Source organism: Oncorhynchus masou, chromosome 15 (genome assembly GCF_036934945.1).
Source record: "Oncorhynchus masou masou isolate Uvic2021 chromosome 15, UVic_Omas_1.1, whole genome shotgun sequence".
Classification (NCBI taxonomy): domain Eukaryota; kingdom Metazoa; phylum Chordata; class Actinopteri; order Salmoniformes; family Salmonidae; genus Oncorhynchus; species Oncorhynchus masou.
The window spans coordinates 20,853,444-20,917,786 of record NC_088226.1 but is presented as its reverse complement, the minus strand read 5'-3'; the positions used below and the strand labels follow the sequence as shown (position 1 = coordinate 20,917,786).

The following is a 64,343-nucleotide window of genomic DNA, read 5'->3' as shown; positions in this document are numbered from 1 at the left end:
ACTTCCCAGGGCTGGTGTTAGCCAACAGGGGGCCCAGGGCAAATTACAATTAAAACAATTAGCCCTTCAGAAAATATGCACAAAAGTCCATGCATTACTATCGATCTCCAGTGACTGCTCCTTGTTCTTGTAATGAGATGTGATACAGTATTTAAAAAATAAAGTGATAACCATGTTAGTCTGTAACAGGAATTTTCAGCAGAACAAAAGGAGAGCAGTTGTTAATCATATGAATCAAAGATTAATACAGTTTAATACAAGAATTCAAGGAGACACCTCCAGAACAGAGCCATAGAAAATGTGTAACATGCGTCACAGTACCTTTAATCAGATAGTACCATATGTTCTCTAAACATCAGCCAGAGAGGGTTGCATGAAGTCAAAACAAAATACAGTGAATTTGCCAGCTGCTACAGAACCACACAGTGTTTATAATGTCATCGACAGGTACAATGTCATTTGGTAAAAATCATGTAAGCATATACTTACACATAATCTTAAAACAAATACCAACACAACAGCATGTGTAAAATAAGGAATATTAAGTTACAACTGCGCAAAATAAAACTGCACATTAAAGTCTTGGACAACAGCAGTGCGTGGGTAAAATCACTTGGGAAGCCAAGCCAGAAATAAAATACATATTACAACCTATGTGTTGTGATAATTGCATTGTTTGCTCTATAACCTGTTCGTTAATATGCCTTGACAACGTGATATAAAGGCCTAAGGCTGAGACAAAAAGAAGACACAGTGACAGAAGAAATTCAACCACACCTTTTTTTCATCACAAAACCGGAGAGTCCACAAAAGATATTGCATGTAACAAACAGTTAGATAAACCTACAGCCTGGTCAAGCAAGTTAATGTTTCTGACATTTTCAGACTTATAAACAACTATTGATTTAGGACCACGGAGAGTTAAAGTAAGTCGCAAAGAAAACAGACCCTGCTTAGTCAGACAGTGCCAAATGTTCTCTAAACATCAGCCAGAGAGGGTTGTACGAAGTCAAAACAAAATACAGTGAATTTGCCAGCTGCTACAGAATCACACAGTGTTCATAATTTTTTTATTTGACCTTTATTTAACTAGGCAAGTCAGTTATAAACAAATTATTCTTTACAATGACAGCCTAGGAACAATGGTTTCAGGGGCAGAACGACAGATTTTTACCTTGTCAGCTCAGAGATTTGATCTAGCACTCTAACCACTAGGCTACAATAATAATTAGTGTGTCCTTTGGTGAAAATCATGTAAGCATGAACTTACAGCAAATACCAATACAACAACATATGTAAATCAAGGAATATTAAGTAAAAAAATGCACATAATAAAACTGCACACTCAAGTCTATTCCGGAGCGGGGAAGCCAAGCCAGGGAAAAAAACAAACATATAACAATCAATGTGTTGTGGTAATTGCATTGTTTGCTCTATAACCTGTTAGTTCGGAGAAAGGCAGCGAAAGAGCGGCCGGAGGGAGGGCTGCCTTTTGAGGAGTCGGAGGCGATCGAATAAACACCCACTCCCTAAATTCTGCTAGCAAACATGCAAACTTTGTACAATAAAATGGACACGGTATTTGGAAGTTTAAATTAGCAATGTGACATTCAAAACTGCAACATCTTATGCTTCACTGAGTCGTGGCTGAATGACGACAATATCAACATACTGCTGGCTGGTTACACGATGTACCGGCAGGATAGAACTGCGGCGCCTGGTAAGACAAGTGTCACGCCCTGGTCGAAGTATATTGTGTTTGTCTGCATTTATTTGGTCAGGCCAGGGTGTGACATGGGTTTTTTGTGGTGTGTTTTGTCTTGGGGGTGTCTAGCATAGTCTATGGCTGCCTGAGGCGGTTCTCAATCAGAGGCAGGTGATTATCGTTGTCTCTGATTGGGAACCATATTTAGGCAGCCATATTCTTTGAGTGTTTCGTGGGTGATTGTTCCTGTCTCTGTGTTCGTTGTCACCAGATAGGCTGTATAGGTTTTCACGTTACGTTTGTTGTTTTTGTGTTGTTCGTTTTTTCGTCGTCATTAAACATGTATCAAAGATACCACGCTGCATTTTGGTCCGACTCTCCTTCACCAGACGAAAGCCGTTACAACAAGTGGCGGCGGTCTATGTATTTTTGTAAACAACAGGTGGTGCACGATATCTAAGGTAGTCTCGAGCTATTGCTCGCCTGAGGTAGAGTTTCTCATGGTAAGCTGCAGACCACATTACCTACCGAGAGAGTTTTCATCTATATTCTTTGTAGCTGTTTACATAGACACCACAGTCAGAGGCTGGCACTAAGATACCATTGAATGAGCTGTATTCCGCCATAAGTAAACAAGAAAATGCTCTCCCAGAGGAAGCGCTCCTAGAAGCCGGGGACTTTAATGCAGGGAAACTTAATCAGTTTTGCCAAATTTCTATCAGCATGTTAAATGTGCAACCAGAGGGAAAAGAACTCTGGACCACCTACACTCCACACACAGAGATGCATACAAAGCTCCACCTCGCCCTCCATTTGGCAAATCTGACCATAATTCCATCCTCCTGATTTCTGCAAAAATTAAAGCAGTAAGCACCAGTGACTAGATCAATAAAAAAGTCATCAGATGAAGTAGATGCTAAGCTACAGAAATGTTTTGCTAGCACAGACTGGAATATGTTCTGGGATTCCTCCGATGGCATTGAGGAGTACACCACATCTGTCCTTGGCTTCATCAATAAGTGCATCGATGATGTCGTCTCCACAGTGACCGTACGGACGTACCCCAACCAGAAACCATGGATTACAGGCAGCATCCGCACAGAGCTAAAGGCTAGAGTTGCCGCTTTCAAGGATCGGGACTCTATCCCGGAAGTTTATTCGAAATCCCGCTATGCCTGCTATGCCCCCGACGAACCATCAAACAGGCAAAGTGTTAATACAGGACTAAGATTGAGTCATACTTCACTGGCTCTGACGCTTGTCGGATGTGGCAGATCCTGCAAACCATTACAGACTACAAAGGGAAGCACAGTTGAAAGCTGCCCAGTGACACGAGCTAAACTTCTACAGTGGTTCCTCCTTTAAAAATTGTGTCATATTGCGTCACACCCTGAGTGCTGCTGCAGCATGACCACCAGAGGCATCTTTGAGAAGCATTTGATAGTATTCCGTATTGGCATTACCAGAGAATTTAAAACCTTTTTTGTAATAACATAGGACATGGGATAGTTTTGAGAAAATTTGTGTTAATTAATTTGATTAATATTATGGTGTTATTATTCAGAGAAAAATTGTCAGTTTGTAAATTCAGACCGTTTCGCTCTCGGAGTGCACACTGGACTTTCGGGCGAGGAGTAGGGTTGGCTAGCTACGTCCAGACACAATTGAGACCCCGCTGACCATTTTACTCACCCAAGCAGAGCTGGTAAGGCAGTTTTAGTGTTAACCAGAGAGTTGGTGACTGTAAATGTGCTGCTGGAAACAATTTAATTACGCTTTTTTTACCAATGTTTACTGACACCGGCCATATTCAACGGGTGTTGAGCGCTAGTAAAGAAATTATTCTGCACTCAGACGAGAGTGCTCTGAAATCCGTGTAGATATTAGGCTTTTGTGGAGCGATGGGTAATGATGCTTCGAGGGTGGCTGTTGTCTGTTTGCAGAGGGTTCGAGCCCAGGTAGGGGCGAGGAGAGGGCCGGAAGCAAAACTGTTACACGGGTACCATTTTAATCAGGAGAATCAGAGTTTTTATTTTTTCCCTACTTTTTCATTACACAGACATAAGCACAGTTGACACTATCGAGGTGTGGATGTTAACTTTCTCATCCTCCGTGGAGCCCAGTGTCATAATATGACCATATTTCCCAGCTGTTGTTTTGAAGTAATCGCGAAAAAACAGGCCATATTTTCCTGCATTTTTCACACTGCCAGCGCCTATTAGTTCTATTGAGTACTGTGACTCCAACATGCCTTTCGAACGTTCTATTCCCAGCGTATTGTTCAACGTCACAATGCCTGCTTCGCTATTGTTGGCAATGAGACCTGCTCACATTGTTTTATAGTTCAAATGTAAACAACAAAATGTAAACAACAAATATAATATTGGAACTCTGCGGCCTTTCCATTGTTTCCAATTGGGGAAATATAGGTATCTCTGTCTGTTTTGCCAAATATCTCGCAATGTGTATATTTAGATTTTTTTCAAGTCGGGTGTAACCGGTGTCAAATGGCTAGCTAGTTAGCGATGTGAGAGGTAATAGCGTTTAAATCAGTGACGACACTCGTTCTGAGTCATTGAAGTAGTTGCTTTGCTCTGCGATGGGTAAAGATGCTTCGAGGGTGGCTGTTGTCTGTGTTCAGAGGGTCCCTGGTTCGAGCCCAGGTCGAGTCGAGGAGAGGGACGGAAGCAAAACTGTTACACGTGCACCATTTTAATCAGGAGAATCTTCTATTTGTAATTCTGAAAGTCTGGGCAGCGAGCTCGTTTGTCATCAATCGCTAGACCAGAAATAGTTTAAAAAGTAAAAAAAAAATCCCCACTTTTCCATTACGCAGACATAAGCACAGTTGACACCATCGAGGTGCGGATATTTACTTTCTACACAAGTTGTTTTTTTCCAGTTTCGTCCGACGAACAGATTGTAGTGGTAAAATAAAAAGAGATACAGTTTTTATGGAATTCTAAGCATTACTCCAGTCAAAACAGGCTTTGCGAACGTTTGATTCCAATAATTTGCTATGAGCACTTGCTAGTGTTCCAGTTTAGCCAACGTTCTTAACCTGTGTTTCAGCCTTGTGTGAATTTTGACTTGTTCTATTGTCCAGCCTGTAGATAGCCAGAGTGAATTTACGAAAGCACCCGAATGTCCATTGAGAAATCGCAACGACTATAACATTTAGCTAAGCTAAGAATGACCAGAATAATAAATAATGGGTAGTTAGATAGCCTATAGTTAATATACTGGCAAGTTTGATGTATAACTACTAACGTTAGGTAGCTAGCTAACATACCGGTACATACTGTTGTAATGATATGCTATGTGGTTCGTAAGGACAGCGTAGCTAGCAAATTGTCAGCCAACATAACGTGTAAGGTAACTTATTTGAAAAGTTATTACTTTATTACATTGAGTAGCAAGCTACCCCTTGGTCATTAGGGCAAATCTGGTCTGTGTTAGGAGGGGAGGTTTTCACACCTAGCTTGGCTATTAGACTATTCTTTAGTAAAGGTTGAATAGTCCATTGTTCAGCTATTAGCCCTCCTCCCCAACTTGCAACAAATTGCTGTTCCCATCGCATTCCTTTCCCTCTTCCATGTGTCATCATTCTACTCCTGAGTGGCTGGTTCTCTTGTGGGTGTGTTGGCAGGATTTGGCAGCAACTTCGAATTCTGCATACAGTGGCAAGTTTGTAAGAAGGCAAATTGTTATATGCTGTGGAGGTACATTTCAGTGTACCGTCTGCGGCCACAGCTAGTACATGGAATGGTCCCCCCTCATCGCAGCCCCTCCCAACTCCATAGGTGTTGGGTCAACGGAGCTGGGAGATGGATCGAACGGACCCCGATCTGGACGTCCGCGGGAGGCCAACAGGTTATCCAGCCGGATAGATAAGTCCACCAGCTGGTCCAGGTTGAGAGTGGTGTCCCTGCAGGCTAGCTCCCTACGAACATCCTCTCGCAAACTAAACCTGTAGTGATCGATCAGGGCCCGCTCATTCCATCCAGCACCCTGCCGCCAGAGTTCTAAAGTCCAGCGCAAACTCCAGCGCGCTCCTCATCCCCTGCCTTAAATGGAAAAGACACTCCCCCGCTGCTCTCCCTTCTGGTGGATGGTCAAAGCCCACTCCAGGGCTTTACCCGTTAGGCAGGAGATGAGGGTGCTCACTCTCTCGCGTCCCGAATGGGCCGGCTGAACAGCTGCCAGGTAGAGCTCAAGCTGGAGTAAGAACCCCTGGCACCCGGCAGCTGTTCCGTCATACTCACACGTCATACTCACACGGGAGCGAGAGCCGAATCCCACTGGACCCTGATGACTGATGGGTGGGCATCGGTGCAGGCGGAGGTGCGGGAGGAGATGGTGTGGCTTGATTAATTGGAAATCCTCCTCTCTCCCATCTGTCCATAGTCTGCAGCACGCGATCCATGGCTGTCCCTAGACTTTGAAGCATGGTCGGGTGCTGCTGAACACGCTCCTCTACCGGGAGAGGAGGACTGGCTGCGCCTGCTGACTCCATGAATCTGGTCCGTGATTCTGTAACAGGACACAGGTTTGAGGAAAAACAGTCTTTACTCAAAATATTAATACAAAAAAACGGAATACATCCAACAAGGCAACATCACGTAATGAGAAAACCCTCCAACACACACACCCAAAACAATCACGGACAAAACAGAAAGGTAGACGAGAGGTTAAATAAGGAACATAATAAGGGAATAGAAATCAGGTGTGCGTAATCAAGACAAAACAAAAGGAAACATGGATCGGTGATGCCTAGAAAGCCGGTGATGTCACACCCTGACCATAGTTTGCTTTGTATGTTTCTATGTTTTGTTTGGTCAGGGTGTGATCTGAGTGGGCATTCTATGTTGTGTGTCTAGTTTGTCTGTTTCTGCGTTTGACCTGATATGGTTCTCAATCAGAGGCAGGTGCTAGTCATTGTCTCTGATTGGGAACCATATTTAGGTAGCCTGTTTGGTGTTGGGTTTTGTGGGTGATTGTCTCCTGTGTCAGTGTTTGTACCACACAGGACTGGTTTCGTGTTTTCACATTTATTGTTTTGTAGTTTGTTCATGTATAATTTTTCTTATTAAAAAACATGAACTTCAACCACGCTGCGTATTGGTCTGCCTCTCCTTCGATGGAAGAATCCCGTTACAGGTGACTTGACCTCCGAATGCCGCCCGAACAAGGAGAGGAGCCGACCTCAGCCGAAGTCGTGACAATCATCATAATTATAATGCATTTATGTATTTATAATACCTGGATAATGAACTTCTTTCAATAAAGCGTTTCACATTCTCCACCGGTTGCAATTTAGTATCTCATTGAAATACTATCCTGTGTCCTCAGATGAAGGGAGTTAGATATGCATAGTTTTGTTCTGTATATATGAATTACAAATAAATAATGTTTCTAGTCTATTGCATAGCTACAATGTATAATGATTGATGTCCCAAGAGCAGGAGTGGTAAACACTGTTGAAGTGTCTAACTGTAATACATACATGCAGACACAGCATCATTCAAATAATGGAGATTGATATGACTGAAAAAGAATGTCTCAGTAATTCATACCCGAACCCCACTTTTATTTGCCAAGGAAGAGTACATGATCTCCTCTCCTCTCCACACCACTGTCGCTCTCTGTTATTTATGCTAGTCACTTTAACTCTACCTACATGTACATACTACCTCAACTAACCGGTGCCCCCGCACATTGACTCTATACTGGCACCCCCCTGTATATATTGTTATTTTTTACCTCTGCTCTTTAGTTACTTGTTACTTTTATCCTTATCCATATTTTTTGAAAATGCACTGTCGGTTAGGGGCTTGTAAGTCAGCATTTCACTGTAAGGTCTGTAAGTCACAAAGAAAACAGATGCTGCCTCCAGCTTCAAAATTTCAACATCATCTAATCCCCTATATTTAGTCTAATACATTAACAACTAAAAGATACCAAAAAATGATTTAGTTCAATCAACGTAAGCTAAATAGGATCTGGCTATTACATGTTGAACATTCATCCTCTCAGGCTAGGGATACAATATATGAATTTGTGGTTGGATCAGAATCGCCATTTTAATCATTGGCCAGTAAGGAGAAATAAGTCCAAATCCCTATCCCGGTGGCTAATTTAGGAAAGGGACAATTTTAGCTAGCTAGCCACCAGAGGACAACGACACAACGAAATGTAACAATTCAAGTTGTTTTTGTCGATGACATTTAGCTTCTTATGTTATTGGTGTGAAGCCAAATCCAAACAGGCTTCCCTTGACACTTTTTTTGGTGCTCCAGGACCATTCACAGCTGAGCTCACTTAGTTTAGGTCAACGCTGATTGGCTATTATTTTTTTTATAATCAATGCTATGAGCAGCAACAAAGTCATACTCTTTTTGACCAGACATCTATACTGAGAAGCAATGTTCCCTCTAAACTCAGAGAAGCATGAGATTGTACTTCAACCAACTTTCTAGAGTTTTACCCGTTAGTTAACACTATCAACGTTTCCCTTTACTGTGGGAATTGTGATCGAATCAATGCAATAGTAGCCAATTCAACATACTGAAACAAAGCTAACCATACAAGAGATTTTGTTGAAGACAGAACGCATTGGAGTGGGATTCTCCTGCATCGACAGGCACATACTCTACACAGACCAGTGCGTCATAACTAATCAGAGCTGCTATATGCAAATAGACCATTGCCATATACGGATCTGTGCCATTCACTTTGAACTGGACTGTTTTTACAGCATCAGCGGTTGTGGGTAAATGTGCTTGTTTTGAGATCAAGAGTACTACATGTAGCGACGTGTGCACATTTGTACATTTGTTCATATCCTTTGCTAGTTAGTGGGTTATTAGCCCAGTTATATATAATTTGTAGTCAGCAATGATGATTGTCATTGCTTCCTACAAGAGCACAAAACGTGTACATTTCTAGACATCTTTGAAAAGCGAGTCAGGTAAAGAGTTTTTTTTGTCTTACAGGAGCAGTGTTGTATTTTGAGACAGGCTTGAATAAGCTGTTTGCACTCAGCAGACCTGAAATTTGCTCAGTGATGAAAAACATTACAGGGAACATTGCTGAGAAGGCATCATCGAATGCGCAATCACGCTTGTTCCCCACCATGAATGGAACTTAATGATTTTGGGCACTGGCTAGTCGGGCTAGTCGACCACCATTTTTTACTAGCCCAGCTGCCCTGGTGTAAAATCTGTGCCCTGAGACATTAGAAACTACGAAATGCCACTAGCAAGCGGGCTAGTTGGGCCCATTTTCAACTAGCCCGGCCTGAACAGGACTAGCCGCTAGCTTAATTTCAATCCGTTCCCCACCATTCGTTCATTTTTGTAGAGAACATCACCTGTTTTTGAACAAACGTGGTTGTGAACAAATGTTTCTCTTCTTTAATAGTTTGCAAGGAATTCTGCTAGAAATTAGTATGACATTCGGGCATTAAAAGTCCTGATTTTCCTAATGTGACATACTATATAACAACATTTTTTATTGCCTACTTAAAAGGCCTCCTATTTAGGAGACAAGTATGGGTATTCGAACATGGCCTGTATGTTGGGTCAACTATATGCCCAAATGTTAAGCCAATTAACAATCCTATTGCACTGATTGCCTTACAATTGTATGTTGATTCAACAAACTCTCCTCGAAGGGAGCTGAATTTAAACAAACTTGTTGAGTAAAATTACAAATGTATGTTTGTTGAAAATCACTCCCATCATTGTAATATTTCCAAGCATGCTCTATTTCAGAATATTTATTTTGCAATATGTTTTTACATGTACATTGGTTGGTTGATTAATCCTATTCCACACAAACATAAATAACATACATTTTTCTAAACTATTCCAAACTGTTAGGAGTTGACCTTTTTGCACCCGTTACTGAGATGGCTGTTCCAGTTTATATGATTTAGGAAGTCTCAAGAATAAATTGTATTACCTTGGCAGTCATTCTCAAAGTTTCAATTGTTAGTTTCCCCACTCTTGGTGGATTCCAATAGGAAACATACACTTCCCAAGTAGAGGTTGATTCAATATACAATTTTAAGGCAACCAGCTGCAATAGGATTGTGAGTTTGCTAAACAAAATGGCATTGAGGTTGATTCAATGTACAAATAAAAGGCAGCCAGCTGCAATAGCATTCTTCTAAAGGCTTTGAGGAGTACGCCACATAAGTCAGGAGCTTCATCAATAAGTGCATCAACAACATATCCCAGCCTGCCGCTTTCAAGGAGCGGGACTCTAAGTTTAGCTTATAAGAAATCCTGCTATGGCCTCCGACTAACCATCAAACAGGCAAAGCGTCAATATAGGATTAAGATTGAATCATAGTACACTGTGCTCCAATGCTCATCGGATGTGGCAGGGCTTGCTAACTATTACAGACTACCCCCAAGCCATAAGACTCCTGAATGGCTAATCAAATGTCTACCCAGACTATTTGCATTGTCCTGTTGTCCCCCCCCCCAAAAAAATAAAATAATATTTGTTGAGCAAACTTACAGCCCGCTGCAATAGGATTGTGAGATTGCTAAAAATTTAATGAACAAAAGTTGAGCAAACTCACAATCCTATTGCAGTTGGTTGCCTTACAATTGTAAGTTGAAGTCATGTCTTTTCAAAAAGAAGTTACAGCGCAGGTAATTCAAATGAAGTCAAATGAATTCAAATAGTTATTCAAAACAGTCAGCAGAAGTAGGCCTACCACTGTGCAATTTTGTGTGTGTGTGTTTGCTCGCAAACTGTAAAACAGAAAATATTTATATCTATTTTTTACGCTGAATTATGTAATTGTTCAGATTGACAGAACTTGTGATTTCAGTGTAGTCTGCACGCCACTGGAAAATTTACCTCAAAGCTCTGCTACCATCTAGTAGAGACAAGGGAATATTTCTGTTGTGAATCATCAGAAACTAAACTGAGAAACCATGAAGATTTTGTGACTTTAAGGCAGGGCTACTAATTAGCTGCTCAACAAGACCTTAGCTAGCTGAATCAGATACACCATTCCACTAATTTGACCCTATATGCTCCTACACCATGCTTTAGAGGAAAACTCAATCCAAAGAATAGGCAGAGACTAATTTAAAGTATAATAGTGAATCTTTAATACAAGCAACTGCAAGGTAGATCTGTCTCTGATCTCAGTCAGGAAAGGAGCTCGGATGTGATGCAGACAGAGTGGGTCGCCTCGCTTCTTGTCCTTAGGAAACTATGCAGTATTTAGTTTTTTTAATGTATTATTTCTTACATTGTTTGCCCAGAAAATCTTAAGTGTTATTATATACAGCCAGGAAGAACTATTGGATATCAGAGCGACGTCAACTTACCAGCACTACAACCAGGAATACGACTTTCCCGAAGCGCATCCTTTGTTCAAACCACCCAAACCCTTCGAACTGATTCCAGAGGCTGACCCAAAACAACTTCTCTGCAGAACAGGTAGATGGAGCAGCCTTCTGGTCAGACTTTGGAGGCGCGCACACCACCCACCGCTTCCAAGTATATTACTTGCTAATGTCCAGTCTCTAGATAACAAGGTAGATAAAATCAGGGCAAGGGTTGCTTTCTAGAGAGACATCCCGGATTGTAAGATACTCTGTTTCACGGAAACATGGATCTCTGGGGACATTCTGTCAGAGTCGGTACAGTCACCGGGATTCTTTGTGCGTCGCGCCGACATGAATAAACATCTCTCCGGGAAGAAGGGTGTATGTTTCATAATTAACGACTCATGGTGTTATTGTAACAACATACAGGAATTCAAGTCCTTCGGTTCACCTGACATAGAATTCCTCACAATCAAATGCCAACTGTATCATCTCCCAAGAGAATTCTCGTTGGTTATTGTCACAACCATGTATATCCCCCCTCAAGCCACGACGGTCCACAAGGAAGTCCACTGGACTCTATGCAAACTGGAAACCATTTATCCTGAGGCTGCATTTATTGTAGGTGGGAATTTTAACAATGCAAATTTGAGAACAAGGCTATCTAAATTCTATCAGCATGTTGATTGTAGTACCCGGGCTGGCAAAACACTGGATCACTGTTAATCTAACTTCCGCGATGCATACAAGGCCCTTCTCCACCCTCTGTTCTGCAAATCTGATCACGACTCCATTTTGCATCTCCCCTCCATTAGGGAGAAACTCAAACAGGAAGTACCAGTGACAAGGACCATTCAATGCTGATCTGACCAATCGGAATCCATGCTTTAAGATTGCTTTCATCACGCGGACTGGGACATGTTCCGGGTAGCCACAGAGAATAATATAGTTTTATACGCTGATTCGTTTAGTGAGTTTTTAAGGAAGTGTATAGGGACAAAGTCAAATCAAATCAAAGTTTATTTGTCACATGCGCCGAATACAACAGGTGTAGACCTTACAGTGAAATGCTTACTTACAGGCTCTAACCAATAGTGCAAAGCATGTGTTAGGTAAAAAACAGGTAAGTAAAGAAATAAAACAACAGTAAAAAGACAGGCTATATACAGTAGCGAGGCTATAAAAGTAGCGAGGCTACATACAGAGACCGGTTAGTCAGGCTGATTGAGGTAGCATGTACATGTAGATATGGTTAAACTGTTTGAAACTCCCCATCCCGGATCCGGGATCGTGACTAAAGCCTCAGGCTCATTAGCACAACGCAACGTTAACGATTTCTGAAAATCGCAAATAAAATGAAAATGAGTGTGATGCTGTGCTCTTTAATGCACCAAAACGCAACACAGTGTGCTCACAAACAAAAATACACGACCAGGAACAAACACGTTCCTCTACTACCAAACAGAAGGTCACAATAATTAATCCCGCACAAAGAACCAGGCGGGCCGGCTGACTAATAAAGCCTCCACTAATTATACCCAACACAAAACAGGTGTACTCAATAAACACATAAGGAGGGGGAGGAAAGAATCAGTGGCAGCTAGTAGGCCGGCGACGACGACCGCTGAGCGCCACCTGAACGTGAAGGGGAACCACCTTCGGTCGGAGTCGTGACAATCAGCCACATCACGGACACCGACGTCTTGTTTCTAGACAAACTTCTTTGCCCGCTTTAAGGATAACACAGTGCCAAGACAGATTAGTCAAGGATCATGTCACCTCCACCTTACCTGTCACCCTAAACCTACTGCAATTTGCATACTGCCCCAATAGGTCCACAGATGATGCAATCGCCATCACCCTGCACACTGCCATATCCCATCTGGACAAGAGGAATATCGAGGAGCATATCGATTGCGCAACCAGGGCTGGCAAAACCTTGGATCATTGCTATTCTAACTTCCGCGACGCATATAAGGCCCTGCCCCGCTCTCCTTTCAGAAAATCTGACCACGACTCCATTTTGTTGATCCCTGCCTACAGACAGAAACTAAAACAAGAAGCTCCCACGCTGAGGTCTGTCCAACGCTGGTCCGACCAATCTGATTCCACACTCCAAGACTGCTTCCATCACGAGGACTGGGATATGTTTCGTATTGCGTCATACAACAACATTGACGAATACGCTGATTCGGTGTGCGAGTTCAGTAGAACGTGCGTTGAAGATGTCGTTCCCATAGCAACGATTAAAACATTCCCAAACCAGAAACCGTGGATTGATGGCAGCATTCGCGTGAAACTGAAAGCGCGGACCACTGCTTTTAATCAGGGCAAGGTGACCGGAAACATGACCGAATACAAACAGTGTAGCTATTCCCTCCGCAAGGCAATCAAACAAGCTAAGCGTCAGTATAGAGACAAAGTAGAATCTCAATTCAATGGCTCAGACACAAAAGGTATGTGGCAGGGTCTACAGTCAATCACAGATTGCAAAAAGAAAACCAGCCCCGTCACGGACCAGGATGTCTTGCTCCCAGGCAGACTAAATAACTTTTTTGCCCGCTTTGAGGACAATACAGTGCCACTGACACGGCCTGCAACGAAAACATGCGGACTCTCCTTCACTGCAGCCGAGGTGAGTAAAACATTTAAACGTGTTATCCCTCGCAAGACTGCAGCCCCAGACGGCATCCCCAGCCGCGCCCTCTGAGCATGCGCAGACCAGCTGGCTGGTGTGTTTACGGACATATTCAATCAATCCCTATCCCAGTCTGCTGTTCCCACATGCTTCAAGAGGGCCACCATTGTTCCTGTTCCCAAGAAAGCTAAGGTAACTGAGCTAAACGACAACCGCCCCGTAGCACTCACTTCCTTCATCATGAAGTGCTTTGAGAGACTAGTCAAGGACCATATCACCTCCACCCTACCTGACACCCTAGACCCACTCCAATTTGCTTATTGCCCAAATAGGTCCACAGACGATGCAATCTCAACCACACTGCACACTGCCCTAACCCATCTGGACAAGAGGAATACCTATGTGAGAATGCTGTTCATCGACTACAGCTCGGCATTTAACACCATAGTACCCTCCAAGCTCGTCATCAAGCTCGAGACCCTGGGTCTCGACCCCGCCCTGTGCAACTGGGTACTGGATTTCCTGACGGGACACCCCCAGGTGGTGAGGGTAGGCAACAACATCTCCACCCCGCTGATCCTCAACACTGGGGCCCCACAAGGGTGCGTTCTGAGCCCTCTCCTGTACTCCCTGTTCACCCACGACTGCGTGGCCACACACGCCTCCAACTCAATCATCAAGTTTGCGGACGACACAACAGTGGTAGGCTTGATTACCAACAACGACGAGACGGCCTACAGGGAGGAGGTGAGGGCCCTCGGAGTGTGGTGTCAGGAAAATAACCTCACACTCAACGTCAACAATACTAAGGAGATGACTGTGGACTTCAGGAAACAGCAGAGGGAACACCCCCCTATCCACATCGATGGAACAGTAGTGGAGAGGGTAGTAAGTTTTAAGTTCCTCGGCATACACATCACAGACAAACTGAATTCGTCCACCCACACAGACAGCATCATGAAGAAGGCCCAGCAGCGCCTCTTCAACCTCAGGATGCTGAAAACATTTGGCTTGTCACCAAAAGCACTCATAAACTTCTACAGATGCACAATAGAGCATCCTGGCGGGCTGTATCACCGCCTGGTACGGCAACTGCTCCGCCCACAACCGTAAGGCTCTCCAGAGGGTAGTGAGGTCTGCACAATGCATCACCGGGGGCAAACTACCTGCCCTCCAGGACACCTACACCACCCGATGTTACAGGAAGGCCATAAAGATCATCAAGGACAACAACCACCCGAGCCACTGCCTGTCCGCTATCATCCAGAAGGCGAGGTCAGTACAGGTGCATCAAAGCTGGGACCGAGAGACTGAAAAATAGCTTCTATCTCAAGGCCATCAGACTGTTAAACAGCCACCACTAACATTGAGTGGCTGCTGCCAACACACTGACTCAACTCCAGCCACTTTAATAATGGGAATTGATGGGAAATGATGTAAAATATATCACTAGCCACTTTAAACAATGCTACCTAATATAATGTTTACATACCCTACATTATTCATCTCATATTTATACGTATATACTGTACTCTATATCATCTCCTGCATCTTTATGTAATACATGTATCACTAGCCACTAACTATGCCACTTTGTTTACATACTTATCTCATATGTATATACTGTACTCGATACCATCTACTGTATCTTGCCTATGCTGCTCTGTACCATCACTCATTCATATATCTTTATGTACATATTCTTTATCCCCTTACACTTGTTTGTATAAGACAGTAGTTTTGGAATTGTGAGTTAGATTACTTGTTGGTTATTACTGCATTGTCGGAACTAGAAGCACAAGCATTTCGCTACACTCGCATTAACATCTGCTAACCATGTGTATGTGACAAATTTGATTTGATTTGATTTGATACCTACACTACTGTTCAAAAGTTTGGGGTCACTTAGAAATGTCTGCTTTTGAAAAAAAAAAGCAATTATTTTTATACATTAAAGTAACATCAAATTGATCAGAAATACAGTGTAGACATTGTTAATGTTGTAAATTACTACTGTAGCTGGAAATGGCAGATATTTTATGGAATATCTACATAGGCGTATAGAGGCCCATTGTCAGCAAACATCACTCCTGTGTTCCAATGGCACGTTGTGTTAGCGAATCCAAGTTTATCATTTTAAAAGGCTAATTTATCATTAGAAAACCTTTTTGCATCATTACGCTTGAGGACCTGGGTCTCAACCCCGCCATGTGCGATTGGGTCCTGGACTGTATGACGGGCCGCCCCAAGGTGGTGAAGGTAGGAAACAACATCTCTACTTCATTGATCCTCAACACTCGAGCCCCACAAGGGTGCATGCTCAGCCCCCTCCTGTACTACCTGTTCACCCATGACTGCATCGCAATGTGCAATAGCGCCTTCTTGTCTATGCCGCTCAGTCACTGCTCATCCATACATTTATATTCCATCCCTTTACTTAGATTTGTGTGTATTAGTTAGTTGTTGTGGAATTGTTAGATTAGTTGTTGATATTGCTGCACTGTCAGAACTAGATGCAAGATGCTAACCATGTGTATGTGACCAATACAATTAGATTTGATTTGATTTGAAGAGTAAATGGTTATATGTCCCTTATATAGTGGGAGGTGATATTACAATTATATCGTTTACGCAACAGTTACTATATACAAGCAAAAGTTCCAGAACAGAATGGCCTTGTGTTAGGGTGCAGACATAACATGAGTCTACGAAATGCATAGCATCACAGTTCAATACAGAACAGAGCATAAACCTTTAGCAGTTACAACAGCTCACCCCAATTTTGCCACCATAATTCCAAAGGCCTGGGAGGACGGGACACTACCACTCAATACACTCTTTCATTCTTCCAAAGTCAAATCTCATACACCCAAATATTTCTCTGCAGCTGCCACCACAACATTTATTGTCAGTGATTTATGTCCCATTTCTGAGGTACAGTTGATGACCATTGCTATGAATGCTAAGAAGCCAAACTTACTGAAGCATATATCACTCTTTGGCCTATGTCTCTGTGCTGAAACAGAATTACTACTCACAGGGATCCTCACCCTTGACCCATACTCCTCTACTTCCTTTACTGCCTCAGCATACGACACCTTCTGCACTACTCTGACTCTAGCCACCTCAACCTGTCTTGTTTACACCTGACACCTCTGATCCCCAGATAAATGGTCACCCCTACAGTTTACACACATCTTTATTCACCGAAACTACACAAATCCCATCCTGCACATTTACCATATTTTGGAATCTCCCTCCTACAAACTGCTGCAACATGACCATAAATGTTGCACCTGAAACAGGGGAGTTTATTCGGCACAAAAACTCTAACAGGATAACTGATATATCCTAACATGACTTCATCTGGAAAAGACTCAAACCTCAAAATGACTGACAGTGGCTCCTCTGTTTCACCACGCTCAACCACCGGGTCTGCGTCTCACCAAACGGCAGGCATCGCAAACACCAAGAATCTTCAACTTCAATTTCTCCACATTTAACGCTACACCCAAAAATCCCTACTTTCAATGGTGTCCTGTTCCTAAGAGCAAAGCAAGAAACAGATCTTGACCCAAGTTGCATGACACGGAGCACTCGCTCCCTCTGGTCAGAAGAAACACAAACAAATATTAACAAATCCACTACAGGTTACCTTAACTGATTCAATTGCACCCAACTCCTGAATTACGTCATGGAGCAAAAAAAAAGTGTTTATTTTAATAAAGGACAAAAAGTCTGCTAAAATCTTTGGGTAAATCATATTATCTGGTGAAATAATCTGTAGTTACAGTTCTCCGTACTTGTGTGTCTACACTTGAGACACAATTGGACACACTGAACTGTACTACACTGTTCATACAATTTTTTTTGTATGTTACTTTTACCATATAACATTATTGTTGAATACCCAGTTCTCTTTTTTGAGTTAGCATTAAATAGTGTACACTCCTCTGTTTTTTAGATTTTGACAAATAAACATTCTTTGTACATATCTGAATGTCTAGCATCTGTATGAAGCTAGAGATCCCTGTACAGGTTATATAAATATCTTCTGTGAATCCATAAAGGCAGACAATTTTAGAAGATTGATAGAACATATCAGTATTTATTTTATGGTGGTTCTACATGGTCTTATTCAGATATTTTTTTCTAGTAATTGGTTTAAATCACATCAGATATTTTCATATCAGATATTTTGCAGAACCAATTAGTGAAAAAAAGACTAGAATTGGACTGCCTGTGGAAACGCAGCCATAGTCCTTTATCCGGCTTCGGTACACTGGTAATGGTGTTCGGCATGGTAGGCTGGGGAAGCTGAAACTCTTTGTGCCTATGGTGAATGGTCTTGTCCTCTCTGCGGTGAATGTCCAGCTAAATTAGACTCTGACAAAAGTGTGGTAGGGCTTCTTAACCACCAACTGTTTGGTCCTCTTGCAGAAAATGTACTGGTACTGCACATGTCCTGGAAAAACATGGTTGTGGTTTTAGCATTTTACACTTTTTGTGGAAGGGACTTAGGGCAACATACCTTTGTTGGTAAAGATGTCCACTGTATGGGAACGGCTAGCATATTGTTTAGGGACAATGAGGGACACTGGGAGCTGCTTTTGAGAGGAAAGATCAGTCAACAACGTGAATGGGCTGAAGGGCTAAAGAAGATGTGAAAAGTCTTAGGAGGGCAGTTCTTACACAGTAGGAATGATTGTGTATGGGAGATTAAAGAGAAATGGTACCTCTTAATCACTCTCATACTCAACAATACATTTACTGTCTCTAAACACAATCCTGCACAACCAAAACTCCCTTCCTCATCTCAAAGATCTGTCTGTAAACCTCCCCCATCCCCTTTGTCTTTTTTTGTCAATAGTAGATCATTCTTGTCGATAGTAGACCTTTGCAGGGGATTTTGCATTTAGTTTTACTTGCATTTAAGAGCAGTTGGAGGCCACGGAAGGAGAGTTGTATGGCATTGAGGCTCATCTGGAGTTTAGTTAGCACAGTGTGCTGTTGAGTCTGCCGATAAGAACGTGGTGATTGACAGAGTCAAAAGCGTTGGCCAGGTCGATGAAGACGGCTGCACAGTACTATCAGGCCTATTTATTGCCTTACCTCCCAAATCTTACGACGTCTTATTACATTTGCACACACTGTACATATATTTTTCTATTATGTTATTGACTGCGCGTTTGTTTATCCCACGTGTAACTCTGTGTTGTTGTTTTGTCGACTGCTTTGCTTTATTTTGGCCAGGTCGCAGTTGTAAATGAGAGCTTGTTCTCAACTGGCCTACCTGGGTAAATAAAGGTGAAATAAAAATAAAGAAATACATTTATGCTATTTTATGGATGGGACATTAAATGGTTGTCCTGACTCTGTGGTCACTGAAGATCCCATGGCATTTGCTGTAAGAGTAGAGGTGTTAACCCCGGTGTCCTGGCAAAATTTCCAATCTGGCCCTCATACCATCATGGCCACCTAATCATCCCCAGCTTCCAATTGGCTCATTCACCCCCCCCCCCTCCCCTCCCCCCCCGTAACTATTCCCCAGGTTGTTGCTGTGAGTGAGAATGTGTTCTCAGTCAATTTACCAAGTAAAATTAGGGTTAATTAAATCAAATTGTATTGAATAAAAAGTCCCATGTTACAGTAAAGAGAACCATATCAATGATAACTCCTAGGCTTTCCCTGGCAATTCTGCCACAATAATCTCCCAGAATGATTTCCTTCAAATTCATATTTTTCTTATAGACGGCCATCTAGAGTTCAGGCATGGAGAAGGCATCTAGTCTTGTTATACATTGCTTTAGGAAAGACAGACCTAACCGGAGTCACTGGCAGTGTGGTATTCCTGTCTAGACTCAAGAGGTCGTGCCATAATGCGTTTTCTGATAATCACTTTTGGATTTGAAACAAGTTGGTGAAACAAAACGGGGCCTTAATTAATACCTGTGTCTTTACATGGTCGTTGAGCTGGCACAGTGTAATTACAGTGTAGTATAGTATGTAGGTAATGCTAGGTAATAAACAGATTAACTTTGACTCTTGTCAACTGAACAGCTATTTCTTAAAAATGTACCACATTGGGACGTACTACTTCAATACAAATATATAGTGGAATGATTGATGAAGGAAAAGATTCAGGACTTGCACAAGATTCAAAATAAGTCACATAAGATTAGTTATTGATTTTCACTTCAAAATGTATTTATTTTAGTTAGAACACAGGAGTAGTACCTCATAGTTGTACAAAGAAATATTGGACACCATCCAGAAATTACAAAAGAAATCCCCCTACAAAAGCAAAGTCAACAACATCCAAAGCATTTTTTTTGCTGTAAACATGCTGTGGACCTTAAACAACAGTGCAGTTTGAAAAGTTGCCATTCATGCCATTCACATGCCATTCTCTAATATTCCTGAGATTCTGGCCTTTAAATGTAGCCACTGTGGAAGTCCCACTTTTCATCATGTGGACTCCAGATAGAAAGATATTGACAAGTGGCATCTTACAAATAATTTCTAACAAGATAAAATACATATTCACACAGACACGCATGCACACACGCACACACACACACACGCACGCACACACACACACACACAATAGGGCAGAGGGAGATAAAAGTTGAGTGCACGAATAATCAAAACATGGATTGAGGAACGAGAGGTGTTGAGAAACAAGAGGTGTATCAGAGTTCAGAGTAAGTCGTTTTAAAGGCTGTGAGAGAATATGTGCAAACTGCAATTCAGAGCATCAATTAACGAAGCATCAGATTCCCAAGAGAAACATTGTCAATACACCAATCAATTATTATTATCTCCTTATTCCCAAAGTCATTCTCCCAAGACAAGGAAGTGCTAAGGCTAATTCTGAACAAAAGTGTCCACATTGACATGACATGATTTAACAACAGTCAACAGCAGTCTTAACCTTCCTAACGTAAGTTTATCTGGAAATAAAGGTGCATGATTAATAAAGTAATACATGTAATAAATTACTCAAAATTTAAGTTAAAGTATACTAATAAATTACTCACTTTTGTCTCAGGGTTCAATTCTCGGGCCGACTCTTTTCTCTGTATATATCAATGATGTTGCTATTGCTGTGGGCGATTCCCTGATCCACCTCTACGCAGACGACACCATTCTATATACTCCCGGCCCGTCCTTGGACACTGTGCTATCTAACCTCCAAACGAGCTTCAATGCCATACAACACTCCTTCCGTGGCCTCCAACTGCTCTTAAACGCTAGTAAAACCAAATGCATGCTTTTCAACCGATCGCTGCCTGCACCCGCATGCCTGACGAGCATCACCACCCTGGATGTTTCCTACCTTGAATATGTGGACACCTATAAGTACCTAGGTGTCTGGCTAGACTGTAAACTCTCCTTCCAGACTCATATCATATCAAATCTCCAATCGAAAATCAAATCAAGAGTCGGCTTTCTATTCCGCAACAAAGCCTCCTTCACTCACGCCGCCAAACTTACCCTAGTAAAACTGACTATCCTACCGATCCTCGACTTCGGCGATGTCATCTACAAAATTGCTTCCAACACTCTACTCAGCAAACTGGATGCAGTTTATCACAGTGCCATCCGTTTTGTCACTAAAGCACCTTATACCACCCAACACTGCGACTTGTATGCTCTAGTCGGCTGGCCCTCGCTACATATTCGTCGCCAGACCCACTGGCTCCAGGTCATCTACAAGTCCATGCTAGGTAAAGCTCCGCCTTATCTCAGTTCACTGGTCACGATGGCAACACCCATCCGTAGCACGCGCTCCAGCAGGTGTATCTCACTGATCATCCCTAAAGCCAACACCTCATTTGGCCGCCTTTCGTTCCAGTACTCTGCTGCCTGTGACTGGAACGAATTGCAAAAATCCCTGAAGTTGGAGACTTTTATCTCCCTCACCAACTTCAAACATGTGCTATCCGAGCAGCTAACCGATCGCTGCAGCTGTACATAGTCTATTGGTAAATAGCCCACCCATTTTCACCTACCTCATCCCCACACTGTTTTTATTTATTTACTTTTCTGCTCTTTTGCACACCAGTATCTCTACCTGTACATGACCATCTGATCATTTATCACTCCAGTGCTAATCTGCAAAATTGTAATTATTCGCCTACCTCCTCATGCCTTTTGCACACTGTATATAGACTCGCCTTTTTTTGTACTGTGTTATTGACTTGTTAATTGTTTACTCCATGTGTAACTCTGTGTTGTCTGTTCACACTGCTAAGCTTTATCTTGGCCAGGTCGCAGTTGCAAATGAGAACTTGTTCTCAACTAGCCTACCTGGTTAAATAAAGGTGAAATAAAAAAATAAAATAAAAATAAAATTCATGTGATCCCGTTACTGTTTTTACTGGCAGTAGGTTTGGGTTCCTGTAGCTACTCAACAAAACATGGTCTGCAGTGCGAAACAAGAACAAACTAAGATATTCACAACATAAACATTTTGCTTTTGTTTTGTTGACGCACTGGTTTCTGTTGAATAGGCCTCTCAGTGACTCTATTGTAATTCGGGTAGGAACAAATGACTTGCAGCGTATCCAAGGCTGATCCGATTGATGGCAGACAGTCTGTTGTTTCTTAACTAAGCATGAATACATGAATAATTGTCATTGCTATACATCCTATTGACAGGGGATATGTCCCTAAGATCTGTAGGAATATTATTATCATGTTCATTATTTGGTTGTTGAAGAATTGGAATCCATTTTTTAAGGACGAAACCAAGGAAATCAATGCGTTGGCTTATATACATGTCAAATTGAGTGTCTAGAACAGATTGAATTACCAGACGTGATGTGAATCACGAGACCATAGCAGAAGAAATTGATTTTGTTTCTCAAGAATTTTCTCTCTCAATGAACAATGAACACAAATGACAGAAATGTCTAAAAGCAATGTGACAATTGTTTGGCCTGATTCCATGGTTCGAATGACATGTTCTTTTTGGCCTCACATTTATTCACCTGTAAGCCATACACAATCTGTTTACAAGAAGGCTATGAGAAAGTTGTGTAGTCGAATTAAGCAACGTTTAAGACAAGCCCACATTAGTGACGAAACCTGAATTTGTATTAAACAATATAAAACTGACTTTCCCTTTCCTGCTATATTTCCCTGTGTTGTTCGAAACAACCATTTCAGCACAGTAACACAGTTTTACCACCACCACAGAAAAGTGCACTGATCGTTTTTCAGGTCTCTTTCTTCACAGAGGTCTCTGGAAATGCAAAACTGGTGGCACTAGAAGCACATTGTTGATCTGACTGAGGGAAAACTACAGTATCACTGGCCATTGGCCATCATCAGATAGATCGTTTGTACATATATACCTGTCTGCCATCACGTCTACAGTTAGGAACTGTACAAAAGTCCCAAACGTATACCGGTCCTTGAATGCTCTGGAGTAGAAGGGGCCTTTGTCATTGAGGATTGTTGAACTATCATTTAAATATTGTGATTGAAAAGGGATAGAATCGGATAGAATGAGTCTCAGATGTCACTCATTACACTCCCTCTCAACCACTAGCTACTTCTTCTTCAGACAGGAAGTGGAGGGCCTGCCCTTCAATCAGAGGCATAGGTGGAGGTTTCATAGTTGTGTTCAGACAACAACCTTGAAGTTAAAAATCCTTCCATTGAAATCAACAATGAGAAAATAATCCTTACCGGTTTTCTACCAGATTCAGACATATGGGTTCTCAAGTATGTAGCGGTACAGCGGAAAGTTCTTTAATAGATATTTGGGTGCGTACATAGGCTCTTTAGGGTCTGTGGGTGGGTACTCCCCCACCGAGCCATCAAACCATCGCCCAGTCTGGATCAAGCTCTTGATGTAGTTCAGGTCTCGTTTTTCCACGTAGTCGCCCCAGCGGGGGAAGTCTCCATTCTGGGCAGATATTAGTTTGTGGGAGATTCCCTCTGGTCTGAAGCACCAGGAACAGTGCCAGCCTGCGTAGTGGACGGGGCTGCCAATGGACCACTGCACCAGGATGTGTCCACTCTCCCTCTGATAGTTCCGGAAACCCGGCATGGAGTAGTAATCCCTGCGCCTCAGTGATATCCCGTCTCCATCGTAGACGGCAAAAAGCATGGCAACAGTGCAGGCGGTGTGGACGTCCAGGGTCCCAGGCTGCCTCCAGAAGAAACCATAAAGGGACTTTCTCATGTGGATGGACACAGGTTCCGTCCAGCCATTGTAGAGTTTGAGGAAGAGGATGCCCTCGCGGGCCGGGATCTCATCTGCGTCATTGATGAGGAAGACATCATCCGGCCTGGCACCTTGTACTCTGGACATCCCGTCATAGCTTAAAAACGTCCGCAGGTAGTCGTCAGCGATCCACCCGTTCTGTTGGCCACCTTTAGGGAAGTGATCAAGGAAGACATAGAGGATCTTGTGGCGCATGTAGTTGTAGGTCCCGTTAAGCAGGAGGCGTAGGAAGTGCAGCTGCTTGGAATTTCCATAGGCCGTGAAGTTTGACTCACACACCAGGAAGAGGTCAACAGTGTCGGCCAGCTCGTGAAAGCGGGCGTGGAGGAGGTCAAACTCGTGGTTGATGTTAATGGCGTTGATGACCCTCCGTGGAACCATCCTGGGCATCAGACTTCCCTTAGTGGGCAGGTTGGAGTGTTGCACCATGGTGGGGATGCCACAGTGAGGGCCGTGCCAGCCTTGGCGACATATACACTTCACCAGCCTTTTCCCCCGGGTGTATTTCCCCTGGGCTGACTTGGGTTCCTCTTGCTGTGCATGCAGTATCTTACGCTGGCCCTCTCGTGCTGCTTGTACTGTTTGTCCTGAGTCGTCTTTGAGAAAAGCCATTTCCGTCCCCTCTCGGAAGCAATATGCTCCAGACTTGGTGCGCGCAAAGAACGGGGTGGGGTCATCGCGAAGACGGAAGCTCCGTTTGTGAAGTTCCCCCCAGGGTCCTTTGGGGTCTGGGAGAGTGACCGTCATTCTGTTTACATTCCCTGAGTCAGGCTGCTCCCTACCCCACGGGTCCTGAGTGGGAGAACAACAGGAGCAAAATCAAACATATCAATGACAATGTCATATAGACCCAAAACAATGTATAGGGAAAGTCATGTCATCTGCCCCCTCACCTCACCGCCATGCCCAATCCATCTCTCCACCTCTGCATTCCCTTGGTCCCCCTGGTCATCCCCTGGTTCCCACAGGCCTGTGTCGGAGGGTCGAGACCCAGGGAGAGGCTTCATCCCTGAGCGAACATTCCCTCTCCAGAGGAAGCCCAGGGCCTCGAGGTTGACGGAGGAGGTATACAGCTCTCTCAGCATAAGCATGTGGTGGAGGGCCTTGCTGTATTGCAGCAGGGAGAGGACACACAAGGCCAATGTGCCGAAGAGAAAGACCTTGTGTCGTCGCATCTTTGTCCTGAAAAACAGATACATTAACAAAACTCTTTAGCTAAATGGAAGTTTGCAAACTCCTTGGTTACTTAACAGTTAGGCCCACATAATCACTCTGGTTGTTTTGGCATTGTATGCATGCTCATCAATAACTATTTACATAAAGTAAAACAACAACTTGGCATAAAGAAACTAAAAAGCATGACCTATAGTAGATTTGAACCCTTTTATCTCATCACCCATTGTTAATAAATGACACTGGTAAAAATAAAGTATCTGGAAACTAAACTGGAAATCAGAAGAACCTAACCAAGAAAAAAGAAGAAGCCACCCGCTACACTATCTGGGCAACAGAGCGTTGTGTATGTGAGCCCTGAACAAAAGTAGTAGAACTACATAGAATATGACGCTCCACTGCTGCATTTGCATAAAGTATGTAGCACCCTTAACAGTCCAGGAATAGCATACAAAACACAAAGGGGGTTCAGTTACCAATTTCTTATTCTTTGAGATCTCGTCCTGTATTGTTAACCTGTTTGGGTTTTCAATTAAAAGCCACCACTCACTGAAAGACGAGTGCTCCAACAGCCTTTTTGCTTGTGTTTTTCCTACATGGACTGCAGGCACTCTGGCTACGTTAGCTTTAACCCCATTTTGCATGCTGGTCATGGCGGTGTAGGGTTTATCTTGGGGATAGGCAAAACAGGTGTGAAACTGGGTTGGTTATTATCTGCTTATCAACTCAGCAAAAAAAAGAAACGTTCCCTCACTGTCAACTGTGTTTATTTTCAGCAAACTTAACATGTGTAAATATTTGTATGAACATAACAAGATTCTGAGACATAAACTGAACAAGTCCCACAGACATGTGACTAACAGAAATTGAATAATTTCTGTCCCTGAACAAAGGGGGTGGGGGGTGGGGGGGTAACAGTAACAGTCAGTATCTGGTGTGGCCACCAGCTGCATTAAGTACGGCGGTGCATCTCCTCCTCATGGACTGCACCAGATTTGTCAGTTCTTGCTGTGAGATGTTACCCCACTCTTCCACCAAGGCACCTGCAAATTCCCTGACATTTCTGGGAGGAATGGCCCTAGCCCTCACCCTCTGATCCAACAGGTCCCAGGTGTGCTCAATGGGATTGAGATCCAGGCAGAAAGGACACTCAGCAAGGAAGAAGCCACTGCTCCAAAACTGCCATAAATAAGCCAGACTATGATTTGCAACTGCACATGGGGACAAAGATCGTACTTTTGGAGAAATGTCCTCTGGTCTGACGAGACAAAAAATATAACTGTTTGGCCACAATGACCATCGTTATGTTGGGGAGGAAAAAGGGGGAGGCTTGCAAGCCGAAGAACACCATCCCAACCATGAAGCACGGGGGTGGCAGCATCATGTTGTGGGGGTGCTTTGCTGCAGGAGGGACTGGTGCAATTCACAAAATAGATGGCAGCATGAGGAAGGACAAATATGTGGATATATTGAAGCAACATCTCAAGATGTTGCAAATGGGTCTTCCAAATGGACATTGACCCCAAGCATACTTCTGAAGCTGTGGCAAAATGGCTTAAGGACAACAAAGTCAAAGTATTGGAGTGGCCATCACAAAGCCCTGACCTCAATCCTATAGACAATTTGTGGGCAGAACTGAACAAGTGTGTGCGAGCAAAGAGGCCTGCAAACCTGACTCAGTTATGTAAACTTCTGGCACACTGGGAATGTGATGAAAGAAATACAAGCTGAAATAAAGAATTCTCTCTACTAATTATTCTGAAATGTCACATTCTTAAAATAAAGTGGTGATCCTAAATTACCTAAAACAGGGAATTTTTACTAGGATTAAATGTCAGGAATTGTGAAAAACTGAGTTTAAATGCAATTGGCTAAGATGTATGTAAACTTCCAACTTCAGCTGAATACGGTAACACTTTATTTTAAGGGTCCATAATAAACCATTTAATGGGACTTTATAAGGCATTTACAAACCATTTTCTCACCATTTATTAATCATTACTCCCACATTTGTACATTTTGTAAGGTAGTTATTCACAGATGTATATATATTTCCTTAAAATCCTGTGTTGTGTGCTTATTCTATTACCAGGTACTGCAGGAATGTCTACCAATGGCACCACCATCTTTTTGTGAGAAATTGCACTTGTAACTCAAACCATTTCTAAAGTATTTCTAAAGTGAAAATAGCATCCACTTTAGATTAGGAAAAATAAATCAAAATGAAATAAAATGTTATTTGTCACATGCTTACGTACAAGCCCATGACCAACAATGCAGTTTTAAGAAAAATAAGTGTTAAGAAAGTATTTACTAAATAAACTGAAGTAAACAATAAACAAATACAAATAAAAAAGAAAAAAAATAAGAATAAAGAAAAAAATATATATATTTAAAGAGCAACAGTAAAATAACAGTAGCGAGGCTATATACAAGGGGTACCGGTACAGAGTCAATGTGGAGGGACACAGGTTAGTTAAGGTAATTGAGATAATATGTACATGTAGATAGAGATAAAGTGACTATGCATAGATAATAAACAGAGAGTGGCAGCAGCATAAAACTGGGGGGAGGGGTTCAATGCAAATAACACAGGTAGCGTTTTGGTTAGCTGTTCAGGAGTCTTATGGCTTGGGGGTAGAAGCTAATAAGAAGCCTTTTGGACCTAGACATGGTAATGCTCTGGTAATGCTTGTTGTGCGGTAGCAGACAGAACAGTCTATGACTAGGGTGGCTGGAGTCTTTGGCAATTTTTTGGACTTCCTCTGGTACCACCTGGTTTAGAGGGCCATGATGGCAGGAAGCTTGGCCCTAGTGATGTACTATGGTGGTCTGCTTGAAACATGTTGGCATTACAGACTCGGTCAGGGACAAGTTGAAAATGTCACTGAAGACACTTGCCAGTTGGCCAGTGTATGCTTGGAGTACACATTCTGGTAATCTGTCTGGCCCTGCAGCCTTGTGAATGTTGACCTGTTTAAAGGTCTTACTCACATTGGCTACGGAGAGCGTGATCACACAGTTGTCCGGAACAGCTCGCGGTCTCATATATGCTTCAGTGTTGCTTGCCTCGAAGCGTGCATTGAAGTAATTTAGCTAATCTGGTAGGTCAGGGCTGTGCTTCCCTTTGTAGTCCGTAATATAGTTAGCAAGCCCTGCAACATCCGACGAGCATCGGAGCTGTTGTATTACGATTCAATCTTAGTCCTTTATTGACACTTTGTCTGTTTGATGATTTGTCGGAGGGCATACAGTGCCTTGCGAAAGTATTCGGCCCCCTTGAACTTTGCGACCTTTTGCCACATTTCAGGCTTCAAACATAAATATATAAAACTGTATTTTTTTGTGAAGAATCAACAACAAGTGGGACACAATCATGAAGTGGAACAACATTTATTGGATATTTCAAACTTCTTTAACAAATCAAAAACTGAAAAATTGGGCGTGCAAAATTATTCAGCCCCTTTACTTTCAGTGCAGCAAACTCTCTCCAGAAGTTCAGTGAGGATCTCTGAATGATCCAATGTTGACCTAAATGACTAATGATGATAAATACAATCCACCTGTGTGTAATCAAGTCTCCGTACAAATGCACCTGCACTGTGATAGTCTCAGAGGTCTGTTAAAAGCACAGAGAGCATCATGAAGAACAAGGAACACACCAGGCAGGTCCGAGATACTGTTGTGAAGAAGTTTAAAGCCGGATTTGGATACAAAAAGATTTCCCAAGCTTTAAACATCCCAAGGAGCACTGTGCAAGCGATAATATTGAAATGGAAGGAGTATCAGACCACTGCAAATCTATCAAGACCTGGCCGTCCCTCTAAACTTTCAGCTCATACAAGGAGAAGACTGATCAGAGATGCAGCCAAGAGGCCCATGATCACTCTGGATGAACTGCAGAGATCTACAGCTGAGGTGGGAGACTCTGTCCATAGGACAACAATCAGTCGTATATTGCACAAATCTGGCCTTTATGGAGGAATGGCAAGAAGAAAGCCATTTCTTAAAGATATCCATAAAAAGTGTCGTTTAAAGTTTGCCACAAGCCACCTGGGAGACACACCAAACATGTGGAAGAAGGTGCTCTGGTCAGATGAAACCAAAATTGAACTTTTTGGCAACAATGCAAAACGTTATGTTTGGTGTAAAAGCAACACAGCTTATCACCCTGAACACCATACCCACTGTAAAACATGGTGGTGGCATCATCATGGTTCGGGCCTGCTTTTCTTCAGCAGGGACAGGGAAGATGGTTAAAATTGATGGGAAGATGGATGGAGCCAAATACAGGACCATTCTGGAAGAAAACCTGATGGAGTCTGCAAAAGACCTGAGACTGGGACGGAGATTTGTCTTCCAACAAGACAATGATCCAAAACATAAAGCAAAATCTACAATGGAATGGTTCAAAAATAAACATATCCAGCTGTTAGAATGGCCAAGTCAAAGTCCAGACCTGAATCCAATCGAGAATCTGTGGAAAGAACTGAAAACTGCTGTTCACAAATGCTCTCCATCCAACCTCACTGAGCTCGAGCTGTTTTGCAAGGAGGAATGGGAAAAAAATTCAGTCTCTCGATGTGCAAAACTGATAGAGACATACCCCAAGCGACTTACAGCTGTAATCGCAGCAAAAGGTGGCGCTACAAAGTATTAACTTAAGGGGGCTGAATAATTTTGCATGCCCAATTTTTCAGTTTTTGATTTGTTAAAAAAGTTTGAAATATCCAATAAATGTCAATCCACTTCATGATTGTGTCCCACTTGTTGTTGATTCTTCACAAAAAATACAGTTTTATATCTTTATGTTTGAAGCCTGAAATGTGGCAAAAGGTCGCAAAGTTCAAGGGGGCCGAATACTTTCGCAAGGCACTGTAGCAGGATTTCTTATAAGCTTCCGGGTTAGAGTCCCGCTCCTTGAAAGCAGCAGCGCTAGCCTTTAGCTCAGTGCGGGTGATGCCTGTAATCCATGGCTTCTGGTTGCAGTATGAACAGTCACTGTGGGGATGACGTCATCGATGCACTTATTGATGAAGCCAGTGACTGATGTGGTGTACTCCTCAATGCCATCGGAAGAATCCCAGAACATATTTCAGTATGTGCTAGCAAAACATTCCCGTAGCTTAGCATTTGCGTCATCTGACCACTTCCGCATTGAGCGAGTCGTTGGTACTTCCTGCTTTAGTTTTTGCTTGTAAGCAGCAGGAATCAAGAGGATATAAATGCCAAATGGAGGTCGAGGGAGAGCTTTGTACCCATCTCTGTGTGTGGAGTAAAGGTGGTCTAGAGTTTTTTTTCTCCTCTGGTTGCACATGTAACATGCTGGTAGAAATGAGGTTTAAGTTTCCCTGAATTAAAGTCCCTGGCCACTAGGAGCACCGCCTCTGGATGATCATTTTCTGGTTTGCTTATGGCTTTATACGGCTGTGAGGTCAGAGCGTTCGGAACAACCCTACTTATTGGCCAGAGGGTCCAGTGTGCTCTGAACGCGAAACACTCTGAATATACAAACGGACAATCTGACAGCACAGTTGCAGTCACCAACGCTCTGGATAACATAACAGCCTAACCAGCTCTGCTAGGGCGGGTAATGTTCAATGAGCTGTTCTCTCTCCCTTAGATGTCTGGAAGTAGCTGGCAAGTTAGTACAGAACGCTTGGATCAACCCTAAAGAGATGGGTGGGGCTAAGGCTTAAGAGGGTGTGAACAATGCTGAATGAGTATAGACAAAGAAGGGCTCTCCAATAGTAGTACCAAAACATTGAAATACAGTTTTCTCAAAAGGGAGTTGACAAGTTGATCAACTTTCAAAGCAAAAATACTTTTCCATTGTTTTCTCAAATGCAGTGTTGATATACCATTTTTTTACAGAAATTCAAATGTAGCTGTAATGTGGTCTACAGTTTATCATGAGATACTCTACCTCAGGCGTGCACAACCTAGAGACTTCATTAATATTAGATTTTGAGTACCAACTGTTATTTACAAATAGAAACAGAGCGCCACCCCTTGTCTTACCGGAGGAAGCTGTTCTATCTTGCCGATGCACGGAAAACCCAGCCAGCTGTATGTTATTCACGTCGTTGTTCAGCCCCAACTCGGTGAAACATAATATATTACAGTTTTAATGTCCCGTTGGTAGGATAGTTTTGATCGGAGCTCGTCCAGTTTATCATCCAATGATTGCACGTTGGCTAGTAGGACTGATGGTAGAGGCGGGTTACCCACTCACCGTCGGATTCTTACAAGGCACCCCGACCTACAACCCATGTATCTCCGTCTCTTCTTCATGCGAAAGACAGGGATTTGGGCTTTGTCCGGTGTCTGATTCACCTCCGACTAGTTTAAGAAAAACTCTTTGTCCAGTACGAGGTGAGTAATCACTGTTCTGATATGCAGAAGCATCTTTTTGGTCATAAGAGACAGTGTCAGAAATATTATGTACAAAATCAGTTACAAATAAAGTGAAAAAAGCATTTAATAGCAGAATTGGTTAGGAGCCTGTAAAATGACAGCCATCTCCTCCGGCACCAATATAACTTTACTAATGACTGGTAAATGGTTTATACGTGCGAGAGTAATGATTAACAAATGCTGAAAACACAACTTATACATTCCTTAGAAATGAGTTATTACAGACCCTTCAAATAAAGTGTACCATATATATACTGTATACTATATATTTACTGTCACATAAATACAGCAGGCCCAAACTGTAATGCATGTCATCCCTTCAGTCACCCACCTTATTTGATACATCCTGACATGAAATGTCCCTTTACAACTTGCTAAAACAACAATAAAAAATTGTATGACCTGTTTCTGTATCTCATTCCATGTGACTTTTATATGGAGCAAGGAGGTAAAATTTGGACAATAATAATGAAATCATCAAAGTGTATTGAAATGTATGAGGAAATGTTAATGTCTGACAGACAGTGTCACGACTCCCACCGAAGGTGGCTCCCCTGCCTGTTCGGGCGGCGCTCGACGGTCTACTAGCCGCCACCAATCCCTTTTTCCTTTTCTGTTCGTTTGGTCTTATTTGTTGCACCTGTTTCTTTTTGTTTTTCTTGATATTTGTCTATTTAAGCATGTCAGGCCCACCTAGGTTTGTGCGGGATTGCTATGCTGTTAGTTTGTTGATGGTCGTTTGTATCTTATTTTTCCGGACAGTTTTGGGTCCTGTGTATTGGCCGGTCAGATAATGCGCCTTGTGTTTGTGGCGTGAACATTTTTCCGGGAATAGAAAATATCAATTTATTCGAACCCTCTGCTCTCTGCGCCTGACTCCAAACCCACTGTTCTTGAAGAACTCTGACAGACAGGTAATAATGTCAAGAGTCATGTCCTTTTTGTACAGTTTTTCTCCAATCTGTGTGTACACAGTCTACAATTTCCTGATGTGCTTCCTGCTACTATTGTGAAACCTGGAATCAGGATCTGGGAGTCTACTCAACCTCATAGTGGTGCAAAAGTACCTACAACAATTCTGGGATTTTATTTTACCGTATAATTTTGGCCACCTGTGAGTGTACATTCCGGTGAATCTGTTCTGTTGAATTGTTATCACATTTTAAGATTGAACACTGAAACTATTGAAGCTTTGATGAGGCTTACACTAGTGTAAGAGTTCCTCGAGCCTATGCATATCTCACTGTTGGGGTATGTAAATAATAAATGTTAAGAATTTTATATATAACTATGTAATGTGCAAAGATATTCAAGGATTGTTTTTATTTGCATTGTACATGATGAACAAGTGACAAATAATTTTCTAATAGGCCGCAATTTCTGAAAATAACCGATGGTTTACATGAAAAAAGACCCAGCTGCTGTGTCAACCCAACTGATGGTTAAAAAAACAAAAACAACTGAAGGTTAAATTAACCCGTGTTTGGTTAATCCAAACAACCCAACATTTGGGTTATTCACGCAACCCAACTGGCTGAGTCAAAATAACCTAGCGTGTGTTCTGTCCAAAATTTACCCAGTGCTGGTAAACCAAATAATCCAAATTGAGTTGTTTTTAGCCAAGAATTTTGTTTGAGCGTAACCCTGCTTCGCTAGGAGCTTACTTAGACGTATAAAGATAAAGAAGGGCATGTGAAACTGGGTACAATCTTCATTGCAGCACACACCTTAGGGTTGGGCACCTATTCAGAGCATTAGTGCTGGTAAATATAACTACGTCTTCCTCCTTACTGATCTCCAGTGAGTGAAATGCTGCTGATTGGTCACACATGGAATTAGTGTACTGTAGGTGAGTGACTGATCGTTAAGATATTTGAGGGTGCATGTGGTGGCACATCACATGTTAATTCCTGGGTAATGTGAATGAGACCTTGGACTGTTTACAACTCTGCAGAAAGGCAGTGGAGGACGTGATTGCTATCATAAAAGTCATAGAAAAAGTTACACATTAAACATTAGTCTGTGACAAGGAAGTCTCAGCTTCATCCTCTGGAGAGAGAGCCAGCCCAGTGCCCTTTTGTACAATGAAAGCTATTCTCTCCCACTCACCATGCTCAAATGTCACCCTCTTTTCTCTGTTACTCTATGCACAGTGCACTACAATACTTTCATTCTCCAAACCTTCCCCCTCCTCCTGTCCCCCTTCCCTTACCCACATACCCTCCAACCTGCTGCTCTGCTCATTCCTTCTGGTCCTCTAGCTTAGGGTTACACACACACACCTGATCCTCTGGTGTGCTGCTTCCTTACAAAGGTTGGGGATAGGCTACCTGGGCAGTCCCACAGTGCTAGTATTTTGTCTGGGAAAAATTATCATCATTACATAACATCCCTGCCCACACACATGGATGCAGAGGCTACAGTGTTGCGCATTGGAAATAAGTACATTTGCTCTGACAATGTATTTGTCTAACAGCAACCATCAACAACACAAGCTTCCGTGAAAGTCAGAATGAATAACAGACCAAACTGGAAAGTCCTGGAAAAATGGGAACAGACAATGTGTGCTATGGGTCCTGGTCAAAATGTGTATACCATAAAGGGAATAGGGTGCTATTTGGGATGCACCCTTAGAGGAAGTTCACAGCTACATAGACCTATAGTAGTTTTGTTATTTTATTAAGATCCCCGTTAGATGTTGCTAAAGCAGCAGCTACTCTTTCTGGGGTCCACATGAAACATAAATCATGACATAATAGAGAACATCAATAGACAAGTGCAGCTCAAGGACAGAACTACATACATTTTAAAATGGCAGACATAGCCTACATATCCTGACCGTTTGCATCCCTGCCTGGTACTGCAATTGCTCGGCCTCCGACCGCAAGGCACTTCAGAGGGTAGTGGGTACAGCCCAGTACATCACTGGGGCAAAGCTGCCTGCCATCAAGGCGGTGTCAGAGGAAGGCCCAGTCATAGACAGCCAACCCAGTCATAGACTGTTTGCTCTACGACCGCATGGCAAGCCGTACCGGAGTGCCAAGTCTAGGACTAAAAGGCTTCTCAACAGTTTCTACCCCCAAGCCATAAGACTCCTGAACAGGTAACCAATGGTGACCCGGACAATTTGCATTGTGTGCCTCCCCCCAACCCCTCTTTTACGCTGCTGCTACTCTCTGTTTATCTTATATGCTGAGTCACTTTAATTATACATTCATGTACATACTACCTAAATTGGCCAGACCAACCAGTGCTCCCGCACATTGACTAACCAGGCTATCTGCATTGTGTCCCACCACCCGCCAACCCCTCTTTTTATGCTTCTGCTACTCTCTGTTCATCATATATGCACAGTCACTTTAACGATACTTACATGTACATACTACCTCAATAAGCCTCACGAACAGGTGTCTGTATATAGCATTGCTACTCTTTTTTTCAAATGTCTTTCTACTGTTGTTTTATTTCTTTACACACACACACACACACACACACACACACACACACACACACACACACACACACACACACACACACACACACACACACACACACACACACACACACACACACACACACACACACACACACACACACACACATACCTTTTTTTGGCACCATTGGTTTGAGCCTGTAAGTAAGCATTTCACTGTAAGGTTTACACCTGTTGTATTTGGCGAACGTGACAAATAAACTTTGATTTGATTTGATTTATCAATACATACACACAACATATCTAGGTCAAATAGGGGAGAGGCATTGTGCTGTGAGGTGGTATCTGTTTTTTTAGCAGGTTTGCTGTTAATTTGAGCAATATGTGATGGAAGGGAGTTCCATGCAATAATAGACCAATAAAGTACAGTACGCTTTTTTATTTCACCTTTATTTAACCAGGTAGGCCAGTTTAGTTCTCATTTACAACTGCGACCTGGCCAAGATAAAGCAAAGCAGTGCGACAAAAAACAACAACACAGAGTTACACATGGGATAAACGAAAGTACAGTCAATAACACAATAGAGAAATCTATATACCATGTGTGCAAATGGAGTAAGGAGGTAAGGCAATAAATAGGCCATAGTAGCGAAGTAATTACAATTTAGCAAATTAACACTGGAGTGATAGATGTGCAGATGATGATGTGCAAGTAGAAATACTGGTGTGCAAAATAGCAAAAAAGTAAATAAAAACAATATGGGGATGAGGTAGTTGGATGGGCTATTTACAGATGGGCTACGTAAAAATGGAAAAAGAGATTGAAATATATTGAAATATATACAAAGAAAATATGAAAAAGACCAAATTTACATCGGACAACAACAAACACATTTGCACTGCTACTCCATCTTGGTATAGGTTGGTTCTTGAATTTGTTCTGTTCTGGATTAGGGGACTGTTAAAAGACGCCTGGTGGCATGTCTGGTGGGGTAAGTGTGTGTGTCAGAGATGTGTGTAAGTTGACTAGCAAAATTTCAACACATTAACGTTTCTTATAAAAAAGAAGAAGTGATGTGGTCAGTCTCTCCTCAGCTCTTAGCCAAGATAGACTGGCATGTAAGTGTTTTTATATTAACCCTTTGGATACAATGAAGAGCAAGCACCTGACCATGTGACTGGACAACAATCAAGATAAGACAAAACTAGAGCCTGCAGGACTTGATTATTGGAGCGTGGTGCCAAACAAGCAGAGCATCTCTCTATTATGGACAACCAACCCATCTTTACAACCATATGTTTTGATCATGACAGTTTATAATTTAAGGTAACACCAAGTAATTTGGTCTCCTCAACTTACATAAAAACAGATCATATATATATATGAACCTCACCTCCTGGACCACAATATACTGAGAGAATGACACACAGACCCCATGAAATATCAAATCAAATGGTATTTGTCACATAAACATGGTTAGCAGATGTTAATGCGAGTGTAGCGAACTGCTTGTGCTTCTAATTCTGACCATGCAGTAATATCTAACAAGTAATCTAACCTAACAATTTCACAACAACTACCTTATACACACAAGTGTAAAGGAATGAATAAGAATATGTACATAAAAATATATGAATGAGCGATGGTCGAATGGCCATGCAGTAGATGGTATAGAGTACAGTATATACATATGAGATGAGTAATGTAGGGTATGTAAACATTATATAAAGTGGCATTGTTTAGCTAGCTTACCACACGTAGCTAGCCAAAAATATCCCCATGACAAATCACAAATCATGGTCTCACAGCCCGTGTTAATGTGGAAATGTGACAGAGTGCCTATCAGGGCTTGACTGTAAGGCTTTCCTTAAGAAAAGGGAAGTTGAACTGAGCAGTAGGGCCAGTTCAATCACCCACAACTCAATTTCCCCATGAGTACAGCTGTCATCATAGGGAGTCTATAGACTGTGCAGGTCTGTTTGTGCACTCTAAAAATGTTGGGCTACAAACAACCCAATTTGGTTATTTGGTAACCCAGCTCTGGGTAAATATTGGACAGAACACATGCTGGGTCATTTTGACCAAGTTAGTTGAGTTAATTTAACCGTCAGTTGTTTTTTTATTTAAATTGTCAGTTGGGTTGACACAGCAGCAGTTCGGGTTGACCGCAATGGAGTTAAAATGATAGAATAAACAGATGTGGGACCAGGAAGTCTAGGCTTTACACACCAGAAGATTGTACAACCAGACACAAAGATGCCTATGATGTGATAAGGGAACCTGAATGCTAGGTAAAACTGTTGTGTTTTACTGTGTTAACACTGAAATATGCTGTTGTAATAAAGAGTATGTTGAAATACCCTTTAGCAAATGCAGCTGATGAGCAGTTGCACATGAGCACATGAAAGTAAAAGTTCATAGAAATAAATCCTCAGAACTAGCTATTTAAAGAACTTACAAACATGTACCTCAAAATACAATGCATCCAAACCTTACCATATACTGTAATATGAGAAAGGGACAGAAAAACAGAAAGTGTGAGACAGAGGGAGAGAAAGAGCAGGAGAGAAAGAGAGAATGTCATTAAACATACAGTACCTCCCTTGCCGGTAAAGTCTAGCCATGCTGGTTTGTTGGCAAGTGTTATTTCCGATTTGGAACTCCCTCTTCTATTTTCAACATCTCCAATACTTGCACTACTCTGTTACGCTACAATGTTTGAACTATTTGGTAGAGCTTCCATACAGCGGCAGGTGGCCTCAACAATGATTGACATGACAACAACCACCAGGCTACCAAACTGAATTTACAACAATGCACAGAGAGAGAGAGAGAGAGAGAGAGAGAGAGAGAGAGAGAGAGAGAGAGAGAGAGAGAGAGAGAGAGAGAGAGAGAAAAAGCAGGGGAGGCTCATGACACAAAACGGTTGCTTGACCCAGATTATTATTATTTGTTTTTTAGGAACTCAGTCCGGTTTTCAACTTACTGTTGAGAGTTAGTATAGCAAAATACTTATGTAAATAATTTATTTCAGTGTTTTTATTTTTAATACATTTGCTAAAAAAAAATCTAAAAACCTGTTTTTGCTTTGTCATTATGGGGTATTGTGTGTGGATTGATGAGGAAATTATTATTTTTTTAAATACATTTTTGAATAAGGCTGTAATGTAACGAAATGTGGAAAAAGTGAAGGGGTCCAAATACTTTCTGAATGCATTGTATATTTAATTATGGAATCAACGCTAGATAACACTGGCCAATTTGCTGTGGAGGCAGGCAATCACACACACATACGCACATGCTCAACTTCTCCCTTATGCAGCACACTGAGCTTGGACCTGTAACGATGTGCGCAACGAGTTGGGAAGCAAGTTTAGGGAGTGGGTGTGCTAATAAATAAACACAACATAATACAAAATAAGAAACACGGACAACGCAGACATGACGCAAGAATAGAAACAATGACGCATGGGGAAGGAACCAAAGGGAATTACTTATATAGGGAAGGTAATCAGGGAAGTGGTGGAGTCCAGTTGAGTCTGATGACACCAGGTGCGTGTAACGATGGTGACAGGTGTGCGCCATAATGAGCAGCCTGGTGACCTAGAGGCTGGAGACAGAGCACACGTGACAGGACCCAGCTCCACAAGGAGGCAAAAGGGGTCTTAGGCCCCTCAGTTGAAACTTGTGCCCCCTCAGTTTTAGTTTTATGTCCCTATATAAAAATAGCAAATGGGTTAAAATAACTGAGTGACAGGTTTTTCGCAATATCTGTATCTCCGCTGCGCTGTGTCAGCACAATGGACAGAGCGCACCGTAGTGTGTGTAGAGGGGCTATGGAAAGCCACTGTGGCGGTTAGGTATGACTCCTTGAGTTTCCATAACAAGCGGGGAAAAACAAGCTTCACTTAGTAGTAGTTCACGCAATGTTGTCTGAGAATGTGCTGGCGGACTTTCTTAATGTCTGTGACTCACTACAAATTATTAACAAACAGTGGCTGCCGTGTACACTGCAGAAACCTTAAAAAGGCTCCTGGATCAAAGGTGGACCGGACACCTGGCTACTGTGTCAATGGGTGTTAAAAGTTTTGTGATGTGATGATGTCACAGAAGTTCCTCTGACATCATATTACAACACATAAGTAAGATTAGAGACAGGGCTGTTGAAGGCAGTGACAGACCCCGAATTTAGGTTTACAGCCCCCATGGTGCACAGAATCCTCAGTCTTTTTGATCCTCCAAACAAATGACTCCAGGCAAAAGCAACATATCTTTACACTAGAGTCAAAGTGGTCCACAGTGCGTTGGAGTGCATCGAGAAGCTGAGGTGTAACATCGAGTTCAAAGCCATTTGGGCATAGTGCAGTGCCTGTGGTACTGACGCACAACCAGCCCCAAGCAAATGACAACATTATGTAAGTATAATATCCAGCAATACATGGTGGACAGTACAGTAGGCCGACACAGACAGAGGAGTAAAGACTGAGTGTAAAACACTGTTCTTCAGCACGTTGGATGCTGTCATTGGTGAAATGTCAGAACGATTCAGTGAATGCAACAGCCAACTGGTAGAGGCCCAGAGAGCCGACTTTCTAGATGTGAAAACGATTAAACCATTCGTCTTTTATTTACTGCATTTGTTTACTGTTAATGTAACTAGCCTAATTATAGATTGTGCCATGACTTTATCGATCTGATATTTTGTTTACCTGGCCTACTACGTGATACCACTGTTTTGTTCGTATTCGTTCGCATTTGCAGTTGTGTTGGTATTGTAAGCCAAAGTGCTATTCAGTATTTTTGTTTGCATGCATGAATAACTAGGCTACTACTTTCAACATTTAGTTTGCAATATTTTGGTAAGACAGTTGTGTGCATGCCTACATTCACATAGGGTAATTCACATATTACAAGCAGCCTATCTATCTTATAGCCTATATTCATTAGCAAAATGGCCTTACGCTGTTCATTGTGCTAATACAGCGCGGCGGAGAGGCAAAGGATTTCACACCAACCTGTCACTTCAAAAGCGCTCAATGATCTCGGAGTCTCCGCATTTGAACTTTATGTTTATTGTGGTATAGCGTGATATAAGCAGAATTCAATATAATTCCAAAGCAAGAACGAAAACAAAAATAGTGCCCCCTCGTCAATTTCAACTGCCCCCTTAGTCACTCCAGGTCTGATTGTGCTCTGTTGTATTCTAACTGTGGTAGAGAAAGTAGACGGGAACCCAGATGGATATGAAAGCACACATTCGGTACATTCACATGTATCATACATGAATCAACACAGAGGAATGGAATAAACAAACACACAGTCAATAACATAAAAAGAAAAGTCTATATACAGTGTGTGTAAATGAGGTGAAGTAAGGCAATAAATAGGCCATAGTAGCGTAATAATTACAATTGAACAATTAAACACTGGAGTGACAGATGTGCAGAAGATGAATGTGCAAGTAGGGATACTGGGGTGAAAAGGAGAAAAATAAAATAACAGTATGGGGATGAGGTAGTTGGATGGGTTATTTACGGATAGGCTATGTACGGGTGCAGTGATCTGTGAGCTGCTCTGACAGCTGGTGCTTAAAGTTAGAGGGGGTGATATGAGTCTTCAGCTTCAGTGATTTTTGCAATTCGTTTCAGTCATTGGCAGCAGGGAACTGGAGGGAAAGGCGGCCAAAGGAGGAATTGGCTTTGGGGGTGACCAGTGAAATATACCCGCTGGAGCGCGTGCTATGGGTGAGTGCTGCTATGGTGACCAGTGAGCTGAAATAAGGCGGGGCTTTACCTAGCAAAGACTTATAGATGAACTGAAGCCAGTGGGTTTGGCGACAAATATGAAGCAAGGGCCAGCCAACAAGAGCATACAGGTCGCAGTGGTAAGTAGTATATTGGGCTTTGGTGACGAAACGGATGGCACTGTGATCGACTGCATCCAATTTGGTGAGTAGAGTGTTGGAGACTATTTTTGTAAATGACATCGCTGAAGTCAAGGATCGGTAGGATAGTCAGTTTGACGAGGGTATGTTTGACAGCATGAGTGAAGGATGTTTTGTTGCGAAATAGGAAGCCAATTCTAGATTTAATTGTGGATTGGAGATGCTTAATGTGAGTCTGGAAGGAGAGTTTACAATCTAACCAGAAACCTAGGTATTTGTAGTTGTCCACATATTCTAAGTCAGAACCATCCAGAGTAGTGATGTTGGACGGGCGGGCAGGAACGGGTAGCGAACGGTTGAAGAGCATGCATTTAGTTTTACTTCAATTTAAGAGCAGTTGGAGGCCACGGAAGGAGAGTTGTATGGCATTGAAGCTCATCTGGAGGTTAGTTAACACAGTGTCCAAAGAAGGGCCAGAAGTATACAGAATGGTGTTGTCTGCGTAGAGGTGGATCAGGGAATCACCAGCAGCAAGAGCGACATCATTGATGTATACAGAGAAAAGAGTCGGCCCAAGAATTGAACCCTGTGGCACCCACATAGAGACTGTCAGAGGGCCGGACAACAGGCCCTCCGATTTGACACACTGAACTCTATCAGAGAAGTAGTTGGTGAACCAGGCGAGGCAATCACTTGAGAAACCAAGGCTATCGAGTCTGCCGATGAGAATGTGGTGATTGACAGAGTCGAAAGCCTTGGCCAGGTCAATGAGTACGGCTGCACAGTATTGTTTCTTATCAATGTCGGTTAAGATATCGTTCAGGACCTTGAGTGTGGCTGAGGTGCACCCATGACCAGCTCTGGAACCAAATTGCATAGCGGAGAAGGTTCTGTGGGATTCAAAACGCTCAGTAATCGGTTTAATTGACATGGCTTTCGAAGACCTTAGAAATGCAGGGTAGGATAGATATAGGTCTGTAGCAGTTTGGGTCAAGAGTGTCCCCCGTCTTTGAAGAGGGGGACGACCGCGGGTGCTTTCCAATCTTTGGGAATCTCAGATGACACGAAAGAGAGGTTGAATAGGCTAGTAATAGGGGTTGCAACAATTTCGGCAGATCATTTTAGAAAGAGAGAGTCCAGATTGTCTAGCCCGGCTGATTTGTTGACTGGATTTGGGAGAAGGAGAAATGGGGAAGGCTTGGGCGAGTTGCTGTGGGGCAGTTGACCGGGGTAGTGGTAGCCAGGTGACAACATAATTAATTGCTCTTTACAGTACTGTACTGTAATATAGAATTACAGTAGCTAGCCGTAAAAAATGCTTTAAATGTACAGCAATTTGTTACAGTGTAAGGTCCATACAGTCGGAAAGGAGAACAAGAGACTACAAGCTATTTGTCAACCTTGGCTGGTTCTTTCCTAAGCAACCAGCGTGGTAACAAGGCACTGTTTCTGTAACACAATCAATGGGCAAGATAGGGTCTATGAAAACTGTATATTGATGCTAATTACACCACTACATACTTGTCATCTACAAAAACCCTTTTCTCAGGAAGAGAGATGGAAATACTTACTTGTTCTTGTAAGGAAATGTGAAACAGTATTTTAAAATAATGTCACAAGTGTTTAAAGTTCAGATGAAACATGTTCTTGAGCTGGTGGTCAATTTTAAATTAGTGGGAACTCAGTGGACTATGAGATTGTCTTCATGATTTTCATCAAAGGCTATCTTACACATAATCTTACAACAAATAGGCTGAGCAAAACAACAATCAAGGTATATGAAGGAATATTAAGTGTAATGTGCACATAATAACTGCATATTCAAGTATATTCCTGGATTGATCATTTGACCATAAACTATCATATTGACAAATGTTATATTTCCAATTTCCCTCTGACATTAGCATTTTATTTAGGGCTACCAAACAACTGTGGACAGAGAATAAGCTTCAATGGGTGATGGGAAGGTGTAATGTTCTGTATTTATTTTCTTAGTCAACCTTGTGTTCTGTTTCGTTGTGTGCCTTCGTGAGGTATTGTTCGTGTTGACTCTACTAACCCTTTTCCTAGCTCGTTTGTGAGAACCAGTTATAGTTTCCAGTCCTCGTTTGGATTCACCTGCCTATTTGCCTACCTGTGTATGACCATTGCCTGCCTGTGACCACGATTCCTGACTTATGAGAACGCGAAATAAACACCTGCCACGCTCTGTGTGTGGATCTACACCTTTTTCCCCGAGTATTCATGACAGAAGGACGATTTCTCTAGTGTGCAAATGTGCTCGGGTCTAATTTATAAACGTTGTGTATACACAAAATATGTCCCAAAAAAATGCGAGTCTAGTTTTCACGCAAAAGTTGGCATTTATAAAAACTGAACTTGATTTGAGAATGTGCTTATTCACCGAAAAACTTTAGACCATGCGTAGACTACACACAATTTCTAGTGGTTGAAGTATTGCATTGCAAGAAGGAAAAAGTAGCCTCGTAGTCTTGTGCAGGAATATAAAATAACTCTTATTCATAACAACAAAACATAGGTAGCTAAATGTAATAACAAGATGCAATCATTTGCTGTTATCCCGAAGCACAGTTTAATGGTAAAAACAGACGGTTAACCTTTTCCATTGACGTTTTTAGGCTAGTGCATCTGAATACTGTAACGTCAAATTCTCGAGTAGACACTTTAACGTATAAACATAATGCATACACACTATCATAACCATTACAAAATAAATTCCTCACCTTTTCTGGCCATGATGAGTTCGTATTCCCAAAGTAGACGTACAACAAATGACCATGCGCATCTTTAATTGTGCCTACTAGATATTATAATGTTATGTTTTGCAACGAAAGGGAGCGCGGTTTATAGGCAAACATACAGTAGAATTTAACAGGTGAACGGACAGTTGATATTTTACATTGAAGTGTGTAGGCTACAACTGTAAGTGGGCCTACTGTAGACTAGTCTTTTTTTATCGAGTAGACAAGGTTATGTACTCACCTAGGGTTATAACTGATTATAACTAGGTATGACCTTGTACAAAATAAAAGTTACCTTAGATATATACTTTGTTGAAGTCAAAACAGCTCATAAAAGTCTGTCAGTGGAATGCATACTTGGTAGGAGTGTAATACAGAAATAAACTACCCTCTGAATGTACATATAGAGCTGTATTGGTGTGTATTCTTTGAAAAATAGATATTCTATGGAAAATGGTATATAAATACAATAATTCCAATAATATCCCAGAATATTATATATGTACATCTTGTTATGGTATTTTGGTTGCTATAGAAATTGGTTTGAAGTGACTGAGGATTTGGGCATGCTTTTTGATGCATCCTGTTATAAGCCCTAACACTCCCATTGTTTCACTAGCAGCTACAGTTGGCTGTGGGGTATGTAAATAAAGACAATTAAGCCATATTTTTGGTCATTGTCTCTCAGGATCAATGGATGAATCACTTGTCTTCAATAAAATTAAGTATATGTTAAATTATGGTGTACTGCCCCTTTAAATGGCAGTTGTTTTTACCACACAAATATGACAAAATGTATATTTTCTTCAATCTCCTAAAAACGAAACAATACTGCAATCAAATGATAGTAAATCAGCTTTTCAGTACTAATGTGGATTGTACTTTGGAAAAAAGCTGCACATTATATAAGGGAACTTTATATTTTCATTTGACAGAATATGCTGTAGGATTAATTTTGCAAAATGAACAGTCTTTTTGTGATCTATTTCTTTCAGGTAAAAATTATTTACATGTCAAATTACGTTTTTGATAAGATTAAAGTGGATATTTTGTCAAAATACACGCAACACATTGTTTCCCGCAACTTAAACTTTGAGCATCGGTTAGACAGCCATATGCTAGTGTACTAATCACAATCACATGGGATAATAATAGTGACTGGGCTGACAGATGGTTGATTGAGTCGCTGCAACTACACTGTAAAACAGACTACTTAACCAATTGCTTAATCAGCTCTATTCTGTGAGTTGGGTGGACTTTAGAAGGACAATACATGTAGCTAATGTGTTCATGTTTGTTCACTCAACAAACTTTGCTAACAGTGAGCTGAATGTATAAAAACTTGAGTCGAAATACAAATTCATGTTTGCCTTCACTGTAAAATAAACAACATAAACATGGTTTGATTAGTGTTATTCTGTGAGTGGGGTGGACTTCAGAAAGACAAGAAATGTAGCTATAGTATGAATATTTGTTCACTCAACAAACTTTGCTGGAAGTGAGCTGAATTTGAAAAAGCTTGTTCAATAAAATTACAAATTCATGTTTGGCTTTGGAAGGCAACACTGTGGCCTTGTCCAAAATCTGTCTTGCCTACTACTGACTTAAACTGCATACTGCGTACTAATCGTACTATATACTATTTAGAATGTACTGTTTAGTAAACACTTATAAAGTAAGCAACAAATATCATCATACTACTCATCCATGCTGAGAAGGCATCATCCAACGTGCAATCACGTTTGTTCCCCATTTTGAACGGAACATAAGGACTTTGGGCACTGGTCAGTTGAGCTAGTAGACCACCATTTTTACTAGCCCAGCTGCCCTGGTGCAAAGTCTGTGCCCTGAGATATTAGATAAGACAAACTGTCACTAGCCAGCAGGCTAGTTAAACACATTTTCAACTAGCCCGGTCTGGAAACTAATATCCTCAGTAAAAATGTTGTCCACCTGCTAATACAGGACTACTAAAAGGTCCAATGCACTACTTTTGAGAATAAACCACGAACAAATTAATTTTAAAATAATTATAATTTTGACAAATATATTTTATTTTTATATTTTCAAGGGGTGCTGCAATACCCTCAGCACCCCTACTTCCCGTGGCTATGATTGGGTGAACTCGTGCACATTTTATAATGGTCCTAATAGTAAAGATGTAATTTAATGGATGAATTAGCTTTTATTATCTGATTGTCAAACAAACCACTCCAAAATGCCAACATCCGAACTTGAACTTCAAATAGGCCTACTGGTAGCCAGTTATGTAGCCTAGTGTGGTAAAATAAATAGGTGTGTAAACTCCGATTAAATGTTTTATTTATTTATTTATTTAACTACGTAAGTCAGTTATGAACAAATACTTATTTACAATAACGGCCTAGGAACAGTGGGTTAACTGCCTTGTTTAGGGGCAGAACGACAGATTCTTACCTTGTCAGCCCTAAGAACAATGTCTAATTGCTGACACAAAAAGCAAAGTTTGGAAAAAAATTGGTATGTGGATGATGCTCATGCTCTACTTTCAATGCATTTTTCTGAAAAAGGTGGGTTTACTGCGTTTACCCTCCACTAGGCTTACACCACTGCTAGCAGTCTACACTCACAGCCGAGGCAATTTTACACACATGAACACACACAGGTTTCAGATAAAGCTGCTGAGGCCACGTTCAAAACAACTGGGAACTCGGAAATCCCAACTTCAGCGTGTTCAAGACAAAACCCCCAAAAAAACAGCTCATACTGGTAACATTTTTTGAGTGGTCATCCAACTCTGAATGACAAGTCAGAAACGCAGGCATCTTTCTAGAACTCCGACTTTCCGACCTGAAGATCATCAACGTCATGATTTGACCTTGTTTTTTTTTCCAGAATTCCCAGTTGTCTTGAAAGCACTATTATGATATCACACGGTTTTAACAGTTATAGCCTGTCAACACACAATCACCATTTAGAAACATAGACAATTAATTGATAAAGGCATTGTAAACAGTAAAATATGCTTGGAGACTTCACAGACAGTGTGTTGGTGGCACATTAATTGGAGAGGACGGGCTCGTGGTAATGGCTGGAGTGGAATTGGTGAAAGGGTATCAAATACAGCAAACATGGTTTCCTGTGTGTGTCATAAAACACTACCTTTCTTTCATTACATTAGTGACATTTATGGCCATATTATTTATCATTAATAAGCATTTAACAATAGATTTAGAGCATTGAACTTAAACCCAATAGGAATTCTGGATCATGGGGATCATGGATCATGGACAAATGCACTGTTAGTGTAACTATGCCTACTTAACATTTCATTATGTTTCGCAGCGCAGTAAACACCGTTCTCTCGGCACACAAATCTACCATTGCAAAATCGAATGCTTCTAACCGAAAGAGTCAACTATATATAGGCCTTGGCTACTGTCATGGCTTATAGCCTACTTGTTTTTTTTTTTTAATTTTACCTTTATTTAAATAGGCAAGTCAGTTAAGAACAAATTCTTATTTTCAATGACGGCCTAGGAACAGTGGGTTAACTGCCTGTTCAGGGGCAGAAAGACAGATTTGTACCTTGTCAGCTCGGGGATTTGAACTTGCAACCTTCCGGTTACTAGTCCAACGCTCTAACCACTAGGCTACCCTGCCGCCCCATTGTTGGATGGATTGGATGTGCATTGGTGTCTAGCTGAAGGCTAGTTGTCTAGTGATATTGTCGATCATCATCAGCTGATCCAGGATAGAACACAAACATTGATAAAAAAGAATAAAGCTAAATAAATGGTCTACTTCTTGTGGCCACGGACGACACGGAGAATATCAATGCCAGTGAACACATGAAAAACAAAGCAATGAGGACTCTAAACAGCTGACAGACAAAAGCAACACACTGCCCATATGTTTTTGGTCACTGGGGAATAGCTTAAAAAAATAAACTCTGCAAATAGCACTTCTGAGTGACTTGAAAAGTCATAGTCATTTATAGCTAGCCAGCTAGGTGTGTCAACACACACTATGAGTAACGTGAGTTCCTTTTCAATGTAGCTAAACACTCATTTATTAGTGTTAGTGCAGATAGAACAATCAATCAATCAAATGTATTTATAAAGCCCTTCTTACATCAGCTGATGTCACAAAGTGCTGTACAGAAACCCAGCCTAAAATCCCAAACAGCAAGCAATGCATGTGTAGAAGCATGGTGACAGGAAAAACTCCCTAGAAAGGCCAGAACCTAGGAACAAACCTAGAGAGGAACCAGGCTATGAAGGGTGGCCAGTCCTCTTCTGGCTGTGCCGGGTGGAGATTATAACAGAACATGGCCAAGATGTTCAAATATTCATAGATGACCAGCAGGGTCAAATAATAATAATCACAGTGGTTGTAGAGGGTGCAACAGGTCAGCACCTCAGGAGTAAATGTAATTTCGCTTTTCATAGCTGATCCTTCAGAGTATCTCTACCGCTCCTGCTGTCTCGAGAGAGTTGAAAACAGCAGGTCTGGGACAAGTAGCACCATCCGGTGAACAGGTCAGGGTTCCATAGGAGCAGGCAGAACAGTTGACACTGGAACAGCAGCACAACCAGGTGGAGTATGGACAGCAAGGAGTCATCAGGCCAGGTTGTCCTGAGGCATGGTCCTAGGGCTCAGATCCTCCAAGAGAGGGAAAGAAAGAAAGAAAGAAAGGAGAGAAAGAAAGAAAGGAGAGAAAGAAAGAAAGAGAGCATACTTAAATTCACACAGGACACCGCATAAGACAGGAGAAATACTCCAGATATAACAGACTGACCCTAGCCCCCCGACACATGAACTATTGCAGCATACATACTGGAGGCTGAGACAGGAGGGGTCAGGAGACACTGTGGCCCCATTCGACGATACCCCCTGACAGGGCCAAACAGGTAGGATATAACCCTACCCACTTTGCCAAAGCACAGCCCCCACACCATTAGAGGGATATCTTCAACCACCAACTTACCATCCTGAGACAAGGCCGAGTATAGCCCACAAAGATCTCCCCCATGGCACAAACCCAAAGGGTGGCGTCAACCCGGACAGGAAGATCACGTCAGTGACTCAACCCACTCGAGTGACGCACCCCTCCTAGGGACGGCATGGAAGAGCACCAGTAAGCCACAATGTCCCAGCTGTTTCACCGGAAGTATAAATGTGAAGCATCCGGTTGGAGTTTCCTCTCCCAGACAAATATGGTGGGGATAGGAAGCTCAGTAGCTGGCAGTGGGAGATAAGGAGCGAGATGGAACTGGACATTCTGCTGATTAAACAGTCAATCTCAATACAGTTTTCTGTTCCCAAGACTACAATATGTTACAAACAGACTCAGTGGACTAAGTTTAGTAGACTTTACCCTTTGCCAAAGTTTTTTTAAATTGTGTTGTTTAGAAGGGAAAATTTAGTTATTGCCCACGCACACTACACAGAGTAGGTGTTCCCTAACATAATATGCAAGATAACACAAGAACTAGCTAGGTAGCTTGCTAGGCCTCTCTAGCTATAGGCCTAAACTATTGAACGCATGATGGTGATAACTAGCATAGGGTAATGTAGTGTCTAATGCTAAATTGTCATACATTCTTCTTCTCTACTGCAGATTTTCACATGGTCGCAGACTCTAGGACAAGAAAGAAACAAAGGAAGACAGAGACAGAGTTGTTGATTTCCATTGTTACTTGTAATATTAAAAAGAGGAGAAAAAGACAATCCAATTTTTCTAAATTAGCTATCTGGCTACTCAAGATTCTATAGGCTACATATTTGATCCACCACTAGAATAGTTATTTTGATGTTATATCTTGGTTTAATCGAATCAATCAAACCATTAATCTAACAATAAAAATGTAACAAACAATAAAACTATTTTTATTTGTTGCAAGAAATGTTGGGTATTTTTACATGTTGCAATAAAGTTGACTAAAGAGAAGCTCATCTATTGTTTGTATGTATTTTCACTTGGTAATGAGTAGTAGGCCTAAGTAATTATAGAAAAGGCCATATCCTGTGTAACTCTTAGTAATTACATTGCACTTATGCAGATATTACATGTACTCTGTGGTGTACTAGTGTGTTTATTTGTCAGTTGGATGGCCCTTCCAGAAAGTAAAAAAATGAGGGCCAGGTTGTCAGGACGGGTAATGTACTGTACTGTATAAGTACACATGAGTTACAAGTAAGTACCCCACAAGATACACTTTATTTTAACTAGCTAAATCCTGTGTAAAAGCGAGTAGTTAGTGTCTTATTCCTCATCTGGATCTGTTTTGTAAACTCAACCAAGTTATTCCCGATGGTATGCTTTATTTTGGGGGCAAGTGCTAACAACAAGGTTGACTGGAGATATATTTTGAACAGTGCATATTCATGGGCGGTAAGTAATTAGAGCCTATTGAACATAGGTTATAATCTCTCAGACACCCAGGGCATCCACAAAGGATCCCAACCTTTGTAACAATACTTGTTACAGTATAATTACGCATGTAATTACAATGCAACAAGGACCCCTTTAAAGGAAGTGTTACCGTAAATGTATTCAGTTTTTGTTGTTTTTTTCCGCTGGAGTATGTAATTATTTAGATCAGACAGAACATGTGATATAAATCTAGTATGAGCGCCACCTGCAAATTCACTTCAAAGCTTTGCCTCCATCTAGTGGACATAAGGGAATATTTGCGTAGTGAATCATGAGAAACGAAATTGAGAAACCGAACGTGTTGTGACTTGATGGTAGGTGATTTATTTCCATAATGGGCTCACACGGATAAAGCTACTCACATCAATGCGAACGCACGGGACCGCCACTTGGGTTTTGATCAGTGACGTCACAAAGGCAATTGCCATAGAAATATAATTCTATTGAAATACAATTCTAAAGTGACATGAACTGTATTCTAAAATAGGTTTATCGATCACTTTTCTCACATACGCAGATATTGATATCTGTAGGCTGTTGTGGATTCGTATAGGTTAAGTATATTTTTAGGTCCTTGGATCAACAACTGGAGAAATTCAAGAGATCCCATGAGAAATAATTATACATTATGAGATTAAGATAATGTTATCTTGTTTAGCTTTTCTCGCAAATTACTTTTCTTTTTAAAAATCCAGTTGCCTATATGACTGATACAAACCCTCAAGTCCCAGGGCTGGAGGACCAGCATAGAACTGTAAGTAGCCCACAATGTTTCATTGTTGTAACAGAAGATGCATGGTTATGTAATCTGCCTATCTATCAGGTAATTGACAGCACTTGATCTCTCTTATCACTTTACTCAAGTACAACTGGCAGTTTTCTGACATTTTGCCCATTAATGTAAGTGTTGGGCTGCTTGACTGGAGTGAGAAATGTAATTTATATACACTGCAAATAGTTTTTTCATAAATCACATGTTTTGTCTAAAATGGCAAGCTATCCACTATGTAGTACACTGCTTTTGACTAGGGCCTGACTATTTTTGAACAGGCCTAGTCAAAAGGAGTGCACTATATAGTGAATAGGGTGCCACTTGGAATACACTGCAAATAGTTTTTTCATAAATCACATGTTTTGTCTAAAATGGCAAGCTATCCACTATGTAGTACACTGCTTTTGACTAGGGCCTGACTATTTTTGAACAGGCCTAGTCAAAAGGAGTGCACTATATAGTGAATAGGGTGCCACTTGGAATGCACAAATGAATTATGATACTGTCCACCTCCAGTCTTCCTCCAGTTCCTCTGGCTGTAGGGAGACAAGTCAGGCTGCAGTGGCCTCTGGATCCAGACTCAGTGGAGAGCAGCGTCCTCAGAAACCAAGCAAACAGCGCTCCCAACAGGGCTTCAGTGTACTACAGAAACTGTCTGCGGAGTAAGTTGAGTTACAGTGTATGTAAACTGTTTTTTTTTATATGTGTAGTTTTTTCTTGTGTATAACCACTCAACAAAAGAAGTTCCCTAAAAAAATAACATTTGTTTTATTTTAATTAAATGTAATATAATAAGAAGCCTAATGTGAAATATGTTACAAATGAACAAAGTGCAGGTAATTATAACTACATAATCTCCCTGTTGACAATCTCAGAGAACAGAGGATCGCGAATGAATGTCTACATGGTGTGGTGAGTCTAACCATTGTGTAGAGTTTAAAGGGGCAATCAGTTGGTGCGATATCTATTTTTGAACTTAGAAATTAATGATATATTCTTCAAGAATCAATGGGTACATAAGTTATAAATGCCTCATGAGCTTAGTTTGACTGCTGTACCCCATCAGAACCCAAAATATAATCTTGTTTACTCTAATATTTGTAAGCAAAGTAAATGTAAACAAAACAGGCCCAAAACATGGCTCAAAACATGATCAAAACAATAGTCTTGATATCATGGATGGTCAATCCTTGGCATCCTCTATTTATGAATTTGAAAGTGGTTACATTTCTCCAAACCCATCCCTCAGCTTTTTATTGAAACAGGGGCATTCTGTTTTGATAATGTTTCTACTGCTGATTGCCCCTTTAAGGTATTATTTATTAATATAAAATATTAGTTCAGATATTTCAGTAACTATCGTTTCAGTCACATTGAAAAAGGTTCCCATGTATCTCATTGCCGACTAAAGCGTTATGAATTGATTCAATGTCTCAACAACACATTGGTTAAACAGGAACCTCCACTGAAATCTTTTAATTTGCTCCTTTCTTCAAAATTCAGATTAGTTTGGAGGACCTGAGTCACGCCTCGAATGGCATCATCGACTGGGTGTTGACCGTCACCACTGAAGTTCTCCTCCCTTCCATCTCCCTGTGCAAAGCTCTGAGAAGCAGATCCACCTCCAGATCCTCTAGGACCTCCTCCAGCACTAAGCAGGATCCACAGAGAAGGACCCCATCAGAGGCCACGCTGCTACAGGCCCCATCAACATCAACATCATCATCATCAACACCTCCACACTCTGGTGCCTCCCCAGAGAGACTGAGAATCATCCGCAAAATGTCCAGCTTCCTCACAGGCCATGGTGAAGCTACTGGTCGCCTTCTGGGGAGACAGCCCCTTGGATCCCTTTTAGGTGGAGAGGTGAGGATGGATGCTGATTTAGAACACATGGCCAGCAGGGTATTGGCTGTGGTTCTACAGGGGGTCTGGACTATGACATCAGAAGACACCAGCGACCCTGAGATGGGGGCTCATCTCTCAGGCATTCTTAAGAACATCCCCATGGTGTTGAATTCTGCTGTAGCTGCAGCTAGAGAAAGCTCTGAAAGTCAGAGTCTCTTGGAGATGGTTGACATTGGACAGAGAATCAACCCAGGGTCTTTCCTCTCAGACGAGCATATCAGCCGTATTTGCTCAGACATGGTGACCAGCGCGTACAGCACCGCCAGGTTCTCTGTGTTGGAGGACAAATCTCTAGGCTTCACTGATGACAGAACCCTGTCTCCTCCATCACCGCTGTGTCAGAAGTTCCAGTGCTGCCTGACGGCTGGGGAAGAGACATGCAGGGCTCCCTCTCTCTCATGTTCCTCACACTGCAGCCAGACGTCAGGGCAAAGTACTGCCTCCTCCTCCTCCGGTCATCAGAGTCCAGACGAGTTCTTCACTCCTGAGGTGAAGCAGAGGATTATCATGGCCCTGGAGAAGATCATCACAGAGGGCAGTGAGGACGAAGCCTCTGGATCCACTGAGCTGTGTGAAGCTGTGTCACTAGGCTCTCGCCGCACCACTCCCACTACCAGCCTGGCAGCCAGCAACATTTTGTCTGTTGTTCTGCACGGCCTAAAGGACACTATCGGTGCTGTTCTGTCCAAAGAGGTCGCCAGGCCAGAGTTGGAAAAGGCTATCAGCCAAAGCCTGGTCAACTCTGTGATGGTGACCCTGAAGAGTCTGCTGATGCTAGATGCCCAGTTTCCTGTGGTGCAGGGAGACAACTCAACGCTGAAGACCACAGAGCAGATCCCACATGGAACCATGGAGACCCCAGAGCTGATCCCAGCTATAACCATGGAGAGCTCAGAGCTGATCCCAGCTGTAACCCTGAAGACCACAGAGCAGATCCCACATGGAACCATGGAGACCCCAGAGCTGATCCCAGCTATAACCATGGAGAGCTCAGAGCTGATCCCAGCTGTAACCCTGAAGACCACAGAGCAGATCCCACATGGAACCATGGAGACCCCAGAGCTGATCCCAGCTATAACCATGGAGAGCTCAGAGCTGATCCCAGCTGTAACCATGGAGAGCTCAGAGCTGATCCCAGCTGTAACCAGGGAGACCTCAGAGCTGATCCCAGACAGAACAATGGAGACTCCAGGGTGTTCCTCAGACAGAGCTGTGGATAAGAACCACATCTCCCTCCAAGATGAGGACATGGCTCATGAGGCCAACATCACCGCCAACTCTATCTTTTCCTCCATCGTGGATCTGGTGAATCCCAAAATGGACAGAAGGTCCACCTCATCCAGGGGGGGCTCTCAGTATACATGCCCCATGCGTGCCTTCCTGGACTCCAAGGACCTAGCAGGGTTCCTTCGGAGCCCTAACCTCCGCCGCTTCTCTCAGCAACTGATCTGGCACGTGACGCAACTGATCCTGGAGTCTAAAATGGCGAAGACGAAGTCTGTGAGAAAGTGTTTTTCATACATGACAGTTGACAACCGGAGTGGAGGCCTTGACTTGTCCACAGAGTTCTGTAATGAGCTCCTCTACAGCTTTGTGGAGGGGGCGGTCAAGAACCTTCTGGAGACCTTCCTGAGTGTTCCACACAGCCCTCCTGTGGAATCCTTCATGGAGGATTACAGCTGCATGGAAGAGAGGAACTGGGTGGTCTCTCCCACCCTTTCTCGAAGCAGTAGTGCATGCCTGGATAGTGATAATCACTCCACAATCACACACCAGTCAGGTGAATTGGGCATCATCAAGCCCAGCTCTAGGAAAACCATCAATGCTCTTCTATCTGACATGCTCATTGACAGTGTCAGAGAACTTCTCCAAGAGGTTCGTGATGAGGGTGAGCTTGATCAGACTGCTGCCAGAGTGGACGAACGTCTCCAAGAGGCTTGTGTTGATGATGAGGTCGAACGTACTTCAAACAACGGTAAGGTATCTGTACAAGCATATTTTTTTTGATCAACATAGGCCTGTTCATAAAGTGTCCATACAATGCTAAGATGATTAGTAAGTCAGATATTTCTGTACTGGAGAAAAAAAATCTCACTTTAACAACATGGTATTTATATGGTGCACAACCATAGCACTGTCACATTTCTTTAAGATATGTGCATGTATAGAGTATTGATGGTATCAACATGACATAAGGACACAATTGTCTTTGTGATGTAACTGTTGTGCATCTCCAGCTTGCATGATGCCGGCCATGATGTCAGAAACTTCGTCTAAGTATTGTCTTGAAGCTGTGGCCACTAATAGTGATGTCACTGGCTGTGAGAAGAACCCTGACTCCCTTTGGATGACAGAGGAACTGGGCAAGTGCAGAGCTGAATCAGTGGACTCAGCCGACACAGAGCACAGCACCTCATCCTTCAGGCAGTCAATTCCCAGCCAGGCTTCCTTCAAGGCATCAGATGCCTCCTCACTGGCCTCACTGGAGACGGTGGTAAACCTCAGCTCTGCTAACAATGCTGCATTAACAGCTGACCGTCAGAACATGGCCGTCACTCAGAGCAGGACAGGGGCAGCAGGTCACAAAGGCTGGTACTGCATCCCCTGCTGCCACACTGCTGAGGGGACTCCCATTGAGGTAACAACACTGTTATCACTATATCTCACAGACTATTATACATTCAGATACATTGAAATGAAGTATCTTCATTTCAATGAATTGATTAGAAAACTACATTATAGCAAACAAATGAATGTCAAGTCAATGTCACGTTGTACTTCTGCTATTAACAGCAGCCTAGGGTGCCTACAACTCTATCGAAGACAGCAAAGTTTCAGAACAAACGCCAGAAGAAATCATCCAAGACTTGTAAAGGAAAGAAATTCAATAATTCAGTGGCACCCCTGCATGGTAATTGTTCCTAACAAAACAAATGCTCACATTGCAGGTTAACTTTGAATTTTGTGTAGAAATCAGCTAAATCCATTGTGGGGAATTGTGTTAATCTGTGTACCATTTAAATACAGGTGACAGCAGCTATTATAGGCCTGTCAGAGTACTGATCTCTTGTTGATCTGTCATTTCAGCTGCTGCAGAGAAACCCAAGAAACCCTCGTTTGGCTCCCGCTTGTCCGCTGCCTTGGCCAGGTTATTTTTTGGATGCTGTGGTATCAAGAAGAAGATCCGAGAGTAGAGAATCATATCAGCCACAAAGGTTAACACCAGACATATTTCAACACTGGGTTTAAATAGTAAAACCCACATACATAAATAAACAAACATAATTGCACTCAAGTTCAAACATACCACAGCTTTTCCTTTATTGATCGTCTCCCGACAAAGTCCACCACATCTACATCAGATCTTTCACAAACAAGCAACAAACAGGAAATAATTATGTACATTTATCCCTAATTAATTATCTGATTAATTTAATCAAAAATCATTACATCAAAAGCATTACAACTATTTTTTTTTCCAACTCGGTAGTAGCACACAAAGACCACATAATTTTTACACAATGTCTATATAAATTGGTAATTTTGTCCCGTTATCCCAGTTTATCTTTATAATTGTTGGTCACACTTTATATTTATAGCCCCGTATAGATGAACTACAGATGGTTATAGTATCAACTAAGTACCTGTTGATAAGCAAATGTATGCTGAGGTTACGGTTAGGGTTAGGATTATGGTTAATGTTAGGGTTAGTGACTAGTTAGTTGAAATGTTGTTGACAGTTACTGAACATCAAGTGACCATCTACAACCCATCTACTTCGGACAATCCAAAGAAAGTTTGTTTCGCCCCAGAAAGGTTTGCAACAGTAAAACAGTAAGACAAAGAAAATGTTTCCTGATTCAGAAAACAATGCCGTACCTCACAAAATGAAAGCCGAAGATGTCAGTTATTTTGAAACACACACACTTTAAATGCATTAATACATATAGACATATGCTATTTTATTAATAGGTTCAATATATTATCTAAGTTTATAACATAGTAATATCTGGTTAATAATAATGTATTCAATTTTTTATTTCATACATATATAATTACACATTTGTTATGTATGCCACAAAATAAAAATGTCCTGTTTTTTCATAATATCTGTAGTATATGCATTACCAGTCAAATGTTTGGACACGCCTACTCATTCAAGGGTTTTTCTTTATGTTTTACATTGTAGAGTAATAATGAAGACATCAAAACTATGAAATAACTCAATCATGTAGTAAGACATGAAGGTCAGTTAATAATCCGGAACATTTGAAGAACTTTGAAACCTTCTTCAAAGTGCAGTCGCAAAAACCATCAAGCGCTATGATGAAACTTGCTATCACGAGGATCGCCACAGGAAAGGAAGACCCAGAGTTACCTCTGCTGCAAAGGATACGTTTATTACAGTTACCAGCCTCTGAAATTGCAGCCCAAATAAATGCTTCACAGAGTTCAAGTAACAGACACATCTTAACATCAACTGTTTAGAGGAGACTGCTTGAATCAGGCCTTCAGGGTGAAATTGCTGCAAAGAAGCCACTACTAAAGGACACCAATAAGAAGAAGAGAATTGCTTTGGCCAAGAAACATGAACAATAGACATTAGACCGGTGGGAATCTGTCCTTTGGTCTGATGAGTCCAAGTTTGACATTTTTGGTTCCAACCGCCATGTATTTAAGAGACGCAGAGTAGGTGAATGGATGATCTCCACGTGTGGTTCCCATGAAGCATGGAGGAGGAGGTGTGATGGTATGGGAGTGCTTGCTAGTAACACTCTGTTATTTATTTAGAAATCAAGGCACACTTAACCAGCATGGCTACCACAGCATTCTGCAGCAATACTCCATTCCACCTGGTTTGCGCTTAGTGGGACTATAATTTGTTTTTCAACAAGACAATGACCCAAACACACCTCCAGGCTGTGTAAGGGTTATTTGACCAAGAAGGAGAGTGATGGAGTGCTGCATCAGATGATCTGGCCTCCATAATCACCCGACCTCAACACAAGTGAGGTGGTTTGTTATTAGTTGGACTGCAGAGTGAAGGAAAAGCAGCCACAAGTGCTCAGCATATGTGGGAACTCCAAGAATGTTGGAAAAGCATTCCAGGTGACTATCCCACGAAGCTGGTTGAGAGAAGGCCAAGAGTGTGCAAAGCTGTCATCAAGGCAAAGGGTGGCTACTTTGAAGAATCTCAAATATAAAATATATTTTGATTTGTTTAACACTTTTTTGGTTATTACATGATTCCATATGATATTTCATAGTTTTGATGTCTTCGCTATTATTCCACAATGTAGAATATAGTAAAAAATAAAGAAAAACGCTTGAATGAGTAGGTGTGTTCAAACTTTGGACTGGTACTGTATATATACTTAAAAATCTCAAACTATTTTTTTAATGTATATACAATTCTTGAGCATGTTTTGCCTTGAAAAAAACTCTCAGTCAAACATACATGGATCATTACGAACATTTGGAAACAGAAATCACTAAGGTCTTCAGCTGTTGGCATGAAAGAAGAGATAACACGCACTGGTCTGTCTGAAATCACCTGCTGGTATTCTAGTGCTAAGTCTAATGAGAGATCCCACCCCACCCCTCTGACTTTCTCTTCCAATAGGTTTTGAGAAGGTGAGGAGAGAGGACAGGAGTATGCAATTGACATTCTCACTTTGATTTTAAAGACATATTCTATGTCAGTTACTAGTGTCAAGCCAGTGTTGGTCACATTTTGGTTGGCTGTCAACATTGGTGCATGGCGGAAAAGGACTTGGCTTTTAAGTTGGTTATGTACGTCTGTCTTCTTTATTGGTGCTTACACGTCATCGTTATAGAATTTGGTCACACATCTTTAACAGCTCAATATGTGTAATTGTGGCTTGTCTATTGTTGTGCTTTACTGTTAGTTGTTTGGTTCCTGTATGTCATACCCTGTCCTTTGGCCTGTATGATGGGATAACCTTTCAGATTTAGCACTGTTAACAGTAGGTTTGGCTTGGGTGTTAACTTGGCATAGATAGGCAGAAAACACTAAACAATGCAGTCCTCCATGACCACGAGTAGACACCAAACAAAGAAAGCTAAACTGGCAGAAAAGATATGGCAAGCAGGTCCTAGGTCATTGTGCAATGACTGGGCCACAGTGTTGAGGCCCACAAAACACAGTGGTGTTACGTAGGACTTGTGTTGTTCTGGTCTCATCACCTATATCATCAGGTAGTTATGCACATAAATTGTATTCCTAAGGTTCATTCTTTAATTTGTGTTGATATATGTGTATGAGTTCCAAGACTGCATCCTGATTCTCCACCTTTCTCCCAAAGTGAGCACTTGCGCACTCCCCATCAAGGGTTGGTGAAAACTCCTTCCAGCCAATGCTTACATCAATCCCATTTTATCCATGATGGGGAGTATGCAAGTGCACACTCTGGGAGAAGTGTGGACAATTGGGACACACAGAAGTGAAGTAAGGCTGCAGAAAAGAACCCCTCTTCTGGTTAGAACTGTCTGATCCCATGGAAGTGGCCAACCAAAACTGCATCCACCCCCCCACACTAAAGGCAAACTGCTTCCAGACACCGACCATGGTCTCTAAGAAGTTCCTCGCTTTCCCCCATACCCTGCCTCCACCTCCCCCGGCAATGTTTTAGCACTCACTCACACACACACAGTGATTGCCAACCCGTGATCCTGATCCACCCAAAGTCCCTGTCATGTACTCAAGTCTCAGATCTGTTAGTGCTATCATGCCAACTCCTACAGTGCCTTCAGAAAGTATTCATAGCACTCGATTTATTCCACATTTCGTTGTTACAGCCTGAATTCAAAATTGATTAAATAATGTACCTTATAATGACAAAGTTAAAACATGTTTTTAAAAAGTTTAGGAAATGTATTGAAAATTAAATACAGAAATACCTCATTTACATAAGTATTTACTCCCCTGAGTCAATACATGTTAGATCCTTTGGCAGCGATTACAGCTATGAGTCTTTCTGGGTAAGACTTTAAGAGCTTAGCACACCTTAAATTGTACAATATTTGCACATTATTATTTTTTAAATTCTTCAAGCTCTGTCCAGTTAGTTGTTGATCATTAAGGAACTTTCAATGCCATCTTGGTAATCAACACCAGTGTATATTTGCCCTTGTGATTTAGGTTATTGTCCTGCTGAAAGGTGAATTTGTCTCCCAGTGTATGTTGGCAAGCAGACTGAACCAGGTTTTCCTCTAATATTTTGCCTGTGCCTAGCTCTATTCCATGTATTTTTATTTAAAAAAAAAGAAAATCCCTAGTCCTTGCCGATGACAAGCATACCCATAACATGTTGCAGACACCACCATGCTTGAAAATATGAATAATGTGGTGGTCAGTGCTATTTTGTGTTGGATTTACCCCAAACATAGCATTTTGTATTCAGGACATAAAGTTAATTTCTTTGCCACATTTTTTGCAGGTTTTACTTTAGTGCCTTATTGCAAACAGGAATATTTTAATTCTGTACAGGCCTCCTTTTCACTCTATGATTTAGGTTAGTATTATAGAGTGACTACAATGCTGTTGATCCATTCTCAGTTCTCCCCTATCACTGCCATTAAAGTCTGTTTTAAAGTCACCATTGGCCTCGTGGTGAAATCTCTGAGATGATTCCTTGAGTTAGGAGGATGCATGTGTCTTTGAAGTGACTGGGTGTATTGATACAGCATGCAAATTCTAATTAATAACTGCCCCATGCTCAAACTAAGCACATTTTTACACCTGAACTTATTTGGGCTTGCCATAAAATAAATAATGGTTGAAAACATATTGACTCAAGACATTTCAGCTTTAAATTAATTATTATTTTTAATTCATGTCAACATTTAATAACATAATTCTACTTTGACATTATGGGCTATTGTGTGTCGGCCAGTGATACAATCTAAATTGAATCAATTTGAAATTTAGGCTGGAACACAACAAAATGTGTAAAAAGTCAAAGGGTTTGAATACTTTGAAGGCTCTGTATTTCATTATCACACCTACCACAAACAGATCTGGGACTTGGCTACCTTTAAGCCACCCCATGTCCCATAAACCACAAACATGTCCTCTTAAACCACCCCTGATGCTGAATACCCCTCCCTGGGCCTTCTCCTCCTCCCTTGGCCCTCTGGCTCAGTACTCCTGGCCCTGGTAGCCAGTGGAGCCATCAAAGGCTAGCTCTGTGCTGGCCGCGGGGTCAATGTCGGCGGTGTAGCCCGTGTAGTCAGTGCCCATGGGGGCCGCAGCGTTGGGGTCGGCGGTAGGGTCAACATACTCCTGGGAGAAGAGGGCCGAGTCAGCCCCCAGCTTGTACTTCTGAAAGCCCAGGAAGGCCTGCACCGCCTTCAGAGCAGAGAGGGTGTTATGGGGCGGGCGAGCAATTGAAAAGGGAATGGGCAATAGTATAGAGGCGATGGCAAAATAATGTATGCGTGGAGAAGGGAAGAGGGAGCACAGACCACAAGGGGCAGCGAGCGATTGGAAAGGGGATAGGCAACAACATGAAGGCAATAGAAAAACAATGTAGGGGGGATAAACAGGAAAGGTAGAGACATGGGGTTGTGTGGGTGGGATTTGAATATGACAGATGGGCAGAATGAGATGACAAGATCGACTCAACCAATGATAGTTGGGGAGGGGGGTATATCAGGTAGCATGCCATTGATTAAAAAGGTATGAAGTAAGATTAGGAGGATGAATGGTAGTTAGATGATAAGAATGGTGGGATAGCGAGAGAAGAAGGAAGGAAGAGAGAAAATGTTAGAGCGAGAGGATTAAATCCGTTAGTCGGCTCTAAGTGGGGAGTGTCAAAACAGATTACAGTGAGTGGTCTTGGAATGAAGTGAGTAACCTTTCACCTGATCAGGCACCGTCTTTGTTGTGTCTTTTCAACACAACAACACGATTTAATAATAAACATTCACAAATTATCCCAGTGTCATATACAAAGCAAAAATAACCAAACAAAATTTAAAAAAATCTGATTTTAATCCTAACTCATAATACAAAATAACAGAGGAAGATTCACAGTGGTTGCAGCCAGCTGGACCAGGTAACACTAAAGGCAAGTCATTAAGCTGTAGTAGTTAGCTACAGCTGTGGCATGTGTGTATGGGGGAGCATAAGGCTAGATTAGGGAAAGGAGGTCAACAGAGTTCATAGCTAGGCTTTTACTTCACAGATTTGCAGTTTTGGCATTGAAATACAATGTGAAAAATTTACAATTACTACACATCTAAGAGAAAATCTATCAAGGTCTGGGGTCAAACTGGTATGAACGCTGTAAATATTTGTCACCATCTAATAATTTCCTGAATTGACCCCAACCATGCAAAGTGGCTCTACAGAAAATGTTCAATCTAATTTGAATGGTACCATGAAATCAAATGATTTCACCAAAAACTTCTTAACAATAGAATACTTTCCATAAAAATATATGGAGACAACCAGCAAAGGTAAACATAGATAACAAAGTGGATTACTATGCCAGGCAATGAGAACCGAATATGTCAACAGTACCACTGTTTTAACACCACAAAGACACTAATTTCCGGCAATGTTTAAATATCAAGGCACTTTGAAAGTGCAATCTGAATCCAGCAAGCATATCCTAGCTGTGAATACTAGCCAATCATAGTAAACAACTACAAGGTACTCCTTCACTGTGTTTGTCCATCTCAGGAGGATATCATTCAGACAGCCTGGATGGGAAGTTGGTATGAGGGAAAATGTTAAGGATGAGGGTCAGGATATCTATCATTAGGCTAGTGGTGGTGTGGGCTGTGGAATGAACAGTTTGTTGTACTCTTCTTCGAACGACACTCTCTTTATCCTCTCCAGGGACAGCAGTGTCAGAGCACCCTAGAGAGAGACAGACAGGTCAGGGACTGGGTCAGTTATGGTAGAACGGGTGGTGAGGATGACCCCAATATTCACCAGATACAATCCTTCCATAAAGTAAAATTTTATAACAAAAACCTTAAGCTTTTTCTCAAAAGACAGAAGCAAAGATTAAATTGGCAAAGAGGGAGAAACTTAGTTCAAATCTAGCTAAAACAGAGATTAGACGTTACTGTGGACAACAATATAGCATAGACAAAGATTGCAATGGAGAAAAAGAGAAATCGAAACAGACCCAAAAGGAAAAGATAAAGGAGAGAAAGTTTAGATCCAGGTTTCAAAACTGCAGAAAAACAGAGACAGTAGACACTTCTAAAGATGAAGAAAAGCAGTGTTAAACAGAGGTAAGTTAAGACTGACAAAGAGGAGCAGAATGTTAGGACCAAGCTTCAGACAGAGCAGAATTAGAGCCTGATGAAGAAGCCAGAGGCGCTATGTAACCAATTTATTTGAAGGGCACTGATGGAAAAATGTGATATGAATACATTTTGTGTAATATACATAATATTTTCTATATTGTAGATGCACAAATGGCCATTACTCCAGACAGGAAGGTTAATGAAATGGTGGGCTGTTGTACTGTACGTACCCAGGTGAAAATGGAGAAGAAGGCGAAGGTAATGGTGGCTCGGGCTGCGTCCGCGCCCTCCCTTAAAGGGTTGTCCTCCTCTTTGGCAACCTGCCACTGGTTGGCCAGGAAACAGAACCCCACAAACCAGACAAATGACCAGAATGCTACAGGAAGGAAGGAATGATAGATAGAGAAAGGGAGAATTACAAACAGAAACCATTAATAGTATGGGTGGTAAAACTAAAGAAAAAAAATCTGCTCTTAAAATGTAACATACTCAGTAATACCAGATTACAAATGTCATGCCAATAACAGACTGGTCATGCAACAATATAAAAACATTAGACTACATATTTTGCAACCATTTTACAAGCCTCACAGTAATCAAAACCGAGCCTCTAAGATCATAACGAGTATATTAGGGTATATCAGTCACACCACAACTAACCAGAGGGGGGAACCTGTGCACATACAAAATGGCACCTACAGTACTCAAGTCTGCCAATGTCCTAGAGCAGTGATTCAAATTCCAGGGCTCTGTTCCAATACTATTAATATGCATCCTTCTTTAATCTTTTCCTTGATATAATATAATGTGTGAGAGCAATGCAGTGAAGAGCTTGCTTCTATGCCAATCCAGTCACGTCAGAGTGATTGCATCAAGGAAAGGAGCACACCTAATGGCTATTGAAGAAACAAGACCTTTATCAATGTCCATGTATTGATCAGTGTTTCCTAAGAGTTTAGAAAGGCTAAAGACAAAGGCCACATCCACCTCTGAACCGAATCTCCACAGAGCCCCCAGAAAAACCACGTGCCTCCAAACACACACCAAACTCTTATCATGACCAACTTCAACTAAAACAACCCGTCTTTGCTGTTAACGAACACACAATAACCTCCACCATCCCCCAGTCAAAGATAGCGTAGACCCACACCAACAAGCCAAAACAACATCCTTCCTGTGTGGGGTGAAGTTGTCCCTAGACAGTGATCTGTGTTCAGTTTTGCATTTACCATAGTAATGGTTAAGGTTAGGCTTGGGGGAGGAGAAGCTGTTCCTAGATCGGTGCCTAGGGGAAACTACACTCCAGAGCTTACCAGACACTCCGATGTCAGCAAGCACAGCCTTCTTGC

General features: G+C 41.8%; 2 protein-coding genes across 4 annotated transcripts in view; both read right to left on the bottom strand.

Annotated features, from left to right (window-relative positions):
* Positions 1-19,887: 19,887 nt before the first annotated feature.
* On the bottom strand, positions 19,888-43,715 carry LOC135555850 (beta-1,4-mannosyl-glycoprotein 4-beta-N-acetylglucosaminyltransferase-like). 2 transcript variants are annotated; one of them, XM_064988620.1, is made up of 3 exons: positions 43,592-43,715; positions 24,833-25,121; positions 19,888-24,731 (listed from the first exon to the last, which is right to left on the bottom strand). In XM_064988620.1, the coding sequence occupies exons 1-3, from the start codon at positions 43,651-43,653 to the stop codon at positions 23,415-23,417; spliced, it is 1,668 nt and encodes a 555-aa protein (XP_064844692.1). In that variant the 5' UTR covers positions 43,654-43,715; the 3' UTR covers positions 19,888-23,414. The 2 variants fall into 2 exon arrangements, with proteins under 2 accessions (XP_064844692.1, XP_064844693.1); XM_064988621.1 differs by lacking the exon at positions 43,592-43,715 and adding an exon at positions 37,562-37,770.
* A 12,283-nt stretch (positions 43,716-55,998) lies between these two features.
* Positions 55,999-64,343, bottom strand: part of LOC135555849 (synaptogyrin-1-like) — a 34,060-nt gene continuing 25,715 nt past the window's right edge. The window contains exons 2-4 of one of the 2 annotated variants that reach the window (XM_064988618.1): positions 64,308-64,343; positions 63,225-63,370; positions 55,999-61,078 (exon numbers count right to left, since the gene is read on the bottom strand). The exon at positions 64,308-64,343 is cut by the window's right edge and continues 202 nt beyond it. In XM_064988618.1, the coding sequence (XP_064844690.1) occupies positions 60,869-61,078; positions 63,225-63,370; positions 64,308-64,343 (392 nt within the window). In that variant the 3' untranslated portion in view covers positions 55,999-60,868. Of the gene's footprint in view, positions 61,079-61,704; positions 62,597-63,224; positions 63,371-64,307 lie in introns of those variants that run through there. The other variant, XM_064988619.1, reaches the window with a different exon arrangement.

What these genes read in the sequence shown, in the direction of transcription:
- LOC135555850 (XM_064988620.1), bottom strand. Translation starts at nt 43,653, where the DNA reads ATGCGCATGGTCATTTGTTGTACGTCTACTTTGGGAATACGAACTCAT. An exon ending in ACTCATCATGGCCAGAAAAG is followed by an intron (nt 25,122 to 43,591) that starts GTGAGGAATTTA and finishes TCTGTTTTTCAG; the next exon opens with GACAAAGATGCGACGACACA. An exon ending in GGATTGGGCATGGCGGTGAG is followed by an intron (nt 24,732 to 24,832) that starts GTGAGGGGGCAG and finishes TCTCCCACTCAG; the next exon opens with GACCCGTGGGGTAGGGAGCA.